Below are 72,089 nucleotides of genomic sequence, written 5' to 3'. Positions count from 1 at the left end.
CATCCTACACTGACAATGATGAGCTTCTTATCCATTGCTTTCAGGACAGCCTATTTGGGGCATCCTTAGATTGGTACATGAGCTTGAAGCGTAGTAAAATCAGATCATGGAAAGACTTGACTGAAGCCTTCCTAAAACAATACAAGTATAATCTGGATATGGCTCCCACCAAGTTACAACTGCAAAATCAAGCCCACAAAAGCAGCAAAACATTCAAAGAATACACTCAGAGGTAGCATGCAATGGCTTCAGGAGTTAAACTTGCACTGACAAATGTTGAATTGGTTGATATATTCATGATCACTCTTCAAGGTATGTAATATGAGAAGATAATCGGTAGTTCATCGTCCAACTTTGCAGATATAGTAATAATTGGAGAATGAATTGAGAATGGGTTGAAAATAGGGAAAATTGCCAGCATTGATAATCATACAGTGGCTAAGAAATCTCAGGGTTTTTCTAAGAATAATGGGGGTTAAGGCAAGTGTTGTGATAGCAAGTGTCTACCCTCAAGTTCAACCTCTTATGGCTCTTGTGACATACTACCGTTATACATATATTGTCGTTGCTCAATATCAGCAACCATCATACCAACCTCAGTATCAACAGCATCCACAGGCTCAAGTTTCTCAGAATTGGCAACCTCCGTAAGACAATAAAAACCAGAATAAGAGGCTGACAGAAAACGTCCTCAACGTGACCAGATTCATGTACCATAAGTTCAGTTACTACCATATCTTGCTCTAGCAATGAGCCACTGTGCCAAAGGAAATACCATATGTTGTTTACCCTTATGGCTAGAAGTATAATCCTAATGCTTCTTGTGCATTTCACACCGGTTATATAGGGAACTCAATTGAGGATTGCAGACTGTTCAAAATTAGGGTATAAAAGCTTATCGATCAGAAGATATTGTCCTTCTCTGAGGAAGGGCCCGATGTCATGACTAACCATTTCCCAGATTGCAATGGACATGTTGTGAATGCCATTATTGGGGGAGAATACTCATATTCAGTTACCTTCATGGATGAATATCAAGACTAGTGATTGGAAAAATAACAAGTGTAATATTTTGCCTATTATAGTAATAACGGGTAAATTCCCCGAATGTCGATCTCAAGGACTGCACGTTAATATCGAGTTCAAATTATCATTCAATTAAACAAAAAGTATGATTTGGGTTTTTAGATTCAAAATTATTTAAAAAAAGGCAAAGGCAAATAAGGATGAAAATAAGGGTTTGCAAGGTAAGAGGAACAATGTCAGGGAAGGTGCATGATTTATCCCTGTAACAACTCTGAGTCACTATTGCATTAATAAATATCAATTACTACCAGTTCTCAAGGGTATTTTCTCCCAAGTCCTTGGTCAGAAAACCTTTAATCAATCTACCCTAATTTCTATGTCCATAGGCAAGTAAGGTGAAGTTAAGCTTTATTATATCAAGAACACTCTGGTTCATACAGGGTATCCCTAGTCCTATGTGATATCTACTGCAGAGTAACCTTATGAAAACCTTATCAATAGCGGTCCATCCTAATTGATAACCATAAAACAATCTCGATTGGTCCGAAAGAGAAAGCATTAAACACATCAAAAGGTTATCGTAAGAATAATATTATAAATGCAAAAGTATACTGAAATTCGTTACAATTCTAAATCAGGGACACCCCCCTAGCATTAGGGGGTTTAACTACTCATATTGTTCAAAACAAATGCAAGATAAAAATTACACATTACAAGTATTTGGATGACTTCGATCTTCAATCGCTTCCGCTCATGAAAACCTTCAACTCTCCGAACTCCTTGCTCTATGTAATACTTGATTGCTTGACAATACTGTGTTTTTCCTTGTTCCAAGATGATCTTTTCTTTGGTAGAAGGTTCTCTTATATAGTGAAAATTCCAAGCAATAGATGGGCATATCCAAAAATCTCTCTGCAAGCCCGATAATCAAAAGCCCGATGAAAAGGGAAAATTTTGGGTTTGGGATGACACGGCTCGTGTCAGCTGACATGGGTGGCCGTGTCATCTCACTGCTTCACTTGACACGCCCATAGGGGCTTGACACGGTATGGCACGGGCCGTGTCAGGCTACTATTTTTTGCTTCATTCTCCTTCTGCCTGACACGGGTGGCCGTGTCAGGCCTCATGTACCGGGATTTTTCCATTCCTTTGCTTGCCGGAATTCCGCACTGTCTCGCTCCAAGTTCCTTGGTTCTTCCACCTAGACCTGTTGGACAAAAACACAGACATCCTACGCGTAAAATCATGAAAATATAAAATAAAACTGACAATTAATAAAATTGCTTAAATAACTTACGGGAATGAAAATTAACTTTGAAGGTACCATAATGCATACACAGTGTCTCAAAATACTTGGTTTCTTGTCAGATAAGCAATGAAAATATAGTGAAAATGGTGACTGATCACAACCCCAAACTTAACTCATTGCTTGTCCTCAAGTAATGTCCTATATGACAAAGTGTTACTTCCCAAAATTTGTATTCTTACCATGATACTGCTGAGATCTTTCGCCAACGCCTTCACTCTCCCTTTTATAGTTTCTGCTTTTCCTAATGAGTTTTCTGCCGCACTTCCTCATCGAGGTACCGCTTCACATGTCATCTTACATCACACTCTCACCAAGTCTCTCGGGGTTAAAATGTTTTCACTCCCAATTCAGAATATGCAATATCAACTCATAAGTTTGAATAGTTTCTTCTTTCATATCAACTACATATAACACACACTTTTTGAGGTCTTTCGGGTTGTAATGGGGTTTGGGTTATGGTGTGGTAAATACAAACAAAAAGGAAAACAAGTGGTTTTGGGTTCAGAGTCAATGTTCATATTCTTTTCACTGTGTTTTATTCTTTACTTTTACAATTTCTCAGTTTTTCTTTGATATTCTCTCTTTTTTTTAACTGAGTGCTCTTCCTTCGGTGAGTGCTTCTTTCGAACCATCAACTATATTTCATTTTCTCAAATTTTTTATGGTCGGTTTTTCTTCTTTTTTTTCGTACTCACCTTGGTTTTTGATATTTATGGGGTTTATCCCAAACTTAGAATTTAACACAGCTTAATAACATCACATTGACTCTGAACAGGGTAAGGAAGTGTTTTGGGCCGCAGGTTACATTTATGTGGTTAGAAAAACAAAGGGTACAAGTTCAAATGGGGTTAACAAAGGATAACATTAACGGGATGGCTAGAAAGGCTCAGGGCTATAATCAAACAACGTGCCTTAGTGTGTGTATACATGAAGTGAAACTCCCAGAGAACCTACGCAAAGTCAAAATGATAAGACATATCTGAATATCGCTCATGATGAAAAATTGTAAGACCCCAATTTTGACCCTAAGATCCCTCATGTAATTTCATCATATACATTAGCATTGGGATCATACCTTGGCATCCTCCTTACCCCTCTTTCATTGGGTTTGTTTTGGGAGAGATCACCAAGCACTTTGTGATTGTATCATACTTGTATTTAATCATTTCACTAACCAAAATAAAAAAATATGTATTTGCATTTGTCTAACTCTTTTGTAGGAAAGGCATGATTCCATTTATTCATCAAGTTCACATCTAGGGTTTGAGACCCTCATGAACAAAGAGCAGAACCAAGAATTGATTCAAGAATGGTCATGAACATCATATATGAGTCCCAATGATTCCTACATGTTATATTGATCAAGTTTTCTTCAAGAGTTTGAGGGTGATTTGCCTTGGAAACCTTAGTTTGACTAGGTATCTTGAGTAACTTCTCCAACAAGCTATCTCACCAATTGATCAAATTTCTCAAGGGAAACTTAAAAATTCATCATCTTATGCATATATGATCTACCATGAGCTAAGAAAGTCAAGAGAATTGGAAATTAGCAAGTTGGTTGATGGTGGTTGGCCAGATGGATTCATCTGATCAAAACTGGGTCTCCCTAGACCTTATATCCTACAATTTTCACCATATGAAAATGAGTCCAAGATATAACTTACTCTAAATGACATTCCAAACAACTTTCATGTTGATACCTAGATCTAGTTTTGCTTGTAAAATTATTTTATATGTTGAAACATTATAGGTGATTTTGTCTAAACCCTAATTTGAAAGTCAACTTCCCAAGGCCATAACTTGCTCAATTTTTCTGATATGAAAGATTTCCAAGTTGCAAAATCAAATGCGATATGTATAATTCAACTTTTGTTTTTGGAGTGGGAGCTAATTCAACTTTTTTGAGCATGTGATATGAGGTTACATTATAGGTCACTTTTGACCTATACCATTGATCAAGTGATTTTTCCAAAATTTAAAAATGCATAACTCTATCATTTCAACTCCAAATGACATGAAATTGGTGACCATTTTTAAGGTCTTTAAATGATATACAACTTTTATGAAGACACGTTTCTCATTTGAAGCTCATATAAAAAGTTGAGCAAGGTGGAATATTGAGACATATGGCTTGACACTTAGAAAAAATTTGATATGTCAAAAATTTCCAAACTTCCACCTCAAATTTCTCCAAGTTCCAAGCTCCAAATGAAAAAGTGTTGAACATGAAAGTTGTTCCTATTGATCTCACCTTTCCAAATAGCTCAAATTCGTTCATTTTGGACAAGGAATGCATAGAATGCACATGGCATGAACATGGTGTCATCACTTGGCAAGGATCAAACTTCAAATCCAAATGCACACTTGCTTGCAATCCAAGCTGAATTCAGACTATCTAACATTCATTTGTGGACTTATTGCAATGATTTTATGGGTATATACGCTCCCATGCACCCATGCATCATCAATGACCAAATTTGGAAAGTGATTTCAAGTGTGCAAATATCAATGGTTTCAACTATAAATAGAGCCTCATATGCTCAGCAATCAAGAGACATTCGCGCCAGCTTTGATCCCCCATCTCAAACCCTCACTTTGCAAAGGATCAACCTGAGAAATTCATTTGAATTTGAGGTTGAATTTCCACTGTTTTGAAATTCAAATCTCCAGGAATCCACAGCCTTTTAAGCATCTAATCCTTCTCCTGCAAGCAAGTGGAGTGAGATCAAGCACAAGCAAGATCAAGATCAGTTGAATCCAGACCTCCATTAAAGGTATTTTCCAAAAAATTTGATGTCTTCGATTCTCTCAAATTCTTGCTCAATTCCATTGATTCTTTGGTTGTCTGAAGTCCTACCAATGTAGGCAAGAAGATTGAGTTGCTTTGAAGCCAAATCGAAGCAACTCAGTTCATGTACCTCAAATTTCAACTCCATGTATCTCTCAATATACTTGGAGTTAGAGTGAATTGAGGTCAGATTCGAGCTCAGTGCCATTTTTACTTTGAAATCATGTCCTTGTTTTTAATTTTGGTGATGGTTGATGGTGGACCAGTCCGGTGAGGTCCATCGGAGAAGAAGACCGGAGCTACAGCTCCGGCCATGCGCTGGCATGTCTCACAGCCACAGGATCCATGTAATTTATTTTAATCTCGTGCGTTCCTTTTGAATACCATGTTTGTTGCACGCTGACTTTAGTGCACGGTGGAACGCGTGTTTTGATCCACTTGATCTACCACCTCAATTAATGAGGGAGATCAAGTGGTCCACGTTTTTCTGATATTTTAATTTTCATTTTAATTGCATTATTTTCAATAATTCATATTAAATTCAATATTGATCCAAAAAATTCAAATATTTTTCTCTTTCATATTCTGAATTAAAATTATTTTTTGGATCATTATTAATATTTTTCATGAATTAATTGATTTTTCATTTGTTTTTAATTATTTAAAAATATTTTTAAATTTCCAAAAATTATGAAACTTTTTCTCCAAGGTCCTTTGACCTTGTTTGACCTATGATAAATCTCATGGCCATTTTTTTGGTATTTTGATGAGATTTTAGGAATTGGACAAACCATATTTAATTTAAATGCACTATTTTAGTATTTTAATTTGAATAAAATGCCAAATAAAATTGTTGACCAATTGTGATGGCTTGTTTATGTTTAACTCTTGTTGTTGGGCCTTGGTCAAGGTTGATTTGACTTTGTCAAATTAATATCATTGGATTTAGGGGATTGGTGGAATGTACATTCCATCTCCCAAAATGAATGGATGATATTAATTTGGTAAAAGTCTTCCTTTGACCAATTTGTGTTTTGATTCATTCCCCTCCCACTTCATCTTATTCCCTTTCTTCATTCATTCATTCCATTTGGCCTATGACATCTCAAAGTCCTAATGCTAGTTGATTGAAAAATTGACATGAGTATGGATGAGATTAGGTCACACCTTTTGCATATTCTTTTTGTGTGTGGTATGTTTCATGAGCATAGTCCATTATATTATGTCTCTAACATGCATTACCACCAAAATTCTATTTCCCAGCCTCAAATTTTTTGTGACTTCTACATAAGTTCAATTACGATTTCTTAACATAACGCTAAATTTGTGACATAAATGGCATAAGAATTCTAGTTAGTGAGATTGTAAGTCTCCCCTCTTTCATGGTATTGTGTGGAAACTTGGCCTTCTTTCCTTCCTTTGGAAGATGTTTTGGTTCAAGGATTCATACTTGTGATAAGTGGGTTGAGTGTTCTCCAAAGAATGTCTTGAAATGAAAAGCAAAAGCAAAACAATATTAACTTCTAACCAATTAACTACTAACCTTTAATTTCAAGCTTTTACTTTAATGCAATTTACTTCTAGCACTCTATTTCATTTGCCATTGTTTATATCATTCTAATTGTTTATGTTAATTCAATTTTCACTTTGTCCATTTGGACCATATTGTGCGATATATTTTGTTTGTGTAATACTTTGCTTGTTCGTGTGGCCTCTGACCATTAATGTACATAATAATAACAAAAACCCTAAAAAACTTTTGAATGGACTGTTGGCTTGATCTTGGACAAATGGACTTAGAATCTAGGCAACCTTCCTAAGCTAAAGGACTTGGCCAATGCCAACTTGTTGAAGAACCAAGTGTTTGCAATTTAAAATTCATCTGATACATCTTTGAAGACATCTTTACGTTCATCTGCAACATGATCATTATGAAGTTGTTATTTTGAACCTGTGACTTGTGGAATTCATCTGTTACATGGGCTATTTTGAAGAAGATCATGGAATGGATAAGCTTGAATGTGGCCATCTTTATTTGATTCCTTGCTCTTCAAGATAATATAATTGTGCATTTGTGTATTGCTTGATTCTAAAAGTCCAAGGGAATTCTGGGTTTCTATTGACATTCTTGTCTATTGGATTGCTACCCACTTGGTCAGATCTTTTCAACTCTAAACTTTTAATTTTGTACATAGGATAGTCTCTTCATCTCCTCCTCATTTATTTAATTTCAAAATCTCTCCCTCCATTTTTCAAAATCTTCTTTGTGTGAACTATTTTTGTTCTAAACTTTGACCACTTTTGCAAAAAGATAGAAACTTTGGCCTTATGCCATTGCATTTTCAAACTTCTTTTCTTAAATCAGACATGTAAATAAACTTAACTATACCTGACTTAAACTTTCAAAAAGCCAAAAAGAACTAACTCATTCAAACCATTTTTAGGCCTTTGTGCCTTTCAAAACTTAATTTTTGTTAAAAACAATGCATCCATTTTGAAATTTGTATCATGAACTACAAGGTTTTGGTCCCTCACTTTTATGTTGGTACGTAGGCACAAGACCGAAGGTCTTGTCAAACACAAAAATATAATTAATGAATTCTTTTCTCATCCCCTCATTCTATTTGTTTGTAAACATCACTTTATATCAAGTACATATGCACACAAAAAGGGCTCCCTAGGAGTACCTAGGACACTTTGGGTGCTAACACCTTCCCTCTGTGTAACCAACCCCCTTACCTATGATCTCTGACTTTTTATTAGTTTTAATTTGAAAACTTCTTACTTTTGGGTTTTGTTCGTACTTTTTCCCTTTTCCCTTGGAAACAATAAAAGCGCGGTGGTGACTCTTGTTATTTGATCTCTAGCTTATCAATAGCTTGATGGTCATGAATTTCCCGCTACACTAATGTGTTTGGCGTTTTACGCACTCACCATGTTAGGTAAAGCTTGATAGCATCTACAGTACTTCGAGTATGGTGCATCTTCTTACTCAACTTGGAATGCATAGGGAACCTACTTTAGTTGAGCTTTAGAAATTGTGTCCGATCTTTTCTTCAGCAGTATCGACTTTCTGGGAAGATCCTTCGCAACAAGCAATAGTAAGTGGAGTGATCATTTCATCCACTACCGCTATTTATCATTACCTCATCCAACTATAATACCAAGAACCTGAAATACATGCAACACGTGATACCCGACAGTAAAAATAAACCAAATGTTAACGGTAAAAATTGGGAACTAATCAAATAAAACATAAAGAAAAACAAAAATAAATGTAAAAAGCATAGGAAAACCTCCCCCACACTTGAACTAAACATTGACCTCAATGTTTTAGAATAGTATAGAAGGAGGGTGACTCACAATGCCCTATTGAGGGGGATGGGGCGGAAAGTGCAACATGCCCACACGAAATTCAAAATTTTCAACCTTTTCCATGTAAGTACGTTCGACCTTTTATACAAGGCATTGTGCAAACCTAAAATAACATACAAACACAAACAATAATTAGAACTAGTAACACGTGAGTTGCCTCCCACGAAGCGCTTCGTTTAACGTCGCGTGGCTCGACGGCTCATCCCCCTTGTTGCGGGGGGTACTTCAGCCTCCAAACCTTGTTGCACCTCTTGTCCAAAACTAGGAAGTTGCCTCTTTCATCCGTATGGATTCCTTTGTGCCACAAGTCCTTTTTAACCTTCATCTCCTTACCATATTTTCGTTTTTTTTTCTTTCTCTTGGTTTTTGGAATGGAGATGGGAGTCTTTCCATTCAGGGTGGCTAATGGAAGTGATGAGAGTCAAGAGGGCCTTCCTGCATCTTTCTCTGATGTTGGCATGTTACTTTTCCTTCTCGCCTCTGTCCTGATTAAGCCTATTTGATAGTGATATTTTGTATGATCCTCTAGCTCCTGGTCTTCAATAGCATTCAATGTTATCTCTTTGTCATGAGCTTTCAAGGTTAATGTGCCCTAGTCCATGTCGAGATTGCATCGACTTGTCTGCATGAAAGATCGACCCATAATGATGGGTGCCTCATCATCTTCAGGTATGTCTAGGATTACAAAATCAACAGGAAAAATCAAGTCCTCTATTGTTACCAGTACGTATTCTGCTATACCATATGCATCCTTTCTTGAGTGATCCGCAAACTTCAGATTAGTATTTGTATCACTGACATTTTTAATACACAACCTATAATAGATTGATAATGACATCAGACTCACACTAGCTCCCGAATCTAGTAGTACCTTTTTGAAGGTTCTTTATTTAATTGTGCATGGTACTGTTACCGTTTCCAGATCCTTTTGTTTGTTAGGAATTTTCTGCCCTTGTGAGTTTGCACTATACTTTTCCTTCCAGGCTACCTGTTCTTCTGATGTTGGTTTCTTTTCAGCCATTACCTATTCCATGAATTTTTTGTACATGGGCATTCTTTCGAGTGCTTCAAACAAAGACATATGACCCTCAACCTTTTTAAACATTGTCATGAATTTCTCCAAGTCTGACTTGCTTGGTTCCTTCTTTGTCACTCTTTTAGGGTAGGGCAACTTAATCACCGGTTTAGTCTCCTTTGTACTTTCCTCTTCAGTCGGCTCGCTCGGTGATATAATTTTTTTCTTTTTAGCAACCTTTTTCTTTTTCTTTGTGACAGTACTAATATTCTCTTGACCCCTCGAATTTTGAACTATTTCACTTGGTAAGGAACCTGGTGTTCGAGAACTTGCTAGTTGTTGTGCTATTTGCCCCAGCTGAACTTCAAGATTCTTTAGAGAGGCGGTGGTGTTTTTCTGATTGTTTCTCGTCTCTTCTTCAAATTTCCTATTTTGAGCTGCCATGTTTTTAATGGCAATCTCCCAGTCTGCTTTCCTTGGAGCTTATTGTTGTTGATATTGAGTTTAATATTGACCTTGACCCTGTTGTGGAACATTCCCTTTCTGATCTTTCCAGGAGAAGTTTGGGTGATTCTTCCAACCTGGATTGTAAGTGTTAGAGTAGGGGTTATTCTACTTTAAGAATTTTATCTCTTCAATTTGTTGAGGAGTTTCAAAGCATTACACAATGTGGTGAGGTCCATTACAGATTTCACAAGTGATGGTCTGAGCAGGTTGAATTTGAGCTACCTGTTGAGTACCTATATTCATCGCTTTTAATTTCTTCTCCACTTCAACAGCAACTGTATCTTCCAAACGGATTTTATTTGCTTCTACTTTCAGGTCAATGACTCCTTCAGGTTTGCTTGTACACCTATCATATAATTCCATATGCTCATTTGTGGCTATCGCTTCAATGATCCTTTTAATACTGGTGGCTGTTGAGAAATTTGTTGAGCCACTGGTTGCTGTATCAATTAACTGTTTTGTCTTTATTTTCAGCCCATTCACAAACATTTTCATTTGTTCAGTCTGATCCATATTATGACTTAGGCACGCTACCAGGACCCTTTTGAGTCTTTTGTAGGTATCTCCCAAAGACTCACCATCTTTCTGTTTGAAGTTCAAGATTTCATACTTTTTTCTCAGAAATACTGATGCGGGAAAATACTCATTTAAGAAAGTTGTTTCCATCTCTTCCCATGATGTAATACTACCAACTGGAAAAGAGTAGAACCACTCTTTCGCCTCTTCAGATAAGATGAACGGGAATATTCTTAACTTCTTTGCTTCATCAGTATGACCATCAATTTTCAAAGTAGTACTCATGGTCAGGAATCTCTGCAGGTGCTTGTTGGCATCTTCATTAACCTTTCCGGTGAAAGATTTTCTCTCAAGTTGATTGATCGTGCTAGGATGCAGTTGAAAGTTAGTCACATTCACCGGTTGGTTGACAATGGTCAATCTACAACCCGACGCATTTGCACCTCCATAGTCACCTAGGAGTCTTTCCGAAGGTGGAAGCAGTGGAACTGGAGAAATTTCAGCCATAGTTTCTTTTTCTGAATCTGAGTGATTAGAGGGAACTTCTTATTTGGAATCCAATCTAACGTTTCTTCGTCTCCAGTGAAGGGTTCTCTCGATTTTTGCATCAAAAAGAAATTCTGCTGAGGGCTCTTCTCGCATACACAGATTAGTGAATTAAATTATATAAATGATAGAAAAATAATTTTATTGCAGAGCAACAAAATTTTAAGTGAACTAAAAATTAAACTCTATATTTTGGCAGTCCCCGGCAACAGCGCCAAAAACTTGATCGGAAAAATAACAAGCGTACTATTTTGCCTATTATAGTAACAACGGGTAAATTCCCCGAATGTCGATCTCAAGAACTGCATGTTAATACCGAGTTCAAATTATCATTCAATTAAACAAAAAGTATGATTTGGGTTTTTAGATTCAAAATTATAAAAATAAAGGCAAAGGCAAATAAGGATGAAAATAAGGGTTTGCAAGGTAAGAGGAACAATGCCAGGGAAGGTGTATGATTTATCCCTGTAATAACTCTGAGTCACTATTGCATCAACAAATATCAGTTACTACCAGTTCTCAAGAGTATTTTCTCCCAAGTCCTTGGTGAGAAAACCATTAACCAATCTACCCTAAATTCTATGTCCATAGGCAATTAAGGTGAAGTTAAGCTTTATTATATTAAGAACACTCTGGTTCATACAGGGTATCCCTAGTCCTAGGTGATATTTACTGCAGAGTAACCTTATGAAAACCTTATCAATGGCGGTCCAGCCCAATTGATGACCACAAAACAATCTTGATTGGTCCGAAAGAGAAAGCATTAAATACATCAAAAGGTTACCGTAAGAATAATATTATAAATGCAAAAGTATACTCAAATTTGTTACAATTCTAGATCAGGGACACCCCCTAGCATTGGGGGGTTTAGCTACTCATATTGTTCAAAACAAATGCAAGATGAAAATTACATAATTACAAGTATTTGGATGACTTCGATCTTCAATCGTTTTTGCTCATGAAAACCTTCAGCTCTCTGAACTCCTAGATATCTGTAATACTTGATTGCTTGACGATACAGTGTTTTGCCTTATTCTAAGATAATCTTTTCTTTGGTAGAAGATTCTCTTATATAGTGAAAATTCCAAACAATAGATGGACATGTCCAAAAATCTCTCTGCAAGCCCGATAATCAAAAGCCCGATGAAAAGGGAAAATTTTGGGCTTGGGACGTCACGACCCATGTCAGCTGATATGGGTGGTCATGTCATCTCACTGCTTCACTTGAAACGCCCATGGGGGCTTGACACGGTATGGGATAAGGCCTGACACGACCGGCCATGTCAGGCTACTATTTTTTGCTTCATTCTCCTTCTGCCTGACACGGCCCGTGTTAGGTGACACGGGTGGCCGTATCAGGCCTCCTGTACCAGGATTTTTCCATTCATTTGCTTGCCGAAATTCTGCACTGTCTCGCTCCAAGTTCCTCGGTTCTTCCACCTGGACCTGTTGGACAAAAACACAAACATCTTACGCGTAAAATCACGAAAATATAAAATAAAATTGACAATTAATAAAATTGCTTAAATAACTTACGGGAATGAAAATTAACTTTAAAGGTACCATAATGCGTACACAGTGTCTCAAAATACTTGGTTTGTTGTCAGATAAGCAACGAAAATATAGTGAAAATGGTGACTGATAAACTAGTCATATCAACAATTATCATTTTGTTTAATCATGACTTATTTGTAATCTTTTGTTCTTTGTTATTTGTTTTTCATTTGTAAAGCTTGTCTAGTTTTCAAATGATAATAATAATTAAATAAACATGCATGTTTTGAATAAATTCATTTGTGTTCACTCATATTTTATTTATCAATATCAAACTTTTGTTCAAGTAAAATCAAAAGATAATGATGAAATAAATGTGCGAGATCGTTGTCTGTATGCTTTTGAATGAAACCTTGTTGGTGATGTAAGACATTGTTTCAAATCCCTAAACACCGGAGACATAAGGAAGATAATCCCTAGTCAACCCCCTTGGGCCTTGAAGTATGAGTTTCTTTCTATACATAAAACCCTCAATTTTAACCAGGGGTAGGGTAGTCTTCAGTCAGCTTGACCTTGCATTCAAATTTCAAAAAGGATATCATCCCAACAAAGGATCAATCATATCATATCCCTCTTAAGAGGATTGAATCACAAATTCACAATGGTTATCCCTTACTTACAAAAGGAGTGAGACAGTCACAACCCTTACAACAGATCAAGAAGCAAATGTCACGTGATTTGCTCCAATACAACAAAAAAAAAAGATGAGAAATAAAAATCAAAAGCAAAAGAAAAGCCCACTAAGTCGAAAACCTAAAAACAAGTGACTTGGGCAAAAGTGAAGGCATCCCAGTGGACTGCAAACCCAAAGGACTAGTCCAGGAAAAATAAGGGAAAGCAAAATACAAAAGAACAAGAGGATCAATAATAAAATTCCTCAGCAAGAGCAAATATGTGTGACTGCAAACAAAAGCAAAAGGCAAGTGATTGTCACTCTAAACTCTCATTGGGTTCCATAACCATCATTTCTACTATTCAAAATCTTTTATCTGAAAGATGAACGTCTGTGTCAAGCTAACTGAAAGGGTTTTGATCCTTGTATCATTTATTTATGAAACTGTGAACCATGTCATGTTACAACCCTCAAAAGACCTAATTGAAGCAGGGTTTATTTTGAAAGCATACTATGGTAAGATCACGTCAAAGCTGACTCCTAAAGATTTTCTTGTCATTTGTATTGATACTGATATGACATTCTAACTAGTGATTCATTCACTATATATCATAATATTAGTGAACATACTTGAATTTCAAAACTCGCATGTGCATGACATTACATTTATCATTTTCAAAATGAACATTTTTACTTGCGAACAGGCACTTGACATCAAGAAAGCTTACGCGGCAGGAAGGTTGAACATTTCTTTTGGAATCCCAAAGCACATATCTCTTCATAATTTAGTCAATTTGGGGCAATCATGTCGAGATTCGACAAATCTCTCTAAATCAGCTAGACAGAGGAAAAGTTACTTTAAGGCTCATATTGGGGTTGGCCACCTCAAGAGCACGAGAAGTCAATCACTCCCGGAAATGGTTAATCAAGGGGGTACAGTTCCAAGGCATTGGGGAAATCCAGTTTGAGACTGATTCATAGCTTGTAACTAGGGTAATTCATGTAAATATCCAACAGATTGTGGCAGAGGTAAGCTATGGAGGTACAAGTTCTCTCAATGTTTCGAATCAAGTCCAGAGGTGTGACAACAACTGTGGAACTTGAAGTAGGTGTTAGAGAATCAAATTTGTATGACTTGTATCCTAGACCAAAGTTCCCACCTCCCTCCATATGAGCATCTGGTTTAACCATTGCATAAATCACCATCATGTACTAATCACACCGCTTCACTAATGCATGACATTCATCTAGCATAACATGAAGCCATATATGTATATCAGAAAAGCCAAAGCCCAATATCTTATTGGCACTTCCGAAACTCCAAATTTGTCTGGTATCTTTTAAAGCTTAGTCTTGTTTGGCACTTTCCTCAAAACCCAACCAACTTGGCATCTTTTAAAGCCTGGTTTGTTGGTATTCCCAAAGTACATCTTATTAAAGCCATGGTTGTTGATCTTTTTTCCAACGTCCCTAGCTAATAATCTTTTTCTAACCTTCATGGTTGATGATCCTTTTATTTCCAATCTTTATGGTTTATGAATCTTTTTTCCAACCTTCATGGTTGATAATCCTTTTGTTTTCGACCTTTATGGTTGATAATCTTTTTTCAACCCTCATGATTGATAATCCTTTTGTTTCCAAATTTCATGGTTGATGAACCTTACTCAACCTGCATGATTGATGATTTTTGTAGTTTCTAACCGTCATGGTTGATGAACCCTTTTTCCAATCTTCACGATTTATAATTCCTTATTTCCAACCTTCATGGTTGACGAGCCTTAATCTTTTTCTAACCTTCATGGTTGATAATCCTTTTTCAAACCTCTATGGTTGACTTTTTTTCCAATCTTTGAATTGATGATTTATTTGACATCCGCGTCAGAGAATATTCAATTGAAATCTCTTGTCTACAAGGGCATTCTGAAACTTTCATGGTTAACTGATGGGCTCCTTGTTCCCATACCAGACTCATAGACTATCTCTAACCTTTACTACATAAGCATACATGGCTTCATGCTCCATAAAAAAATTTAATCATACATTACATATAGCAAGCATATCATGCCTCTCCTTTTATTGATATACTTCCCCATATAATATTTCAATCAAACCCCCAACAGATGAACCTATAAAAGTCAACCTACCATCCTATATCCAAATATGCACTCACCTTATAATTGTTCTCAACAGTCAAATTTTTGAATATTTTTGTATTTAGTCCTCTTCTACCCCGAAAAATTGAAAAGCTTTCGCGATTCATGCATTAAGGTTTAAGATGATTAAATAGGGGCAGTTGTCATACTCCAAAATTTTCCCTCCCCTTTTTCATTTGCATCCAACCTATGACCTTGAATTCATATGCGTTCATTCATGTGCATCATGCATTAATATTATCACCTTCTCATAATCATCATATATTCGAAGCTTATGGATAACAAAAACCTGGGTTTGCTTGAGGTTTGTGACATTTGCTCATCATCGGGGCAAAACCCTAATTCCTTGGTCTTTGATCTTTGGTTCAAGGTTACCATGTCTTAACATTCATCATGAAATCAAAACCCTAATTCCTGGCTTTGTTCCTCTAGGATCTTGTCATTACTTCTTGACCATTGATTTTATCACATAAACCCTAATTAGGGATGCTTGGTACTTGGGTGCTCTTATTTTGACCTTTTGACATGGAATTGACTAAAACCCTAACTTATTGGGAATAGGTTCTTTACCATATTGTCATACATCTTATCACCTAACATGCATCCATTCATATGGTGTTTTCAAGCTTGTAAGTCTTGATTCATGGTCTTTGAATACATTCATATAGTGTTGTCAAGATCATCGATCCATAGTCATTTTTTTGATTCATTGCAATTCATACAATCCATCTAAATGTCATTCTCATTCATATTTTCATTCATTTCCTTACATATTATCCATGTACATACAAAAGTTACATTTTTGGCCAAATTTGTTATAGTTGACTTTTGGTCAACCAGATGACCAAAGTCAACTGACTCCCCTTTGACCCCTAAGACATATTATTGTGCATCTTGCCATGTTTCATCACTAAAATCCTTGTGTCATTGATTTTTTTATGCCTAAGGGACTTGGTCCATTTCTTGGCCAAACCACCATTTGGACCAAGAAATAAGGTCCATTTCTTGGCCAGACCACCAAATGGACCAGGTCATGGACTAATCTGACCATTTTTTAACCTCATTTCATCCAAATTCTCCCAATTAATCCATTACATTCCATTTTTTGATCAACATTGTTTACGATATAACATAACATTTCCAATTCGCATATCAAACAAACATTTCACATATTTTCAAACCAGACATAAATCAATCTTTCCAACATTTCAATTCAAATCACATTTCAATTCACATTTGCAATTCAAATTACATATATATTTCAATTCGTATTGCAATTCAAGTTCAATTAGAAATTCAATCCGCATTTCATTTCAAGTTCAATTCAAACCTCAATTCACAATGCATTTCAAGTTCAATTTAAACCTCAATTCGCATTTCATTTCAAGTTTAATTCAAATTTCAATTTATATTTCATTTCAAGTTCAATCTAACATTTCAATTTACATACAATTTTCCCCCTTTTTGTATTCAAATTATAACTCACTTCCAACCATATCTTCAACATCAATTTGCAAATCCCATTCATTTTGTTTTTAATTATAAACTAATATTCACATTACATTATAATTCACCAATAAATTACAAATTACAAAAATTCCAAGCTCCATTCAATATGCCTAGCAAGTAATTCCTCAAACCATTTCCAACACAAGCAAGCATGAGTAACTCGAAAACATCCCTGCAATTCACAACAAATTCAAAGCCTAATTAAACATTCAAGCCAATTTCAATTACTCATTAATCAAACTAACAATTTGAAAATTCAACAAGTTAACAATTGGAAGCAAAATCTCATTAACAACAAAATCATTTTTTCTATTCCACAGTAAATTTACACGCAAATGACATTAACTGAAATTAAAGCTAAATTCAAATTAAAACTAAACTCATTCTCACCATTTATATTTGAATCTCTAACTAACACTAACTAAAAAGATATTTCTAACTAACTGTTGATTTGAGGTGAATTTCATTTGGATTTGGTAACAAAAAATTCCATTGTTATAAATATCATCTTCACTCATTTCATCAGAAAATCGAAAACCGTTTCTTCAAATCATCTTCATTCATTCACAAATCATAAATAGAATAGTGTTCCTCATTCATCTTGTTTTCAACCATTCATCAAAACAAATGCATTCATTCACGCATCAAACGCAGAGCATTATCACGCATAGCAACACGTAGAGCATCATCAGGCATCAAACACAGAGCATCATGATGCACCAAATGTAGAGTATCACATACACAACTTAAACGCATAATACATACGCATCAAGCACGTAATCATCAAAACACAAAATGCACGCAATCGAAAACTCACAAACACAACAAAACAAAAGAAGCATAAAGAGGTGAAGAATTAGAAGAAGCGTACAAAGAATTTGTACATGCTCTTCCAAGTCGCGTTGAAACCGGTGAGATTTTGCTTCAATTTGCAATTTGTTTCAGTTCGCATTGTTAACGTTACAAATTAGTTGTTGTTGTTAAATTCGCGAGGCTTGAACCTTTGATCGGAGATGACAATGGAAACGCGATGCAACATAATCCAAAATGATGCCATGAATGTCGTTGAATCGATGGAATCATAATCCATGAATGCGAGCAAAGATTTCTGAAAACGCGACATTATTGCGATGAAACATGGTGCTTGATGAATGCCATTGACGAACGCGAATTCACTAGCCGATATGATGAAAACGTAATGATGTTGATTCCAAAACGCGATGAGGAACTCTAAAAACAATGATATTGATGAACACGATGTTGTTGTGATGGAAATGCGAAGAAGATGAAAAACGTGATGCTTATCTTTGAACTCTAAGAACGCGTGGTTGTTTCAACTTTTCTGCATAAACATTTTTCTCCCCTCTTTTGGCTTCAGCTCGCTTGTACGCATTTCTTGTTGGATGTGGCTTTGAATCTAGTTTGGGCCTAAGGCCCAAATGGTTTTGTTCTACACACCACCACTAGGGCCTGCACCCCTCCCCTATTATTTATTTAATTTTGTTTAACTTAGTTTAATCTTAATTAATCAATTGTAATTAATTTCTTGATTAAATTTTCACCTTCTGTTTTTTTACATAACAATAAATATTTGTTAGTTTTTTAGATTAATTGTGATTGTGACTAATTGTGATTAATAAACAAATTATAATTAATAGAATAATTGTAATTTGTGATTCATAGGTTTTCTTGTGATTAATTGTGATTAATAGGTTAATTGTAATCATTAGAAATTTCAGGTTTAAGTTAACTAAACTTAGCTTAATTTTTCATCATGTATTCATGTATTAATTTTAATTAATTAGTTAGTTTTAACTAATTCTAAATAATCTTGATTGACTAATTCCTTTAATCAAATGTTGTGCATATTGACCATTTTGCCCCTAGGGTTTGGGATCTCCTGATTTTGCATGCTCTCCTAGATTAAGGTTTATTTAGGCGTCATTGATCATTTTAAATCATTTGGTTCTCATGTGAATTTTGTTATTTGATTAATTATACTTCAACCATTGCATGTTCCCCTAATTTAGGGTTTTGCTTAGAATCATTTGATTTGGTTTGACTGAGTAATCCATTCATTAGATTGTATATAATTCAACTAATCTTTTCCCCATTGGTTGTATTGATCAAAGTTTACTTTGATTAACCAAATCCTTTTCGCAGTGCTCGATTCTCCAAGCCTATTCAAGTGATCAAAAGACCCATGATCACTTGATCGGGCAAGTCTCATGTGTTCAAGTTGTACTGGACCTCAAGAGCTCAAGACCTCAAGATTTAAATCCAAGTTCAAGACTTCAAAGTTAGCATAAGGCATTCACATTATAGACAAATTGGACTATAGTTCAAGCACAACAAAGGTGTATCAACACTTGTCAATCATGGTTAAAGTTGTGTGCCATCAAGTCTCCCTTTGAGCCAAATATATTATTTCTTTGACCTTCATCCAGTGTCTACCTTTGAACCGAGAGATGTTTGCCTTGATGTCAAACACTTAATTCCCTTTGTTTTCGTCTCCACCATATAGTGGTTCATGCCTTGGCCCCACCACACACTGGTTCATGTCACCTTTACTCTTGGGTTCGAACTTCATCCCTTCATGGGTTTAGACAATATTATCCTTTGGTTCAAACCATGTGTTTATCACTCTTCTTTCATCTCCCACCTTTAGTTTTATGAACTACAGAGCTCTGAATTCCTTATTGCAATATAAGGATATGGAGGCATGAGGGCCCTAATCCTCTCCGAGCACTTTATATTTTCTTTTCTTTTTTCTCTTTATCCTTTTGTGAGTATCTTTAGATAGTAACCCCCATCCGAGCATAGAACAATCAAAACGGTTCCCGTTGAGTACAACGGATGTGAGAGGTGTTAATATCTTCCCCTTGCATAACCGACTTCCTTACCCTTTTTCTCTTCCCCCGGGTTTTATCGATGTTTTCCCTTTCCTTTGAGAATAAATAAAGTTCGATGACGACTCTATTGTATCTTCGAGCGTGCAGTATACTCGGGTATTTTTCGTATAGCTTCACATAGTGTCATGTCATATCGTTATTCATATTGCATATGATTGCATATTATTGTGAATGGGTGTGAGATTATGGTGATGTTGGTTATGTATTACATGTATGACATGTTGTATGTTTCTCTATTTTTACATTCTTTACACATTTATATTGAAGTTTATTTCTCACCCTATTTGCTTAATGTTGTTAACCATGGATATCTTGTAGATACTCAGGAGTAAAGTTATCAATGTGTGTGGAGGATGGATTATTGGAGTTATTATTCGTTTTATTCATCTCTTTGTCGTAACTTAATGGACATATTGCTCTTATCTTGTAACATCGGGAACATGGCATTTATTATGTTTTTGAGTTAATGTTGAATTTTGTGTTTTAAAGTTAATTCATTAGGTATTTTAATGTTTTTATAAAGGTTTTTTAGATAGAAAAATCAGGTTGTGGATTATGGATTGAGTCCTAATGAATAAAAATAAGTATTCTCCAAGAGATTTTGGAGTTTCTAGAATTTTTGAACAATTCAAGACTTGTACAAGGGAATCTTGGTAGAATCGAGTGAAGAATTCTTTGGACAGGGTCTTGAAGTGCTTGAATATATGTGTGAAGTGTATCTGTTCAAGTTCATGGATCTTGAAGTTGTTGTAGCCTTGTGAGCTTCATGCAATGGAAAGAAAATCAAGAAATAAAAGTGTTTAGCTTATTTTTTATTTATAAGTATTTTAGTTTTGATTTGTGATTATCATCTGTACAAAAGGATATTGTATTAATTTTCTATAATAGAAGACTACAATAATTTCTGATGGATTGTCGTTGGTGATTGAATTCAGAGCAAGTGAGGATGACACACAAAACTAGTATAAATCTTGGTGTGTTATCTCTCTTACTCTATCTCTTTACTTTTTGTATATATTTTGTATGCTTTATATTTATTCTTCTTTCTTAGTTTACACATTTTAGGTTTTTCTATTTGTAGCAATTTATTGTTTGTGCATATGTGTGTATTATATATCGTCTTGTGAATAACTCTTGTTGTTGATTATACTGAAATTTTGTAATTTTAGTTTGTTCATTAGTTAATCAAGTTACATTCAAATATCTTTCTTTGAATCTAATTAGATTATCTTTCATACCGGTGTTTAGTCAAATTCATCATTATTTTGCATTCCTTTAAATTCATCAAAACATTGGTCTAATAAGTGTAATCTCTTATAAAATCTCTTCAAATTTCCTTTGTCAAACTCTATATTCAAAATAATTTTTAAGAAGGAAAAAGTTTATTCAACCCCTCATTCTAGAACATTTTGCACCCATACTCATCCAACAATTATATCTAACCCAACCTCTTAGGTAGGTATATATAGCCTTTGTACCTTAATGAACCTTAAAAGTCTTTACCATATTATCTTGCTTATTAGTCATATGACAAAGTTCTATTAGGGAACGTAGCAAATGACTTATCCCCTATGATATGGGAAGATGTGGCTAGTGAATATGAGAATATTAGAGTTATAAATGTTGTTTTTTATCTTCCCGTTAAAAAAGGATTGTACCATCTTTCTGACTAACAACCTTACAAGATTTTTGATTAAAAATGATATCATAACCATTGTCACTAAGTTGACTAATAGACAAAAGGTTATGCATCAGACCATCTGTTAGACGGTGTGGCTAGTGATCGAGAGGGGGGAGGGGGGGTGAATAGATCACCTCTTTTCAAAATAACGGATTTAAAAATTCTTATCAGAGTTATTGAAACTTAGCGGAAAATTATAGTCCCGAATCGACTTCCGTCTATTCTGAACCGCTACTAGAAAACCGGACACGCGAATTTATTGCTGGATTTGAATAGGAACGATAGAGAAGATTAACACCAGAATCTTATCGAATCAAATGCACTTATCACTAAATTCTGATTCCAATGAATAAAACTCAGCTGACAGTTTTGTCAAACATTTGGTGTGTATGTGATCAATGATGAACAATGGTGTGTTAGACTATGGCACGGATCTAGAAGGGGGGGTTGAATAGATCCCAATTAAAAACTTGAGTCGGCGCTACCAATTTAAAAGAAAAATTGGTTTTAAAAATTGTTTTAGGTGCGGAAGCGGCCGAGGAAAATTTAGTCTAAAACGAACCGTTATTGGAAAACCGGATATGCGTTAAGCTAATGGATAAGTGATAAATTGAGATACAAGTCACTACACTAATTGCACAATCAATGATATAATTCACTTACTAGCAAGCCTAGTTCCAATGAATCAAAACACCAAATTAAACTGATGCAAACTTAAGACAACTTTGGCTTAAGCAAATTTACAAACACTTGGTGTGCATAAACACTCCAAGTGATATTTGAGTTGAGTAAGTAATTCAATTTATCCTAGTACAATATATTATTGTACTTAGTATTCAAACAGCAGTTTTAATCTCTTACTCAACTTATATCAACGTTTGGTAAAAAAAATTGCTTAAACTAAAATCACTTAAATTTTAAGCTGAAAAACAGATTATGCAGAAAATTAAAGAAGAAGCAGATTTGATGAGGCAGTTCCCCCGCCGTCCTCGCTTCGGGGTACGTCTGCCCTCAATTCTAAAAATAGAATTGAGATGATTAATTAGATATCACCTGTGAGATTTAATCGTTTATACAAGGATTGCAAAGTATGTAAACAACAGAACTTCCAATGTGTTGAATGATACTTCTTATCCTTGCTCCTTGATTCAAGATGAATCAAGACCTTTGATCGTTGATGCTGGACCTCCGTTTCCTGCCACTCGTTGAGGAACCTTCCGTTCTTCAATCCCTTGGCCCGACTGATCACGAACACGAACGAATCAAACCCGAATCCTTCACTACACAAACACCGACTCCGCTACTAAACTGATGAAGACGTTCTCTTATCAGTCACCTTCGCTCAGCTGAATGTTAATGAAGCAATTCGTCCAAAAACCCCCAAACACAAACCGGTATTGGAGGATAAAACCCTAAAGGTTTTATTCAAGAAAGAACCTGCCAAGACTTCAACTCAAACCCGATTCTCCAATCGCAGCTACGAACCTTATCACCTTCAATCTATCACGAATCACATCAAACGTTATTGTGTGCAGTTGATGTATTGTGAACTGTTGAGGATGAAGATGATGAATCTTTGACACCTTTTTCACTCTTTCTTGTTTCCTTGAACACTTGAATACAAATTGACAAATGTTAGTTAATAGAAGTGTTTTGACTTCTATATATAGTAACAGACAAAACCAAACAAACATAACAGAATTTCAAACAGTTGAAATAACTCAGAAAACTGAGTTTGCGCGCGAGCGGTCGACCATAGGTCGGCGTGCGCTGAGCCGTGAGTTATGCGCCGACCCCTATGGTCGACCCATTGTTCCATGCGCTGAGCCAGGAGAGCATCAATATGCTGAGCGCTGACTTATGGTCGACTCAAAGGAGTTTTGCGCTGACCCGTGAGGTATGCGCCGACCCTTATGGTCGACGCAAGGCATCATGCGCTGACCATCTTCAGTTGGGCTGAGCTTTGCACTGACCCGTGAGCTTTGAGCTGACCCCTATGGTCGACTCAAAGCCTTCAGATCTGCATAAAAACTGTGTTTTGTGATTTTCATGCATTTCGTCATGATCACACTTTGTCCATATGTTTTTAATGATTATAATAGATTTAGACAAACGTAGAAAAGGATATGATGGGTAATGTGTTGCATTTGTTTGTAGACGTGCATGATGGTCCTTTGTTATCATCGAAACTTGCGATCGTATGTTGTCTGACTCTTTGTCTTTACATACTCCCCCTTTTTGATGATGACAACCTGTATAAATCAATCGTAACAAACAACATGCGGTATTGACACATTTTGCACACTCCCCCTTTCTTTTGTAATCTAAGGCTATCTGCAGAAGGCGACAGTTAGTTGTGGGTATTTTTGTCTGCACATTTTTGTCTGCACATTTCTCCCCCTTTGACAACATCAAAAAGAGAGACAGAGTGATTATTCAAGATAACAACGAAAAACTTCACAGGTAGTAGTAGAGACATAGAATAATATCACACTTATATCATTTCTTATCAATAGTCATTAATTGAATGAAGAAAATACATTAAAGAAATTACGGTTGCATAAACAGGCAAAGCAGAGAAAAACAGGAATGCATTCAAAAACAACAAGCAACATGTAATATGCAAATGAAGGTCTATTGTCTTAGGTGACGGTGGCCTGGATGGTAGCAGACGTCTGGGTTTCTGCTGGGGTCAGCCAGAGTTGATAGGTAATCAGAAACACCTTCCAGATGCCTGAGACTCCTGTCGACACACCGTTCCAAATCTGCATACCGTCCATTTAGGCTTGTGGAGAGGTTGTCGAGCCGCTCATTTTGGGTTTGAAGTTGACTGTTAATCTGAGCATATCGGTCATCCTGGGTTTGCATGAAGGATTGTTGGGCAAGTTGCATGTTTCGCATCATATCCAACAGCTCTGAAGAATCTGCTTGCTGTGGAGGGGACGGAGGAAATTCTTCCTCAACTTGGTGATACGGCTGGTAAGATTCACGTTGAGTTGTCCAGCCCGTATGTTGCCATTCACCCCAGCCACCCCAGCGTGGAACATCTTCTTCATTTGTATCCGGCTGCTGAACCCAAGCAGAGCCGGAGTAGTCATGAGTGCCAACGGGTGAAGGACTGTCATCTCCACCATTGTAAGCAGCATCGTGCCTTGCTTCTTCTTCTTCTTCTTCATTTTCCACTTCATCGTCTTGTTCTTCGCTTTCATCACTGTCAACCCTTGGAGGAACGTATCCTCTTCTAACAAACTTATACTTTCTCCGCTCATTGCACCAAAGATATCCCATCATAGACATGGTTTTTGTGCTAAACTCTTTGTCAGATGAAATAGAGGTGTATGGGAAAGGCGGATGATGAACGTTGGCTGCTGTAAGGACTTCTTGAATGAAGGATCCGTAGGCAAGAGCAGTTCCTCGTCCGGAATCACGTAGATTATACATTCTACTGGCAATGTAGTACGGCCAGTTGATTTTTATCTTATTTTTCAGAATGTAAATCAGATGAACCTCGGCCTGTTCGACTCTGGAGAGACCGCCCTTCTTGGGCCGCAGGATGCGTGAGACAATCCACTGAAGAATCCTTTCTCCGGCGTTCAGCTTGCCGGCAGTGACAGTTCGTGGGAACAAGTCACTGTTCACAAACTCATCAGGATATGGCCGTTTCAACATGTCATTCAATGCACTCTTAAACTCATAGCCATCTATGTGGTGAGAGTCAGTCACCTCAGGTAGAGGATTTTCAGCATCATCCACAGACATATCAAAATATTTATTCCAGATATTTGATTTAAGCGATACCTTTGTAGAGCCAACTCTGGAGGAAAGCTTGTGCCCGCGAAAGTTCTCATGAAGACCGGCGTAGAAAACTCGGACAAGGTCTTCACTGTATTTAGTGTTGCACTCCAAGAAGTTTATGAAGCCTTGATGCTGCAACAGAGACAGGACTTCCGGAAGGTGCATGCGTTCAGCTTCAAGTTTGTAGAACGCATGTTGTTGCACAACACCTCTTTTGCTGAAATCACTGTTGAAGGTTTCAACACGAGTGGGTGGAACGAGTGATACAGTAGATAAGGGAAGAGATGCGGCGGATGATTCTCGGGTTCTCTTGCCGGAAGGTCTGCGTGATGAGGAAGCCATTTGAGTAGGTTTGAAACTAAGTGTTTGGATATAGAGAGAAGGTTTAATAAGGGTTTTGAGAGTGATTCTTCTAGAGAGAGGTTTTTCCTAATTTATAGTGGAAAGGTTAGGGTTTTGGGAAGATGGAAGAACAAAGAACAATAGCCACTAGGTAGATGCAAGTTACAAGGTAGTGGGTAGTTTGAAAGGTGATGGAATGTAAATGCACACTTAATGATGGTTTTTGAATGGGAATGCATGAGAGATGATTTAAATTTTTCTGCAGAAAAACGAAATTTTCGAGCGATGCGTCGACCATACCCCTGTATGCGTCGACGCATACTGTTTGATTTTTGAGAAAATGCAAAAATTATTTAATCATGCGTCGACCATAGCCCTGCTGCGGTCGACTCATACAGTTCAAATTTCCATTTTTCACTATTTAGCACATGCAATGACCAGTTTGATGCATAATTAACAGTTCATACAGCAATAAACAACCAAAGAGAGATATCAATTATATATATATAAACAACATCATTATGAGATAAAATTATTGTAGTCATGAGATTTTGCAGAGAGAGAGAAAGAGGAACATTATCACCTTAATGCCGGAGTGACTTAGTGAACTGTAGACTTGTGCTTACAACAACATAGATTTGTCAGAAGTACAGGATTGAGGTTTTATATGGAATAAGGTAAAACAGTAGATTAGAGTGCCCGTTCCGAAATATCGAGAATCCCAAGTTCTCGGCGGATATGAAAGAAAGGTTCAGAGGCTAGCGGCTTTGTGAAAATGTCCGCTAGTTGATTTTCAGTATTGACGTGTTCAAACACAATGTCACCTTTCTCTACATGATCCCTAAGAAAGTGGTGTCGAATTTCAATATGTTTGGTGCGAGAATGTAGCACAGGATTCTTGGTCAGGTTAATAGCACTTGTGTTGTCACAAAAAATGGGAATACGTTCAAGTTTGAGGTTAAAGTCCAATAGTTGTTGCTTAATCCATAGGATTTGGGCACAACAACTACCGGCGGCAACGTATTCCGCTTCGGCGGTTGACAAAGCAACTGAAACCTGTTTCTTGCTATGCCAACTGACCAAAGAGTTTGAAAATAAGTGACAGGTGCCACTGGTGCTCTTCCTATCCGATTTGCAACCGGCAAAGTCGGAATCGGAAAAACCTACCAAAGAACAATCATTACCTTTGGAATACCACAGTCCATACTTCGGAGTACCGGATAGGTATCGAAGTATTCGTTTGACGGCTTTTAAATGGGATTCCTTGGGACATGATTGATATCTTGCGCACATGCATACGCTAAACATAATATCGGGACGAGAAGCAGTAAGATAAAGGAGTGAACCAATCATACCTCTATACCGTTTTACATCTACTTCCTTACCGTCTTCATCTTTGTTCAAGTTTGTACACGTAGGCATGGGGGTGTCTATGGCCTTTGCTTTTGCCATGTCAAATCTCTTGATAAGGTCCAAACAATACTTTGTCTGGCTCACGAAAGTTCCTTCTTTGAGTTGTTTGATTTGCAGACCGAGGAAGTATGTGAGCTCCCCCATCATACTCATCACGAACTCGCCCTGCATAAGGTCAGAAAACTCTCTCACAAGATTCATGTTAGTAGACCCAAAAATGATATCATCTACATAAATTTGCACTAATATCAAGTGCTTTCCTTGACGTTTAATGAAGAGGGTTGTGTCAACCTTTCCTCTTGAGTAACCTTGATCGAGTAAGAACTTGCTCAGTCTCTCATACCAAGCTCTAGGAGCTTGTTTGAGGCCATACAAAGCCCTTTTCAGTTTATAAACATGATCAGGATACTCATGGGATTCGAAACCCGGAGGTTGTGCGACGTAAACTTCTTCATTTATGTGACCGTTAAGGAAAGCGCTCTTAACATCCATTTGGAATAGCTTAAAATCCTTTGCACAAGCGAAGGCAAGGAGAAGGCGTATAGCCTCGAGTCGGGCAACCGGCGCATAAGTTTCCTCATAGTCGATGCCTTCCTCTTGGTTATACCCTTGCGCGACTAAACGCGCCTTATTACGGGTTATTACCCCGTTTTCGTCCAGCTTGTTCCTAAACACCCATCGGGTGCCGATTACTCGATGATCTCGCGGAGGAGGGACAAGGTCCCAAACCTCATTTCTGGTGAACTGATTAAGTTCCTCCTGCATTGATAAAAACCAGTGTTCATCGAGTAGGGCTTCTTTAGGGTTTTTAGGTTCCATCTGCGAAACGAAAGCGAAGTGATAACAGAAATTACTTAGCTTAGATCGAGTTGTTACACCCTTTGAGATATCTCCGATAATGTTGTCGATTGGATGGTCTTTGGAAGACTTCCAAGCTTGAGGAAGATCATCGTTTGAAGGCGGATGAGCTACCTCGGTTTCATCATGGTGTACATCTTTGTCCTCCTCAATTTTGACTATGTCGGGTTGATCAATCCCCGGCTCGCCACCTTTGAGTATGTCTTCGGTAGATGTACCTGCACCATGAAAAACACTACCCTTTCCGACGTTTCTCGGATTGGATTCATCAAAAGTAACATGTACAGACTCTTCTACAGTAAGTAATCGCTTGTTGTATATTCTATATGCTTTGCTAGATTGAGAGTATCCGAGGAAGATACCTTCGTCGGCCTTGGAATCGAATTTCCCTAAGTTTTCCTTTCCATTGTTCAATACAAAACATTTGCAACCAAAGACATGTAAGTGAGAAACATTTGGCTTTCGCCCTTTTAAAAGTTCATACGGTGTTTTATTTAGAATGGGGCGTATAAGCACCCTATTCAAAACATAACAAGCCGTACTATTGGCGTCGGCCCAAAAATATTTCGGTAAGCCACTTTCGTTGATCATTGTTCTTCCCAATTCTTCCAAAATTCGATTTTTACGCTCCACAACCCCATTTTATTGAGGAGTACGTGGAGCGGAGAAGTTATGATCAATACCATGGTTACCGCAATATTCTTCAAATAAGTGATTTTCAAACTCACCTCCATGATCGCTTCTAATTGCAACAATGTTTGTGTTTATTTTATTTTGGGAAAGCTTAGCAAATCGTTCAAAGGCGGCGAAAGTGTCGCTCTTACTTACTAAGAAAATAGTCCAACAAAATCGAGAAAAGTCGTCCACTATTACGAAACCGTAATAGTTTCCTCCTAGACTTTTAATCCTAGATGGCCCAAATAAATCCATATGGAGAAGCTCGAGAGGTCTCGTTGTTGAAACGATATTTTTGGATTTAAAAGAGATCCTCGTTTGCTTCCCTTTTTGACAAGCATCACAAAGGTGATCCTTGGTGAACTTAATTTTGGGGAGACCTAGTACTAGATCTTTTGAGACTACTTTATTTAGTAAATCGAAGTTAACATGTGCTAAACGCCTATGCCATAACCATGAATCTTCATTCATTGTTACAAGACATTTGTCACTTGTTAACGATACTTCATTTAAGTCAAGCATATAGACATTGTTCACACGAAGACCATTAAACATGCTCTTCTTATCATCAGTATGTACAATTTTGCAACAATCTTTTGAAAATGATACATTGTATCCTTTGTCACATAACTGACTGATGCTAAGTAGATTATGTTTAAGACCTTCGACAAGCAATACATCAGAAATAGTAGTGGAAGAGGGGTTACCTACACTACCTTTACCAAGTATTGCTCCACGGTTGTTGTCACCATAAGTTACATATCCCTTCTTCTTAGCCACGAAGTCAATGAAGAGAGATATGTCTCCTGACATGTGCCTTGAGCATCCACTGTCGAGAACCCATCTTCTCTCGGTAGTCTCGAGGCATTGTACCTGTGATAAGATAATTAACAAGAGAAGGTACCCAATGGCTTATTGGGTCCTGAGTGGTGAGGAATAAAATGGTTGCATTTGGGCATCCATTGATAAATGCCTTTAGGAACCAAAAATCTCCTAAATCTACATTTAGCAATGGAATGGCCTTTCTTGCAACAATAAAGACAAGAGAACTTTTCATTTTGATTACTTTTGCTATCTTCATCCTTTATAACATATTTGTATTTTTGATATGGATTAACCATACTTTTTCGAAAATTAGATTTATCAATAGCAAATGTAATCTTGGGCTCAAGAGCCTTGTCAAGTTTGGCTTTTAGGTTCCTTACTTCACCTTGCCAAATGTAACAAGTATCACACCCAAAGTTCATCATTCTACTTTTAAGGTCCTCATAACTTGTTTTTGTGCTTTCCACTATAGAAGCCTTAAGTGCCTCAAGTTTCCTTTCAGATTCTTGAATTTTTTGTTCTAAATGAGAAAAAAATTTCTTATTTGAGGCAAGCCTTTTAAAGGCCTCTTTTGCTTCACAGTGTAAAGTTTCAAAAACAGTTTGCAATTCATGATGAGACATACTAGAGGAATTTTCATATTTAGCATGTCGTACCTGTTTCTTCTTGTTCTTTTGATAAGCAGAGAGACATAGATTTGCATTTTCATCTTCATCACTAGAGCTTTCATCATCGGAGGAGTCGATATCGCTTTCCCAAGCTATGTATGCCCTCCTTGGCTTTGATGGTTTCTTATGTGATTTGTATGAATCTTTTTCTTTTGTCTTTTTGTTCATCGGACAGTCCGATTTGTAGTGACCCGGCTTTCCACACTTATAGCACGACCCTCTAGTTGTTTTTCCTTTTGAGTCATCATTTTTAGAGAGCCTAGATTGCTTCCGGAAGTTTACCAAGTTCTTCTCGGAATGTTGGATGCCGTTCTTTCTCACGTAACGGTTGTAGCGTTTGACAAACAGCCCCATATCTTCACTCTTGTCCTCTTCTTCTTCGTCACTCGATGAATAATCACTTTGCTCTTTTGCTTGAGACTTTGAGGAGGAAGTCTTTAGAGCTATTGATTTCTTTTCACTCACCTTTGCTTTGTCTTTCTTATCTTTCTTTTCATGTTGTTCCAAGCTTAAGAGAACTTGTTCGTGCTCTTGTAGTTTACCGAACAATGTTGTCAAGTCCAATGTGGTAAGATCATTTGCCTCTTTGATGGAGGTCACTTTCGGCTGCCATTCCCTGTTAAGACATCTTAAGATCTTATTAGTAGCAACATCATTGGAAATAGGTTTACCTAGTGAATGTAATCGATTGATTAGATGAGTGAATCTCTTTTGCATGTCGGCAATGGTTTCCCCTTGCTCCATGAAAAAGAGATCAAACTCTTGTGTTAGTGTATTGATTCTAGCCAATTTAACATCGTTCGTCCCCTCATGGGCAATTTGAAGTGAATCCCACATGGCCTTAGCAGTAGGACAATGGGATACACGATAGTATTCGTCTACACCTAATGAGGAGATTAGGATATTTTTGGCTTTCCAATCATAGTTGTATTTCTTTTCATCATCATCGGTCCATTGTGCTTCAGGCTTAGGCACTACTTCATTATTCTCATTGGTCATGGTTATTTCAATTGGACCATTGAGAATAACATTCCATATTTTTTTATCTATGGAATTTATGTGCACCCGCATACAGTCTTTCCAATAACTATAATTTTCACCATTGAAAACGGGAGCTCTATTGTAAGCCCCTTTAGGTTCGTTAGCCATTTTCTATCAACGTTGTATTTTGAAGCACGGAGTGAACCGGAGCTCCTGATACCACTTGTTAGACTATGGCACGGATCTAGAAGGGGGGGTTGAATAGATCCCAATTAAAAACTTGAGTCGGCGCTACCAATTTAAAAGAAAAATTGGTTTTAAAAATTATTTTAGGTGCGGAAGCGGCCGAGGAAAATTTAGTCTAAAACGAACCGTTATTGGAAAACCGGATATGCGTTAAGCTAATGGATAAGTGATAAATTGAGATACAAGTCACTACACTAATTGCACAATCAATGATATAATTCACTTACTAGCAAGCCTAGTTCCAATGAATCAAAACACCAAATTAAACTGATGCAAACTTAAGACAACTTTGGCTTAAGCAAATTTACAAACACTTGGTGTGCATAAACACTCCAAGTGATATTTGAGTTGAGTAAGTAATTCAATTTATCCTAGTACAATATATTATTGTACTTAGTATTCAAACAGCAGTTTTAATCTCTTACTCAACTTATATCAACGTTTGGTAAAAAAAATTGCTTAAACTAAAATCACTTAAATTTTAAGCTGAAAAACAGATTATGCAGAAAATTAAAGAAGAAGCAGATTTGATGAGGCAGTTCCCCCGCCGTCCTCGCTTCGGGGTACGTCTGCCCTCAATTCTAAAAATAGAATTGAGATGATTAATTAGATATCACCTGTGAGATTTAATCGTTTATACAAGGATTGCAAAGTATGTAAACAACAGAACTTCCAATGTGTTGAATGATACTTCTTATCCTTGCTCCTTGATTCAAGATGAATCAAGACCTTTGATCGTTGATGTTGGACCTCCGTTTCCTGCCACTCGTTGAGGAACCTTCCGTTCTTCAATCCCTTGGGCCGGCTGATCACGAACACGAACGAATCAAACCCGAATCCTTCACTACACAAACACCGACTTCGCTACTAAACTGATGAAGACGTTCTCTTATCAGTCACCTTCGCTCAGCTGAATGTTAATGAAGCAATTCGTCCAAAAACCCCCAAACACAAACCGGTATTGGAGGATAAAACCCTAAAGGTTTTATTCAAGAAAGAACCTGCCAAGACTTCAACTCGAACCCGATTCTCCAATCGCAGCTACGAACCTTATCACCTTCAATCTATCACGAATCACATCAAACGTTATTGTGTGCAGTTGATGTATTGTGAACTGTTGAGGATGAAGATGATGAATCTTTGACACCTTTTTCACTCTTTCTTGTTTCCTTGAACACTTGAATACAAATTGACAAATGTTAGTTAATAGAAGTGTTTTGACTTCTATATATAGTAACAGACAAAACCAAACAAACATAACAGAATTTCAAACAGTTGAAATAACTCAGAAAACTGAGTTTGCGCGTGAGCGGTCGACCATAGGTCGGCGTGCGCTGAGCCGTGAGTTATGCGCCGACCCCTATGGTCGACCCATTGTTCCATGTGCTGAGCCAGGAGAGCATCAATATGCTGAGCGCTGACTTATGGTCGACTCAAAGGAGTTTTGCGCTGACCCGTGAGGTATGCGCCGACCCTTATGGTCGACGCAAGGCATCATGCGCTGACCATCTTCAGTTAGGCTGAGCTTTGCGCTGACCCGTGAGCTTTGAGCTGACCCCTATGGTCGACTCAAAGCCTTCAGATCTGCATAAAAACTGTGTTTTGTGATTTTCATGCATTTCGTCATGATCACACTTTGTCCATATGTTTTTAATGATTATAATAGATTTAGACAAACGTAGAAAAGGATATGATGGGTAATGTGTTGCATTTGTTTGTAGACGTGCATGATGGTCCTTTGTTATCATCGAAACTTGCGATCGTATGTTGTCTGACTCTTTGTCTTTACATGGTGGAGTTTAGATAAAGAAGTTTTCTTGCCACTATTGTATCATAAAATGTACAGCCACAACACACCAACTGAAATCACAAAACTGTTGAAAACGTAAAGAGAGATAAGGAAAGAATACGATACGCAGAGATTTGGTAAGGAAGTTCCCCACTGTCGTCCTCGCGTGTGGGTACGTCTCCCTCTCAATTTCAAATGAAATTGAGAACTGTAATTATCAATAATGTCGAATTCGTTGATACAAGGTTACAATACAAAGACAGAATTCTAAATCCAAAGATCTTCTTCTTGTATAAAACCTCCACTTGATCTGAGCTCGATCAAGAATTTCCTACAAGAAATTGCAAACAATTCACCGGTTCCACGACCTGTTTGCGAAATTACCCAATTTCTAAACCTTACGCTACGGCTGAATCTGTTCTGCAAACGTGACTAACAAACCCACAAGATTACTCCAGTTCTTGAAGGACAAACCAATTGGTTTTTCCTCGAAACCCCCTTCAACCTTCAACTCAGCTAGATCCTCGATCGTTCCACTGAACACCTCAGCTAGATCCTTGATCGTTCCACTGAACGTTATCTCGTTGATCCTTTAATCCAAAGAACAAGAATGATTATGTGTTGATGTTCTTGAAGAAAAGAGATTGAGAAGATGAAGAAGATGAAGTTTCTTTCAGGTTTCTAACTGCTCAAACAATTGCTGCTACACTCTCCTTTGATTGGTGTTACAACTGTTTTTCACTTGTGAATTCGTGCTTTTTCTTTGCTGTCAAAATACTTCTTATATGTGAAAGACAGAAGTTGTTAGTAGACAAAACAGAATTATGTATTGATACAAAAGGTTATGCATCGATACATATTGTAACTTTGATTAATTTTAGAGAATTAATGTAAGCATGTATCGATGCAAAGCTCGTATGTATCGATACATAGAGCATTTTAACTAAGCATGTATCGATACAAAGTTCGTATGTATCGATACATAGGGCATTTTAACTAAGCATGTATCGATACAAGACTCGTATGGATCGATACATACTGAAGCAAAAACGTTTTGTGATTTACAACAAATTTATGGATCGATGCATATGAACATGTATCGATACATACTGACACAAAACAGTTTTTTATGAGTTCTTTTAAGAAATGTATCAATGTGGATCTTTATGTATAGACACGAAACAATAGTATAGGCTAACCACAAATGAAACATGTAAAATAATGCACAACCAACAATTAGACAATGATCACACAATTTGCTATCATTCAAAACTTATTCAAAGTAAAGAATTTGCTCACACCATCGACCAAAAGAACATTAGTAATAAAAGGAAGTTTACCGTTACGAATAGTTCCTGAGCCAATGATCTTTCCTTTTTAGTTTCCTCTGAAACCAACGAAGCCTCCAGGCTTAAGTTCCAAATCTTGGAACATAGATCTTCTTCCTGTCATATGTCGCGAGCATCCACTATCCAAGTACCATAACTGGTGTTTCAGCTGAGCTGTTATGGATGTCTGCAACATAAATTATTTTATCCTTAGGTACCCACTTTCTAGGTCCTTTTTTGTTAGTTTTCCCAGAGTTTCTTACAACTTTGGGTCTTTAAGCAGAGGGATAATCACATGGGATCTGAGCATTACCCTTTGTATGTTTTTGTGTCTGTGCAGAAACATAAAGCTCAGTGCTACCAGACACAAAATGCTCATAGAGAGATTTTGGTTTTACCTTTTGACTTTCGTCAGATTTTATAATTGTACAACCTAAACCTTTCTTGCCAGTTCTGCTTACTCCATAGATTAAAGAAGCCATTTTGCTTCTATATGTGCTTTTAGCCAGAAAGTATAGGAATACTCTGTCATATCTAATGAAGCAATCAGTACCAGAGGCTTCTGAGACTATTTTCTCCTCTAGTTTTGAAATTTTGCTTTTCAAAGCAAAGTTGTTACTTTCTAAGGAAAATACTTTTTCATTTAGAGAGGAAATATCTTTCTCTAGCTCCCTGTGAGTTTCAGAAGTAACTACCTAGACTTGTTTAAGGTCCTTGTATTTACTCTGGAGACTCTGGTACTTTTCCAGTATTTTAGAGAGACATAACTCTAAGTCAAAATGAGATAATTCATAAAATACCTTTTCAGAATCTGATTCTAATACTGATTATGTCAACATCTTGTCTTCTGGTTTTTCAGAACCTTCTGGATTAGCTGTAGTTGCCATCAATGCAACGTTGGCTTGTTCTTCATCAGAATCTTCTTCTTCGGATTTTGAGTCATCCTATGTAGTCATCAACCCCTCCCTTATTGCCTTTAGAAAAATTCTTCTTAGGCCTTATGTCCTTTTTCAGTTTAGGATATTCATTTTTGTAGTGGCCTGGATCCTTGTATTCAAAGCAGATAACTTCTTTTCCAGAATCTTGCTTCTTTTATCCAAACAAAGAATCAGAACGACCAACAGTCCTTCTAGCTCCTCTGAACTTCCCTTGCCCATTCTGCATGTGTTTTTAGAGTCTGTTGACCCTTTTAGAAATCAAATACAACTCATCATCATTATCTGAGTCTTCATCAAAACCTTCTGATTCTTCCTCAGCATGATATGCTCTTGTCTTCTCAGGCTTGGACTTTAGCGCAACAAGTTTACCTCATTTTTGAGGTTCATCTTCCTCGAGTTTAATCTCGTGTCTTCTCAAAGAACTAACAAGTTATTCAAGACTAATACTATTAAGATCCTTTGCGAGCTTCAAAGTAGTTACCATAGGTATCCATTTTTAGGGAGACTTATGATTATCTTCTTGACATGATCAACTATAGAGTATCCTTTATCCAGAACTTTCAATCCTGCAACAGGCATCTGAAATCTTGAGAACATAGTCTCAACAGTTTCATCATCCTCCATTTTGAATGCTTCATACTTCTGGATTAAGGCCAAAGCCTTTGTCTCCTTTACTTGAGCATTCCCCTCATAAGTCATCCTCAAAGAGTCAAATATGGATTTGACAGAATATCTATTTGTTATCTTCTCATACTCCGTATAAGAGATAACATTTCGAAGTATAGTTTTGTCCTTATGATGATTTTTAAATCTTTCTTTTGTTGATCAAACATAACACTTCTTGCTATATTATTTCCTTCAACATTAACTAGGTGAATGTAGCCATCAACTAAAAGATCTCAGAGATCAACATTGTATCCAAGAAATAAGCTTTCAATTTTATCTTTCGCTAATCAAATTTCTCACCATCAAATATTGGTCGTTTATCACTGTAGTGATCTCTCTCATTGTTGTTAACAACGTTAGCAGCAACCATTGTTTCTCACACAAAACTAGACCGGTACTGAACACGTTGAAGTGTTGATAAATCTTTTATCACTATCAGAATCGGAGCTCTGATGCCAATTGAAGGTGTGAAAACACAAGAAAGGGGGGTTTCAATTGGGTTTTAAAAACAAAAGCTTTTTACCAACTCAAGAACACCACTGGAATATTAATAACAAAGAGATAAGAACACAAGTACTTTTATCCTGGTTTGCTTTAAACTCAAAGCTACTTCAGTCCTCCTGCCAAGGTGATTTTTCCTTATACACAAAGACTTAATCCACTATAATCAATTGATTATAATAATCACAAAGAATTACCTTCTTTGTCTTCTCAAGGATCCGACTATGCCCTAGTCTCCTTAAGGACTCACAAAAAAATAACTTTCTTTGTCTTCTTAAGAATCAGACTATACCCTAGTCTCCTTAAGGAATCAAACAAACAATTTGAATAATATTTTATATGTTACAAGTTGCTTCTACACAAGCAGATTTTACACAAATGATAAATAAATACTTAAAGAAAAAATGTATAGAAAATTGATAGCTTTTCACAAATAAACTTTGTCAAGTTTTGCAACGCTTCAATATTCTTCTATATGTATGTGTGTTTTCTTCAAGACTCTAAGTCTTACTTATATAGAATAAGGAGAAGACCTTGGAGGATAAAATGGAGAAACCAAAGAGAGCGGTTGTTCATTGTGGGATGGTGAAAGGAGTGATACTGCGTACTATCCTTCACTCACAAATTCAGTGACAGATGTGATGTATAGTATTGTCCTTGCCCACGAAATCAGGTAGTGGAAAGAATATTTGATTTTTACTATTTACTATTTGATCACGTGCCTATTTGATCTTATCTTCAAGTACATTGGCTTTTGATGAAAGTTGATGAAGCATGAAATGAAGAAACATAAAGCTGGATTCAGAAACATCAGAATTTTAGGTCAGAACCTTAACAATGTCAATATTCTGACTTGAGATCTTCATTATCTTCAAAATCTTCATAATCTTCAGTCAAAACCCTGATAACCTCAACGTCTAGCTTGAGATCTTTAGAATCTTTGGCTAAGTAACACAACTTCATAAGCTTTCCATTCTTCAGAAGCTTAATAATCAGAGTCATGTCCAGAAGCACGAACTGAGAGAACATTGCAGCAGCAAAATGGCGTCTCCTCAAAAGCTACTCAGGAGTGAATTTAGTAAATAAGATGCCTCGTTAAAGATTATTTCCTTGTAAGAGAAAATAGTGTCACTCTATCCCTTTATTGTTGAGACATATGTTTGATTTGATATTACATGAATAATTTGATCTATAATTCTATTCAATTGCACCTTGTTCTTAATGCTTTTTATGTGAGATACTATTTTAATCTGATTTTGGGCACATAAGGAATACTAACCATTAGTCTATGTGTTGTACCTAGAGCAGTTGTTATGCTTACGTTGGTGGACTAGGGATAGGAAACTTTGAGTAGTGGCTTAAGAATTAACGTTCTATTGCATTTCCTAATCTTGCTTACCCTTATTTGGAGTTGTGGATGCTTTCACCAGTGTCATTGTCCATCATGCCACAACTTCCAAGTACAACCACCATCAATCGCATAATCAACTTTCACTTATTTTGATTTCTTTACCCGACCTTTACTGGGGGAAGATGCCCCAATACTAGAATGTTTCTTCTTGTACCTACCTTATGAAGAAGTCGAAGCAAGTATAGGAACCCCAAGCTCTAATGTAATGTTGGACGCAGATCTGAGACTTTTCTTATACTTATCTAGAAAAGAAAGGAAAATAAAAGGGTGAATACTGATCAAATCCATACACACCATGGAGAAAAAGAAACAAAATAACTTACCGAAAACTTCTTTCTGCACCTCTACGGAACTTGCTTTCGCCACTTCAATGTAGGGTATCAGATAATCTGAAAACGAGAGAAAAACCGCTTTCATTTCCCTATCCACATCACTAAGAGATTCAGAAGAGACCCAATAACATTTAACACCATGGGATAAATGGTCCAGCGACCAAAATCACCGTCTCTGATCCGTGCACTCAGATTACCCGGTAGAAGAAGATGAGGTTACACAAAATTCCTCACGAGTAAGGACAAAAATTGCCTTAGCAAGAAGGTAGTCAATTTTAAAATCCTTCTAACTATCAATATAGACCTTGAAGACCTGGTTCCTGGCACGATGGAGAGAAACAACTCGTGCTCAACGGCGTCCTTTGAGGCATGGCATACCTTAAAAAGATGGAAAAAAAGGTCCCGAGAAGCTGAACCCGTTCTGCCCTAATATTCATACAAGTATTAAAATACTCGAACGAAACTCCAGGAGTAGGGATGAAGTTGCGAAGGGGAATGCAAAGATGATCCATAACCTCTTTCTCAAAAGAAATTAGCTGAAGACAAACACCTAACTTCTGAAAGACGCAAGAGTAAAAGGGGATAAAGCACCCATCAAACTTGTGAAATATTCTTTTTCTCGTCTGGAACCGGTAGAATACCCCAATCAGAGGGAACCCTTATTTATAAGGTACTAGATGACATTTCTTCCCCTTAAACAAAAGCGGGTTTATTGGATAAATACTCTGGTCCGATCTAAAAGTAATCTTCCACCTGATCGCCGCCATCAAACTAATTAATCAAACAAAGACCTAGGTTCACCAAACGAAGCGGAGCGATACAAAGAGGATGGACACGTATGTGGTAACAACAAAAAAGAAGAAATAAACGAATAACACCTCAATCCTCGTAGGAAAGTGGGCAAAATGAAGATCAACGATTCATATCGAATATCAAGAAAAAATATACGAGTATAATCTATATTCCATCTTATCAATCCAATAGAGAGAAATGAGCACTTAAATACCCTATGTAGGGTAATTATTCCCTAACCTGCGTGCTTAAGGTGGCATGTTGGAGAGAAGAAGTAAAAACGATTCAGTAATATGACAACCTTAAATGCTCTTGTCCCCCGCTCGTTCTGTTACAGATACTGAAATCTTTCAATTTTGAAGTAAAAAAGATGAAACATTGTAAGGCTGATTGCAGTTATTAAAGACTCCCAGGTGTCCTTTAGTGCCCGATAAGCCTTGGGGCCAACTGTTCTGGGACGACCATAACCTTCAGAGCCGATCATACCTTTCTCCATCCGACCATCTTGAGAGAGAACACCTCGTGCCAAAAACATATCAACCGACTACTCAATCACACTTATAGAATCTCCTCATGACCACTGGACTATCATATACCTAACCCTATGAGATCTATACCTCAAGCGCATCCAACAGTCCTCCGAACTCCACGTGTAAAATATAACGACGTCGTTATTCTTCTCCCTTATATATAGGGAATGACACCATTTCAAGTAACAAATTTCGAACACAATTTAAATATTCTCTACACTTTCAAATATTAACTTGAGCGTCAGAGTGCTAACCTTACAGGTACACTCCTGCTCCTCCGCATCAGAAGCATTGCTCCGCCACAACTTCCACATATAATCCTATTTCTGGTTATAGAACGAAACTTGGTCTATTTCGCAGGCCTCATCTAACAGATCTATGATGCAATTTAGACTTGACTCGTTCTCTTCTTCAGCGAAGTGTTCACACTACTAGGTAGGTTTGTTTATTTCTATACCATTTAAAATGGAGTTTTTCATAGATGAATAAGATGTTGAGTGATATAACCACAATACTTATATATGAACGATGGTTAGAATCACTTTCGATGAATTCAACATTATATATAAGATATAGTTGAGTTGACTCCAACAACTAAAATGAACACAATGCATGATTTAGCGAAGATGTTGAACAGACAAAGCTCTGAATTGACCCTTTATATTGAACCGATCTTATTAGACGGTTCGGGGAAATTCAAGTTTGTTTTTATTTACTCCGTAACAAAAGTAGATCTTCATAGGAAACTATGGACCCACATAGTTCAAGTGGTGCCACGTGGCAGTAAAAGTAGGAGACAAGGTACCATCCTTGACGCTGCTGCAACGTAGCAGATCTCGCTAGCAACCATGGTAGCATTCCATCATCCATCTTCTTCTTCACCCGCCCCAATTCTCTGACTTTCTCTCACTCTCCCTCTTTTCCACGATTCCATTCCCATTTTCCCCTCAAAACAAAACTACAAACCCTAGAAATCTTCAACCATTCCATTTTGGAAACTCGATCTGAGTGAATGTTCAGAACACCGTCGCAATGGCGGGAAAGTCTGACGCAGTATCGATCCACGTTCCTTACAAGAATCTAAGGAAAGTTTCTTCCGCCGCTGAGGTCGAACTCATCGGCTTAGACGAACCTCGTCACCGGATCGACCTCAATTCGCCGCGCTCCGATCAAATACCGCCGAAAAGTAACGCCTCCACAATTCACCTCGTTCTCAGTTGCACTGTCGCTGCCGGTGTTCAGTTTGGTTGGGCTTTGCAGCTTTCTCTTCTCACACCTTACATTCAGGTCCAAACGCGATTAACCGATTTATTCTAAATTTTGACCAGATCCGAATTTGTGTTAGAATTGCTATATCTTCGTAAATTTTGATATGTTTATTTCCCTTAGATTACGTTTGGATTTTGATTATCGATTTACTATAGTTATTCTATTTGTATGATTTTGATGCAGACGTTGGGAATAGGACATGCGTTTTCTTCATTTATTTGGCTTTGTGGCCCCATTACAGGTCTTGTGGTAGGTTTTCTTCTCATCTATGATTTGAATCAGCATCACATTTGGAATTTGAAGTTTATTTCATGTCCGGCCTTACTATTTTGGCTCTTTGCTTTCTATTGCTTCATTAAAATATGTTCAAGCATCTCTATTTTTTTTTGAGTTAGTTTCCATTTGATCGTAAGTGATATTATTGGCATATACAACAATTTTATGATCAATGGTAATGTGTGCCTATGCGAACTATTTGTAAGTTTGCATCTGCCTCTTGCTGTTTCATCCTTGTGATTTATTTTCCTTAAGCCATTCTTTAGTATTGCTGATATTTGCAATCCCAATTTTGTTTGTTTGTTGATGTTGTGTTATCAGATAGCGGCGCCATGGCCGCTATGGCGGGTATACATGGCGGTTATCGGGCTCGCCACAATGGCAAATACCGGCCGATATTGCTGGTTTTTTCGCCATAATCCGCTATAATGGCAGGATTTTTGGCTCTACGCCATGGACCGCCATCCACCATCGACAACACTGGATGGTGTTCTTCAAACAAATTTATGTTTTGTTATTGTTGGCGCTGGTTTTAAACTGGTAAATTACAGGTTCAACCCTGTGTTGGTATTTGGAGTGATAAATGTACTTCAAAATTTGGGAGAAGACGTCCATTCATTCTTGCAGGATCTCTTATGATTTCCTTGGCTGTAAGTATTCATAACACTCTTGTTTCCTGACATGCTTTTTTTACATTGTATTGCATATAAGCTAAGCTAAGTCTTATAATTTAGGTGATACTGATCGGGTTTTCTGCAGACATTGGATATATATTAGGGGATACAAAAGAGCATTGCAGGTTTCTGTTTCAATCATTTTGTACTTTTCTTACTCATTTAATTTATTCTTCTTTTTAAATTTCACTTAAATGAGAAGATATTGATGGTACTCATCCGTAAAAAACAAAATTGTAGTACATTTAAAGGGACTCGAACAAGGGCTGCTGTTGTATTTATTCTTGGGTTCTGGATGCTGGACCTTGCCAACAACACAGTGCAGGCAAGTTTTTTAAATGAATTAAAGTGTGCTTCCATTACATTAACTTTATACTGATGATGATGTAGTTGAACAATGGGAAACTAAACCCTGTATTTCTTGAAATTTAAATATAGGGGCCAGCTAGAGCACTTTTGGCAGATCTGTCGGGTAAGCATTTCTTATTGTGAAAGTAAATTGTTCAAGTTCTCAACAGCCACAATGGGAATCATTGTTTTTCATCTTGCATTAAAATATTTGTTTGGTAGTCATGAGACATTATGAAATAACACTTTTGCTCATTCGTAGGTCCTGATCAACGCAATGTATCAAATGCTGTCTTTTGCTCATGGATGGCAGTGGGAAACATTCTAGGATATTCTTCTGGTGCTAGTGGAAAGTGGAACAAGTGAGAAATTACTAATGTTTTGGTGTCATTCCATTTTCTGCACACTGTTAACTATATAAAATCCATTGCACTGCTTAGTAATTGAACATTTTATTATTATTACACTCATTTTCGGAAATGTGCGCTCTTATAAAAAGGAATAACTAGACACCAGTCAAGGGAGAATAGTTGGTTCTACACTTATGCTGTAGTATTATGGGAGAATGCATCTTTAGAAAAGAATAACGGTTTGAAACACAAACATGGATGATAGACATGACACGTTGACACTAGGAATGTCCAAAATATAGGGCACAACAACATGGATATTTATATATAATAATAATAATAATAATTATTATTATTATTATTATTATTATTGTTGTTGTTGTTGTTGTTGTTAGAAATGCATAGAATTCATAAATGGCTGAGAGAATTCTAAATTGAATCTGTTTCTGTTTTCTATATTATGATAGTTGAAATCGAATGACAAGGAGTGAGATCTATTTATTGATCCACATTTCTAACTAACTTCAATTTGTTAGTTTCCTAAATTCAAGGAATTAGTTACACCTAGTGGGGATACTGTGCAGCTAGTGCACACTAGATGCAATGGCGTGGGTATCTAGACTATTCTAGTAGTTTCTAAAGTTAGTTCCCTTAATACTCCCATGCAAGCTTAATTGAGGGTGATGAGGAAGAATCCCACACAGTTAGTTTGGTTCTAAACTCTTCAAATTTGTTTGTAGATAGGGCCGTGGTCATGATATCTAAACAACGATGATGACCTAGGATATACAAAACTCTCAGCAGCTTATTGAGAACCTTTTCCTTTACAAAGAAAAGGTCAAGCTCCATGTGCTTGGTGGTACGAGCATGTAAAATAGAGTTGTGAACCAAAGCTATGGTACTTATGTTGTCTGTTGTCACAATGGATGATATAGGGAGGAGTAACTGATTCCAATTCTTGAATGAGAGATTGAATCCAGAGAAGCTCAGAGGTAACAAGGGCCAAGCTTCTGGACTGGAACGAGATATGACTGGCTGCTTCTTGGCCCACAAGATATGAATTTTTTTCCAAGGAACAAACAAGCTCCTGAGTGGACCTCCTCTCATTAGGATCAGAACCCCGACCAATATCACAGTAGGCTTAAAGAGAGATGGATGCAGGAGTCAATTGCAAGCCCCAAGAAATAGTACCTTTGAGGTATCGTAGGATGCTTTTGGAGCTGCACGTGGGAATCAAGGGGTTTAACCATGAATTGGCGCTTCTTGTTGACAAAAAAGCAAATGTCGGGTCTGATGAGGGTTTGGTGAACACCCACCACAGACGTATATTGTGGAATTAGTCAAGGGATCAAAGCCATCTTTAGAGAGCTTGAGACCAACAACCACAAGAGAAGGGAGAGGTTTGGATTCAAACATATTAGTCTTATTGAGAAGATCCTCGACATACTAGCTCCGGGATAGAGAAATGGATCCAACATGCTTGTATTTGACTTCAATACCAAGGAATATGCAAGTTGGCCTAGATCCTTAAGAGAAAATATTGAGTGTAATTTGGAGACAATATGATGAGTGAGAGTAGGGTTGTTGCTTGTGATGATTATGACATCAACATAAACCAACATGTAGACAAGGTCAGAGGCTTGAGAATAGACAGAGAGAAGAAATCACACTTAAAGTACCCTTGAATCTATCAAACCAAGGCCTGTGTACTTGTTTGAGGCCATATAAAGCCTTGTTGATTTTGCACACTAGAGTTTTGTTGGCGGACTCAAAGCTAAGGGGTTGACTCATGTACATTTCTTCTTCTTCCCAGATGCCATGAAGGAAATCATTGTTAACATCAAGTTGATGAAGTTGCCAACTTTTAGAGAGGGCCAGGATGAGAACAGTTTTGGCAGTGACTGGCTTGATCAATGCTGAAAATGTCTCAATGTAGTCATCACCCCATCTTTGGTAGAACCCCTTGGCAACAAGTCTAGCTTTGTACTTATTGTACTCCTGAGTCATGGCAGCTAGCCAAGTGGGACCAGGGCTTGCATTTTGTTTCTTGACTCAACATGAGCAATGAGGAGAATAGGATGAAGCCTAGGACAAACAATACCATCTTTGAACCTGGTATGCATATGATGAGTATTAGCAGGGAGAGACTTGGTTCTGGGAATTGGTGGTCAAGGTGGAAATTTTTTGTTTTTGTTTTGAAAATTCGGTATCCGGCCCATGGACACATCAAAGGTGCTAGTGAAGGATGTGTCCTAAGTAGGAGTTGAGTTTGAGTAGAAGTTGAGTTAGGAGTTGGGATTAAGGAGTGTTAGGGTCAGTATTGGAAGGAATAATGTGTTTAGGAATAGTGGATATGATTGCAGGTTTATAAGTGGGCTTTTGGTTTTGGTTGGGGACTAAAGAGGTTAGGATAGGGAAAAGAATGTTCATTGAAAATGACATGAGATATAAATTCTTCCATTAGGTGAAAGACACCTAACCCTTTGTAAGAGGTGGAGTATCCGAGGAAGATGCATTCTTGACACCTATACTAAGTGTTTTTGTTTATTACAAAGTCTAAGTAGTGGGAAGCAGGAGCAACCAAAAGATTTGAGAAATTTGTAGTCAGGTGGATGACCAAAAAGTTTAGTGTAGGAAGCCTCAAACTTGAGAGAAGAGGTTGGAAGCCTATTGTTGAGATAGACATTAGTGCCAAAGGTAGCATCCCTAAATTTAAAGGGCAAGGATGCCTAATACAAGAATGCAAGCCCTTTTCCATTATATGCATGTGCTTTCTTTCCATAACTCCACTCTGATGATGAGTGTCTGGACAAATACCACGGTGATTAATGCAAAAGAAGTTGAGTGAAGAGAGGAAACTCTCCACCCTTGTCAGTTTGAACATCCTTGTTTTTGAAGGAAAATTGAAGCTCTACTATGAGCTTGAATTGCTCAAATAACACGTGCTTCAGCTTTTCTTTTGAGAAAATAAATCCAACTGAAACGCGTGTGAGCATCCACAAAGGTGTAGTTCTGAAAACCAGTTGTAGAGGTGATAGAAGCTGGCACCCTTAAGTCACCGAAGACTAGTGCAATTGGTAATGTATAGGTAGTGGTGATGAGAGGAAAGCTTATGTGCTTTCCCTAAACAAGAGGAGGAATAGAAATTCAATGCTCCTTTGTTAGAAAATGAAATATTACAATTCTTCAGACATCAAGACGTTGATGACAAAGTCTTGAATACCATAGAGAGTAAGAATTGCTACTACAAGAAATTGAATCAACAGAAGGGAAAGCATTCTTTTGTTGAAACTAGTTGGTGATTGAGTCATGAGCTCCGAAAACATGTAGAATCCATCATTTCCCAGTTTTCCTTGAAGGAGAATTTCTTGAATGCCATAGAGAGTAAGAATTGCTACTACTTCCAAAAATTGAGGGAGCAGTATTGCAATTAGAAGGTGGCCGCAAAGAATAGAGAACAGAGCATCCCTGTGCGATTGAGGGAGAGTGAGACTGTGAGTGCCCGCACTGTTATGCTTTGCGCATGACAGAGAGTGTGTTAGGCAGCGATGGTCGAGAGAGAAGGTGAAGGTCGCGTGCAAAAATAAAACATAATAATATTTGGGTTGTCCCAACCGGTTCGTCCATGACCCGAATCGGTTCTGCCCAGAATCAAACAAGAACTTACCAAATTGTGCGACTTCACGATCCAGAAATGATTTTGTTCCGATCTTTCTTCGATCTTACACAAGTCGAGCTTGCTCACGATTCAGATCGTAGGGGGTGACTGAGATGTCAAACTCATGTGATTTTGCAAGTTAACTTGCGATATTTAAAACATTGGTTGCAATGCCGTGAAATCTGTTAAGTGAGTATTGCATGATTTGGAGAAATACACCATTATGTGATTTATATATGTAATTCTATTTTTATATTTACTATTAAAGTTCTTTCTATATTTACTACCAATTAATGTTTTGTCGTTTCTTACCTTAACAGATGGTTCCCTTTCTTAACAACTAAAGCTTGCTGTGAGGCCTGTGGCAATCTTAAGGCAGCATTTCTTGTTGCTGTGGTAGGTTACTACTGAAAATCCTTTTAATTGGACCTTCATATTTGACTTTCTGTTACTATAAGTTCAGAGATCATAAGCATAACTGATCTAAGAATGCACAGCTTTTTTCCTTCTGATTATTGAAACCACATTCGCCTTCAGTTTCTTTAGCTGTTTCTGTTTCTGTTCCCGTGATCGTTATTTAAAACCTTGGGTATGTGATACAAAGTGAGAAACACTACTAAAGTAAGGGAGTCATTGTTTCCCGGGGTTATTAGCTAGCAGATCTGTCAAGGTTTTCAATCATATACTGCTAAACATACTGCATTAAATGTATATATAATTTTTTTGATACCTATTATCTCATTGTGCATTATTGACAGGTGTTTTTGACATTATGCACACTTGTAACCCTATATTTTGCTGATGAAGTTCCCCTTACTACTGCAAGTCAACATCACCGGTTATCAGATTCTGCTCCTTTATTGGATGAACAACAAAATGGCATTGAATTTTCTAAATCAAAGCCTATATCTATTATAAATGAGTCCAATGGTGAGACAAGAGAGGATCATTCTGAGGAAGTTGTAAACCTGAAGCATGAGAGTTTCAATGCTGGGGAAGATCATAATGAAAATTTAATGGATGGGCCTGGAGCAGTATTGGTTAACTTGTTAACAAGTTTAAGGCATTTGCCACCTGCTATGCATTCAGTGCTGGTTGTAATGGCTCTCACTTGGGTAGGTACTTCAGTGCTTATGTTCAAAAGATTATTCTGACATCACAGTTATGTTTGTTTTACATTGGTAGTAAATGTATTTTTATTGCCTTGTGCCGATGCTTTAATTTGAGATCCTTCTTATATTTCCTCCAAACTTGTCTGTTTGCAGTTGTCATGGTTTCCCTTCTTTCTGTTTGATACGGATTGGATGGGGAGAGAGGTTTATCACGGGGATCCAAAAGGAACCACTACTGAAGTAGGACTTTATGATCAAGGTGTTAGAGAAGGTGCATTTGGTTTGCTATTGAATTCTGTAAGAACTCAATATTGAACATAATACTTTTTAAAGAGATTTATCACTAGTTTTTATCAATGATGATTGGAGACTTCGTATTTATTTTTAGTAAATTAGATTTTTTAGACATTATTTCCATAACAATTATGAATCTCACATTTCACTTATGGCTTTAAAGGTTGTGCTTGGAATTAGCTCTTTTTTAATTGAACCAATGTGTAAGTGGATGGGTGCAAGATCAGTATGGGCAGTGAGCAATTTTGTCGTCTTTGTTTGCATGGCTGGCACTGCTATCATTAGTCTAATTTCTGTCCACGATTATACTGGAGGAATAGAACATGCAATTGGAGCAAGTGAAGGAATCAAGGTTGCTTCCTTGGTTGTGTTTATTCTGCTTGGATTTCCACTTGCGGTAAGTAAAGTTTGCACATTCAAACTATTTTGATGCATTATCATTTTCCTTATTTTCCATACCAATCCTCTTTACCATCCATGGTATTAATTCATTTAGATATATATATGGAAGTTCATGACAGGATAAATTTCCATATTTATATTACAGATTACCTACAGTGTTCCATTTGCTGTTACAGCAGAATTAACTGCTGATTCAGGTGGTGGCCAAGGTTAGTATTAAATGGAGATGTTCTTAATTTTTGGGCTGTCAAAAGTTTCAGATTTGAAAATGTTTGATTTTTTCTGTAGGATTGGCTATAGGAGTTCTAAATCTTGCAATTGTTGCTCCACAGGTACCTTATTCTTCTCAAACATTGCTGTATGTTAGTCCTCTCCTCCATAATTGGAGAGCAGACCCTTTTAGAGTTGTATTGTTATTTTGTTTTTATTTATTTATTTAGTTTGATGTCACTGGTATGTGGCTGTTCTTATTACAAAACTTGTTGGAATTTCCGCCTTGGCGCCTTCATTGCGGTTTGCTCCTAGTCGCCTAAATTGCGATATTTGATTTGCCTTCATTGCAGCCTCCAACACATTCATTGTGTTGGGTTTGAAGGGGTGAATTTAGTCTCACATTGTTTAGAGATATGTCCTATGTTGTGTTTATAAGTGGAACAATTCTCACCTTACAAGCCGGTTTTGTAGGGATGAGTTAGGTCCAATCCAAATTCTAAGAAAACTTATGATGTGCAATTTGGTGTTTTGTTCTTTCCTATGCAACTGAGACTTTTCCCCCCTTTAGTTTTTTCCTGGTTATTTTGTTGTATGAAACTCAATGTAACTAATTTTACAACAGAATAATTAAAAGTTCTTACGACTGAAAAACCACTGTAATATGAAAAAATAGCTTATTTAAGCCGGTGTTATTTTTATCATTTATATCTATATATTTATATCTATACCAATAGAACTAGTGGCTTTGGTGTTCTTCAGTGTCTGCTTATGCTAATGTATCTGGCTTATTATTTAGTTGACCATAAAAAATCTGTTTTCTTCCAACCCAAATTAGGACGGTTTGCAGTAGAAGTTAGGGTGGATCCAAGGGAGGTGCAGGTCAATAAGTTACGCCTTGTTAGTTAAAAGCTGGTCTGATAAGCTCCTAGAGTAATTGATTATTTAGATTGATATAGAGGGGACAGTTTGTTGGTTGATGGGCTATTAAAATTGGGAGTGGCCAACCTTGACTTGTATAGTAGATTTATGTTTTCCCTGCGCATTAGATTATCTTAATTAACAAGTAAGGAAGAGTATATCAGTAAACTTCTATTTTGTTTTTCTGTAATTGCTGCTTTCTGAATCAGAACCTCCCTCTTTCTCTTGTGAAATTTGAATTTCTTGTAAATGTTGTTAGTGCTATTTTGATGTATTATTGGTTTGTTTAGATGATTATATCCCTTGGTTCTGGTCCATGGGATGCTCTCTTTGGTGGTGGCAATATTCCTGCCTTTGTTTTGGCCTCCATCTGTGCTCTTGCCGGTGGCATTGTTGCATTTCTAAAACTGCCAAATCTTTCTAGTAATGCCTTCAAGTCATCAGGATTTCATTTTGGCTAGCTGTTGGAAGATCTAATCTGGTAATATTTTTAACGTGTACATGGTCCTCAGAAATTGGAATAACATGAATAGTTTGGAGAGCTGGCATGATATTGTGTTATATTGCTTTCCAATACATACACAGAAAGGCGCATTCCGCATTCCATATTCAAATTCATTCATTCTTCCTCCCACATTGTGGGTGTTGTATTGTATGTAATATGTAATATATTATAAAGGCTGCACAATAGAAGAAAGCTTAGGTGCATATAGTACACATTTGTAATCACCATTATTCAATCAATTAGTGATTACAAAATGATGAGATCAATTTTGAGAGTTAATCTTGTGACTTGGGTTCACACTTGTTAAGGTGAATGGAGCACCTGTTAAGGTAATTTTAATATAATGGCGCGCCAAACGCCGTTAGTTGTCTGAAAGTAAATCTTAAAGGGATGTATGATGTAAGTATATGTATTAGGTATATGTATATGATGTATGTATTCTTTTGTAAGGAAGACTTAGAAATGCAAAAGTATGGTGCGGGTAATGGTTTATTATTTTATTTTGAGAAAAATACATTTATCAAGTGAAATGCTCTTTCCACCTGTAGGGGTGCACTTACATCTCTGAAAACTCGAAATTGCCCTTCTCGTGTCTGTAGATGTATCTTAAATCACATCTGTCTTTTAAAAGGTATTGCAAGCCTGATAATTATAGACAAATGATATTTCAGAGGTACATCTTCGGAAATTCGCTTGATTGGTTTTAAGACAACAACATTGTCTTAATATTGTAATTTTTTGAGTTCGATTTATATTAAAGTAAAATTAAGTTATATTAGAGTAAAATGAAAGTAGAAAGTCATATAATTAAAGTAAATTCAACACAATCATACATATTTATTCAAAAATGCAAAAATATAAAATAAATAAAATAAATAAAATAAATAAAATACAACAAAATATAAGTGTATGTTTAATCTCTGGCTTCTTTGTCTGCACTACAAGATATTTTGGATCTCTGCAATAATGCCTTCTATGAGGACTAACTAGGAATTATCTTACTCAAAAAGCTCTATCTCTATGTTTGATCTCGTCATATCCATATTACGGCGACAGACGTTGCTCACGTCTTGGTGTGGTTATCTCTAGCCTATAAGACCTCATGATTAGAAGACCTAGGTGGTCTTCCAGAAGTCTTTGGTGTCAAGATAAGGCATGACACCTTATAGAAGCATGCCATGTATCCGTCAACATAAGCCCATTGTACAGGAGCTGACACGCCATGTATCCGTCAACATAAGCCCATTGTACAGGAGCTGACACTCTGCGATACTGCTTTGGTACCAAGTGATTCTTGAAATCCTCAACTATTGCGTCGAGATCTCTACGACGGACGGTGAGAAGAGCGGACTTTGAGGGGGGCCTCGAAATAATCTGCAGATACCCATATTGATGCATGACTTGCTCGGGCAAATGCAAATACATCCCGAGCCACATGCCAGTCATCCAATGTATAACGAAATAAGGTTAAACAGACGCATCTGACGGTGACTGACGTATGGACAGAAGACAATGTCATCTATTACATGACGATCAAGGTAGATCCATAATGACTCGATAGTATTATTCTCTCACCATGACGTAAAAGTGGTAACATATGGCAAATCCTCAGTGTAGGTAGGCACATGTTCCCACCCGGTGATGTGAGGAAAGTGAAAGATGATCCATCATTTAAAATGATTTAGATATAATATTAATAACAAGTGTAACAATAATTATGAAAATATTAGTAACAATAAATAATCGTAAGCAGCGTGCAACTTCATCATTTGAGGACTCGGGGGTCCGTGAAGTAGATGCATGAGACAGACGACTACGAGAAGTAGAACTAGATGGTTGTGAACCTCGACATTGCGAACCATCAAACGAGTTATCATCGGCTCGTGGTCCTGGTAGCGGCCCTCTCACGTTGCCCAAACACGGTTTGAGACACACCACCAAACCAAATTCTGACAGGGTTGTTTTTCAGCCATTGCACCTGCGTTAAAACCATAAAGTCACATCACAAATTCAACCAAAATTCAGCCAAACACAAGTTCGGAGATACATTTTCGAAAATAACATAGGGAAAATTCGGAGCTGCATCTGTGGATGAACTTGCGATTTTTTCAACCATCACAAAAATGCCATTGCTGCCATAACCTCCAAAAAAATGTCAATGCATGTCCATTACCTATTTCTATTGCACTACTACCTAATGTAGCTTATATAACTTATTCTACATAAAACATCATTCAAAACACAAAATAGAATGAATTTTTGAAAACTTACCTAATCAAAGTTATGGATGAGAAGCTTGAATGAAGTGAGTAGATTTACAACAGATGAAGTAGAATGGTGTGAAAAGCTTGATTAGATGAAAAGCTTGAATGATTGAGAAAGTGCACCAGCTGTGTATTTTTTTTTGATGTTGACTGACTTTTTAGAAACTGAATGAGGAAGAGAGAAGAGTCTTGCGCAAGTATATGAAATAAAAGCGTAAGGAGATACATCTCCACCCACTGAATTTTTAATTAATGATATTTATGGAGATGTATTTCCAGACTCACCTTTATGATATATAGAGATGCATCTATGAATTAAATTTTGGCAAAATAGAATATCTCATCATGTTACACTAAGATGTGTGTACAAAATTTAAACTTTAAAGGCAGACGTAAATTTTCACAGGGGTGGGGAAACACCCCCGTCATGTCTAAAGGTGAAAAAAAATAATCTCCTTTACTAAAAAGAAAGACCCATAATTAAAATCGATAAGGCTACAATTATAAATTTCTTTTCTTTTTTTTTGATATTTATATCTAAAAAAATGTTTATTTTTCATATATAAGTGTTTATTTATAATAATTCCTCAATCCACATTCTATATTACTAAGTCTATAGGAAGTTGTTTCCTATAACATAGGGATAATATATTGAAAAATTATAATTTTTTAAAGTCATGTTCAACTTTCAATAAGGGAGTTTTTCAGTTTTTCAATCCATTTTCATATAGAAGGGAAGATTTATTGGAATGATTTTTTCCAATATATTTTATGTTAAAATGAATTATAGAAATTTTGATAGTGTATTTTAGTAGATTTAAATATATATGAAATATGAAAAATTTACCCTATACCTCAACAATTATCTCCTCTCCTTAAATATTTAAAATATTTTAATTATATATTTTTTAGTGGTGTTTAGGGTAAAGCAATAGATAAGTGGTTGATGGTGGACCACAAATGATAACCATTGGATTGTGTTCCGTTAATAAGGGAATTGCTCCATAGATCCCATGAGATGCTCCCGTACAACGATGAAAAGCAAAAACAACCGATATAATCCGGAGATGCATCTCTGGACGCATCTTTATTTATTTATTTTATAAAACCTTCAAAGCAAATGGATGAACCATCTTTATTTTGTCAAAATTTAATCCGACTATGTATATAACATAAGGGTGAGTCCGAAGATGCATCTCCGTAAACACCCTTAACTCAAAATTCAGAGAGTTTTACAGAGAAGCATCTTCCAACGTGTTTTATTCATCAACCCGTGCCATACCCTTCTCTCTTCCTCCTTCACTTTTTGAAAAATAACTAAACAAACTCCATTTGAGCTCTTTTGCTGCAAACCATTTCCAAACACTATTTGAGCAAGTTTCATCAAGCTTTATTCACTCCATTCTACTTTATTTGTTGCATTTTACTCCATTCTTACCCACTAAATTCAAGCTCGTCATCCACAACTCTAATATGTTTGTTTTAAACTAATTTAATCATGACTGATGGTTATTTTTTTACAATAGCGTGCATGTTTAAAATCAGTAAACCTTGGAAGAAAGATATCGAATTTGGAACAACCCGATCCTGACTGGTCCGGGAATGTTATCTGCTACTCCGGTCCTACCAGTTTATGTACTACTGCGTTAACTACCATAAACAATGGCATGCATGCGACATTTCTAGAATGATGGAATTTAGAGACGCCATATTTCGACCTTCCTATTAGAGAGATAACTATCAATCTAGATGACGTCTCATGTCTCTTACATCTTCCCATCAAAGAAAAAATGTTGGACCACGAAAGGCTGGATTGAGAGGAAGCCAGCGAGATGCTGGTTACATATTTGGGGGCTGATCCAACTAAGGCCGAAAATGAGGTAGCTGACACCAAATGTGCTCATTCTAGATTTAAACTTTTGGAAGGGATTTATATAGGCCACCAGCAGATGGTTGTGGATGCGGACATTAATGATATGTAGGTTGAGTATCACCAACAATGTGCATTTAGGTGTTACCTCTTGTTCCTAATTGGCACATCAATGTTTGTGGACAAAAGTGTAACCTACATAAAATGGGTATATCTTAAATACTTCATCGACTTAACGGAGATTCACGAGTAAAAGTGGGGCCATCCTGTTTATTCTACCTGTACTCGAAGCTGGGCGATGATTAGCTTTGGAAGACAAAACAAACGACAGGAAGGTGCATGCTGCTTACGATAATTTAGTGTTACTAATATTTTCATAACTCTTTTGTTACATTTGTTACAATTTTTTTATCTTAACCATTTTCAGGATCATCTCCCACTTTCCCAGCATTTTCGGGTAAACACATGTGCTTGACTATACTGAGGACTGACCAGGTGTTGCCGCCTTTGCCACATACAAAGGGAATCAGACGAACCAACCCGTTCAAGTGTATCTTGACCGCATTGTAGCAGATGACATTTCTTTTTCCCATATGCTAGTCACCGCCAGACGTGTCAGTTGGACCTAATTTCCTTATACTCTAGATGACTGACATGTGGGTCAGGTCTGATATATCCATATCTGCTCGAGCAAGTGATGCACTAGTTTGAGTATCTGCAGATTATTCCTAGACACTCCTCAGAGTTCTCTCCTTCCACTGTCCTCCGCAGAGATCTCGATGCGATACTTGAGGATTCCAAGAGTCATTTAGTACCAGGGGAGTATCGTAGGGTGATAGCCCTATACATTGAGCCAATGTACTCAGCTACATGATATGGTTCTATAGGGTGTCACACCCTATCATGACACCAGACGCTCTTGGAAGACCACCTAAACCATCTAATCGAGAGGTACTTGAGGCTAGGGATGAACATACCAGGATGTAAGCAACATCTATTGGTGTATTATGGATATGGTGAGATCGGGCATAGAGACATGAATTTTTAAGGAAGACAATTCCCAATTGGTTCTCATAGAAGGTATTATTGTCGAGGCTCCGAATTCCTTGTAGTACAGGCAGAGAAGACGATGGATTAGGCATACTCAATAGTTTATGTTTGGTTGTATTGTTTTTTTTTGTATTTTTGGAACAAGTTATGTATGGTCGATACATTTTGGTTTTACTTTAATTAATGTGTTTTTTAATGCATGTGTAACATGTTTCAATTAATTAATGAATCCATGTTTTAATTTATGGCTTACAATGACCTAAAATATATGTTGGCCTAAAAAAATTTAAATGTTGGGACAATGTTACTGCCTTGAAACCATTCCGAGGGATTTAGGGAGATGTATCTCTGCACACACCCCATAAATTTATAATGCATCTCCGGACCATATTTTAGCAAAAATGAGGCGTGTGGCTGAATTATGAAGATTTGTGTAAGATGCATCAAGAGATGCATCTCTGGACACAAAAAGAATATTTTTAGGTTTTTAAAGATGCGGGACACACTCCATATGGTGGGTGTGTTTCCTATATCATAGGGAGAGCATATTGAAAAGTTATAGTTTTCTTAAAGTCATGTTCAATTTTTAATAAAAGAGTTTTTCAATCCCTTTTCTAATATGTGGGAGGATTCATTGTAATGAGTTTTTCAGTGTATTTTATGTTAAAATGTACCATAACAATTACACGTCAGTGTTATGGTAAAATATGAAAACCCTATCATGGAAACAAAGCATATATGTGTGTAATTTAAGCATAGAAATTTCGATAGTGTATTTTAGTAAATTTATGGCACCAAAGCATATAGGTGCGTAATTTAAGCATAGAAATTTCGATAGTGTATTTTAGTAAATTTAAGCATATAGGAAATATGAAAATTTTATTCTATACCTCAACAATTACTTTCTACCCCTAATATTTTTAAAATATTTCAATTATACTTTTCTAAGTGGATTGTGTTCCTTTAATAAAGCTTATGATAAACTCTTTTACACCAAATTATATTTTATTTTCTCTCTCTTCTCTCTTTCCATTTCTCTATAAAAGGCAGAATGAGTTTCCTTACCTTATACAACCCTAAAGAATTAAGACAATCAACAAAAATAAAAAAAATGCAAATAAAATGAATTACAATTTGGTAATGAAAATAGTCATTAAAAAAATCTCTCAAGTGTGGCCAAACCCTTTTAATTATACAATATGAAAGTGGTTCAACTTGGCTGTTTAAAAAATTGATTCTTGAGTGTCATGATGGCGATATGTAACATCCTACCACCCAAAACCCTTATTTATTAAAATAAAACATCTAACTTTTTTTTCAACATCGATGTTACACATTCTTAATATGTATCATTCTCAAAATTATAACACAAATCAGCAACAAAACTCAAAAAAACATTGAAACCATTTATTCGTCTCAAACTTAAAACACTTTGTAAAATAAATAAAAACTCTCAGAGCACAAGAGTAACAAAGTAACCCCACCCAATGTTACATATCAGAGCGACAACTAAAATAACTAGAAGGCCGTAAAATAATGAAGAAGGCCTCTACGCCATCCTCAACTCAACAACAACTAGTGCTCCTCTACTTGAGTATCTATACCACAAGTGTATAAAACACCACAAACGAAACAACTAGGGGGTGAGAATACATTAACAAATGTTAGCGGTGCATAAAACAATAAAGGATATCATAATTCATAACAATCATCAATCATATGAATCATTCACAATTTTTTCTCAATTACAATGCATGTATGTATGTAATGCATCAACTCCCCTACTCCAATGCACGTGATACCCAGTTTGAAAATCAGAGTTATGTTACTGATTTGTCCACTCACCAATGGTTTCTCTCTGAACCCATAGTTTCACTTGTCCCCTCTTTAGAACCAAAAACTCGTCCATGGACCGAAGTTGGTCACCATCAAACTCGTCACTGGTCCCTTCTTCTGAACCAATAACTCGTCTTTGGACCAAAGTTCGTATCTCCAATATACACGATGTATGAAATGCAACAAAGCAAAATCAATGCACTATTCATCATAGGTTCTTCTCTAAACTTACACCATTTCCAATATAAGACGCACCGTAGTTCCTCTATGAACTACACATCTCACCATAACTCAACATATATATAATTTCAACACAATATTATTAGTCAACAACTCTCACTAACAGTGTAAGAAAACAATATTACATAATTATAAGCCTTCCACAGGGTCAACTCATAACTCTATAGTGCCCATAAATAATTCTTTCACTTTCAATTATAATTTTTAGAGTCCCAAGGCATACTCTAGCGTTAACTCAACTACCCATCAACTCGACTCAAAACATGTCAGACGACTCAATAATTCTCTCAGTTTTTTCACACAATTCTAAACATAAGGACTCAACTCACAAAAATCATCAAAACAACGATGAACAATCATTGCCACCAAAAATAGCTCGAAAAACCGAATCGATGACCTAGAAACATTCAAACAGGGGCTGACGGTCAACCTATCATGGCTGACGGTTGTCATCTATAACCGTCACCCCTTACATTAATAGAATCGTCATCGTTGATGATATGGGGATTATATACTTTCCAGGTAGCACTAAGGATTGAACCATCACGAGTCTGACGCCCGTCATCTATCCCAACACAGTAACAAATCATCTGTCATGCAAGTGACGCCCGTCACTACTGTGCAGATTGAATAATCTGCACTTTCACCCTTGGAGCACCCTTAAAGCTCCATTTTGATTCCGATTTGCCCAGAATTCATAATAATTCATTACACACGAATCATATAGTATTTGACTCATCAATAATACACATATTGGACATTTATTTCATCAAATCATCATAAAATTATTCACATGTTCATCATATTAAAACATAGCAACATGAACATTAACATTTAGATTTTCACATTATAATCATAAAAAAACCAGTTATAAATTAGAGCACGAACTTACTCTCAGTCACAATAATTAAGAAAATGTTTTCCACAAACCTTCTCCACATGCATAAAACTCATCAATGGAGAAATTAAAAGAGACAAGGAAGAGGGTTATAATCTCTCTCTATCATTCAAGAAAAATATACCCATAGATGAATAATTCCCTATTTACCTCAAATTTGCAACAAATGGTTAAAACTTGGATATGAAGTTCTTTTTCTAGCTAGGGTTGTCTTTTCCACTCCAAATTTTCTCCCAACTTTCACGTATTAACACTTCTCTCTCTCTCTCTCTCTCTCTCTCTCCCTTTTTTTTTCTATTTAAAACAAATAAAACCTATTTTTCTTCTTCATTATTTTCACTCCTTCCTCTCAACTTTTGGTAGTTCCCTCATTACCACACTAATTACATTAATATTCTATTGTCCTCCCAAAATCCCTTTTTTTTTCTTTTTCATATTTGCCTACTATTTCTATTATTTAATTAAATAAAATTAATAATAATTCTAATAAAATTCTATCCATTCTCACAAAACCTAATAAAACACACACGTAGTCAAACAAATTAATAATAGGAATTTTAAACTCAATTAAAATACAATAAACTCAAATCGGGGTGTTACACCTCTCCCCCACAAAAAGAGCTTTCTACCTCGAAAATTACCTGAAAGAAACAACTATGGATAAGACTCTCTCATTCGACTCTCGAACTTCCACGTCACACTTCCTCCTGCAGGCTCTCCCCATACTACCTTCACCAAAGCGATCTCTTTACCTCTTAAGTGTTTCACTTCTCGATCCTCAATCCGTAAGGGTGATGCCTCAACAGTCAAGTTCTCTCTCACTTGCACATCATCCAACTGAATCATATGGGATAAATCAGGAATATACTTCCAAAGTTGTGACACATGAAAAACATCATGGAGATTAGAAAGAGACGGTGATAAGGCAACTCTATAGGCCACTTCTCCTATTCTATGAAGGATTTGATACGTACCAATAAAATAATGCGTGAGCTTTCAAGACTTCAACACACGACCAACACCAGTCACCAGAGTGACCCTCAATAACACATGATCTCCCTCTTGGAACTCAAGTGATATCCTTCACCAAGCTTAAAAAGGTGCCATTCCAATACTAGAATGGAAACTTTTGTTATAAGTGAAATTGATCAGTGGCAAGTAACTGTCCTAGTTACATCCCTGCTCCAAAACACAAGTTCTCAACAAATCTTCAAAAGATTGGATAGTCCTCTTTGTCTAACCATTAGTCTGCGGATGGTAAGTATAACTCAACCTTAACTTTGTTCCCATGGCTTATTTCAAACTCTCCCAAAACCTTGACATGAACCTTATATCTCTATTTAACAATATACTCGAATGAATACCATGCAACTTCACAGTCTCACTGATGTAGATATCTGCTAACTTCTGCAACAAGTAACTGACCTTATTGGAACGAAATGAGCCGACTTAGCCAGTATATACACCACAACCCAAATTTAATCACTTCCTTTCATGGTATTTGGAAAACCCACCACAAAATCCACATAGATGCTATCCCACTTCCACTCAGGAATACTCAAAGGTTGCATCAATCCAAACAACTTCTGATGCTCGATCTTTGATTTCTAACTAGCCAAACAAGAATACACAAACTCTGCGACATCTTTCTTCATACATGGCCACCAAAACATCTTCTTAAGATCTTGATACATCTTAGTAGCTCCGTGATCAATACTCAATTTACTCATGTGACTTTTCTCAATGATTCTCTTCTTAAGCTCTAAAAAATGTGGCTCACAAACTTTATCTCAAAACTTCATAACTCCATTCTTATTTACTCTAAAATTTACCTACTTACCTTGATTGATTAACACCAATCGATCAATCAATCCGAAGTATAACTTTAAACCTTCTTTGATCTCTTCTAGCACACTACTAGTCAACTTCAGCATCCCCAATTTCACACTTCCTGGAATTATCTCACACACCAAGCTGAGATCTTTGAACTGCTCAATCAATTCAAATCTCGAACCATAACCACAAACATATGCAAAGACTTAATACTCAAGGCATCTGCTACCACATTAGCTTTACCAGGATGGTAACTCAACCCAAAGTGACAGTCCTTCAAAAACTATAGCCACCTTCTATGCCTCATATTCAGCTTCTTCTAATCAAACAGATACTTCAAGATCTTATGATCAATGAAAACTTTAAACCTCGAACCATACAAATTATGTCTCTACACTTTAAGCATAAACACTATTGCGGCCAACTCCAAATAATAGGTAGGATAATTCCTCTCACGAGGCTTAAGTTGTCTTGAGGCATACGCCACAACTTGACCATTCCTCACAAGCACACCACCTAAGCCCATCTTTGATGCATCGCAATACACAACAAAAGATTCCTTCACATCTGGAAAAATCAAAATTGGCGCCGATGTTAACCTATTCTTCAGCTCTTGGAAATTTTATTCACACTAAACACTCCACATGTAAGCTTGCCCTTTTTTGGGTTAATTAAGTCAAAGATAAATCCAACTTCGAAAGGCCTTATATAAACCTTCTATAGTAACCAGTCAAACCCAAAAAAATTCTAATCTTAGTAACCAATTTAGGAGCCTCCCACTATAACACCGCGTCTACCTTAGACGGATCAACTACTATACCCCCATTGGAGATCACATGACCAAGGAAACTCACTTATCGCAACCAGAACTAACACTTGAATAACTTAGCATATAACTTATTCTCTTGCAAAGTCTGCAACACGACTCACAAATGTACTGCACGCTCTTCATCTGATTTAGAATACACCAAAATGTCGTATATGAACACCATAACAAACCGATCCAAGTACAGATGAAAAATCCTATCCATGTACTCCATGAATACTCCTGGCGCATTACACACACCAAACAGAATCACCGAATACTCATATTGACCGTACTAAGTTGTAAATGCAGTATTCGGTATATCTTGTGAATTTAATCAAATATGATGGTAGCCCGATCTCAAATTAATCTTATGAAACACATAAGATCCGACTAACTGATCCATAAGGTCATCGATCATAGGAGGAGGATACTTGATCTTAATCATAACCTTATCAAGCTGTCTATAATCAATACAACCTCATGCTACCATCTTTATTCTTAACTGAAGCTATCTGACAAAATGGTGTACACACCGAACGCATCGCACGCTCGAAGGTACCACAAAGTCGCCACCGAACTTTATTTATCCCAAAAGAGGGAAGGGAAAATATCGATAAAATCCAAAGGGAAATAGAGAAACAAGTACGGGAGTCGGTTATGCAAGGGGAAGTTATTAGTACCCCTCACATCCATGGTATTCCATGGGAATCATTTTGAATGCTCTTTCTGTGATGGGTGTTATAATCTTCATGTGCCTGTAGAAAAGAAAAGAGGTTAGGAAAATAGTGCTCAAGGAGGATTGTGGCCCTCGTGCCTACGTATTCTCATGGTGCAATGAAAAAGTCATAGTCTCGCAGTTCGTGGAACCAGGGAGGACAAAGAAAAGAGAGAAAGGTGGTCGCCAAGGATTTACATCCTTGTGCCTACGTATCCTTATAGTGCAATAAGGAAGTCAGAGCTCCGTAGTTCTGAGAACAAAGACTGATAAAAAGATATGATTTGAAGGTGGTGTTTAAACCAAAATAAAAAGGTAAAAGTTGTGTCAAAACCAAGAGAGGGTAGGGGGTTAACCATAAAGGTGTGTCCCTAAGAAGTGGTATCATAACCAATAACTGAAAGATAAAAGTGATGTCAAAACCAAGAGAGGGTAAGGGGTTAACCATAGAGGTGTCCCTAAGAAGTGGTTTCATAACCAAGAACAACAATATAAAGGTGGTGTCAAAACCAAGAGGGAGGATTAACCTTGAATTATGGCGTCATAACCAAGAACATAAATAAAAGTGGTGTCAAAACCAAGAAAGGGTTAACCATGGAAGGTGTATCCCTGAATTATGGTGTCATAACCAAGAACATAAATAAAAATGGTGTCAAAACCAAGAGATGGTAGGGGGTTAACCATAGAGGTGTGTCCCTAAGAAGTGGTGTCATAACCAAGAACAAAAATGTAAAGGTGGTGTCAAAACCAAGAGAGAGTTAACCATGGAAGGTGTATCTCTGAATCATGGTGTCATAACCAAGAACAAAAATGTAAAGGTGGTGTCAAAACTAAGAGAGGAGGTTAACCATATAGGTGTGTCCCTGAATTGTGGTGTCATAACTAAGAAAAAGATAAAAGAGCCACAAGGCAAGTTGCAGACAAATACTCTGAGCAACTGGGTCATCCGTACCATACTCAGAGATATTATAGACAAGTGTAGGGAAGATCCCCTCTCATCATTATCTATTAGTTAAGGCTCATGGTATGCATGCCTAGTCAATGTCTGACAAGTTATTGAAGCAGGTTCCCATTGATGCTTGTGGTAATAAGTCAGATGATTGTGATCTACTGAGGAGATCTGTAATCCACTAGGAGTCTTGCACGTGTTGAGAGGATGAAGATCTAAAGTAATAGAGACAAGTCCCATCAAGTGACCAAGGGACTTATGGTCACTTGACAAAGACAAAGGAGGAGTATATCAAATGAAAAGATCTAGCTGATCAAAGTGGAATTTGATCAAGCCAAATCAAAGAAGTAGAATTTATGAACAAATAAAGATGCATGATCATACAAAACTATACTAAGGTCTCATTGTTAGGTAGCCTAAGAGAAAGCCATGTGGGTGAAAAGTGTACTGTCCTATGTCTCATTGTTAGGTAGCCCAAGAGAAAGCCATGTGTGTGTGAATGTGTGCTAAGCCTAAGCAGACGAATGCAAGAGGAAGATGAATACAACAGATGAATAAGACTACAGGCTCAAAGGTTCAACAAGAGCAAAGCAAGTTCAAGTGTCCATAATGTCCATAGGTCCAAGGTCACTCCTGTTGGTGTAAGCCCTAGAGGCCAATACTTTTGGTACTTGTATCAAATTATTTATTAATAATAAAAGACGTTTTCTTTATTATGTTTGTCTAATAAAGTCCCTAGAATAGATAGTCCATTTAATGTATCAAGTGTGACTTAATCATGAGATCACATTAAACATAAGGATGCTATTCTTAAAGTATCCATAGTCGAGATTTATTGTGAAGTGGGATAACATTAAAGGCGTTGTTATCGCTCAATGTTCGTGATCGCTCCGTAGATCTGCATCAAAGGTTACAATCGGCACAAGAGGTAACAATTCTATCACTGATTATGTCCTTACGGTAAGGATCACTAAAGGAGAAAATTTTTAAATTCCGCTGCGTTTTGGATCGCTCTTCTCCTTCAATGGTATCAGAGCCACTTATGAAACCATGCATCTGATAGCTGTTTATTTTCTGTATTAATACGATTAAAAGATAGAATGAATCAAAGAATAAACGAGTAATTAATTTTGGCATCATGTGTGTACGATTTGGATGATTGATGTTGACTATGCTTCGGAATCCGACATTAGTATGGTGAAACAACGATACACCGATCCTCCATAGGTTATGCAATTGAGATCGATCAAGTTATATATATGATATAAGTAATCCTGATGCAAAATACAGTATATATGATATACTGTTTCTGTTTCGTTCATTCAAACACTTAATGGTTGTTTTCCTTTGAGCGATCAATGGTCGTTTGCTTCTTGATCCGACATTAGTATGGTGAAGCAATGACATGTTGATCAATCATACTGAATCAACAATCGAGGTGTGTTTGACGGTCTGAAATTGGTGCATTAGGGTTAATGACGGCACAAGGGCTGTGTTGTCAAAGAGTTATGCGATTAGGGTTGTGACTGCGCAAGAGTTGTGCTTTAAAGTATCAAGTGTTGATGTGAAAAACGACGTCGATTTCAAATGAATTGTTCATTAAAAATTTCGGCCAGGGGCACTGCCTCTAGAACCCCGCAAGGGGGCGCTGCCCCTTTGACCTCCGTCCGCTTAACGGTCAGCGGAACCACTGCCCACTGACCGGGCAGCGAAACCCCCGTCCCGCTGACCGAGCAGCAGACCCCCCGCTAACTCTGCGTAGTATGATCAGTCGTCGAAATTTAATTTGGTTTTAATTAATTAAAAGAATTAAAAATAATAATAATGTGTTTATTATTATTGTCTTGTGGTGATCGGTTATGGCCTTAGTTTTCCTTTATTTTGTTTTGGGTTTTTAAAATACGACCTGCGTGTTGTGCCTCTCTTTTAATCTCTTAATGTAACTTCTTTTCCCATCTCACTCCCTCGTATGTAAAACGAGTTTCTTTTATGTAATGTAATGTCATGAAGAAAGAGAAGAATTCACTATCAAAGGAGGACAACCTTGAAGATATTGCTTGGAGAAGCTTAGATTGTTATTAGGTTAGCTTAGGTTCTCTCATTGGCTTGGGAGAACAATTGCGCTAGGGCCATAACTGTTTCATTATGTATGTTGATGCATGTGAATGTATGTTGATGCATGTGAGAGACGATTTATATGATAAATAAGCCGGTGAGATCAGAATAATTGCAAATTCCTTCAAATTAAATATTAAGTTTATGCTTTCCAAGTTTTAGCACTCATCAAGACTAGTATCGGATAATGTAGGTTTCGCCTACGCGAGGTGCATGTTCTATATTAGTAAGGTGCGATGGGATAATTGTAATATCCAATTGCTAAAACAATGGGTCAAACTTAACTAAACAAATTATAATAAGATTATATATGTTTAGAAGCAAGAGTTGGAAATGATCCATGTGATGGATTGGAATAAGGAGTTATTCACCAACCTAAAATATTCGAGAGTTGTATTAGATACAATTGGAAGGAGTTCCTACCTAAATAACCTAGTTTTGTGTAATCCGCCTACGCGGACTTAAAACAAAGTGAAATGTGGATCTCGACCCACTAGAAAATCTTCCAACGGGATTTTCCGAATCAAATGGTGAGGGTCATTTATTTTGAGTAAAATAGTGGGAGCATATTTAATTAAAGGCCTAATTAAATATGTTATTAATACTTATATTTTCATTATTTTCATGTAGATTACCATGACAACAAACACCTCTAACAACATTTTGCGATCAATCCTTGACAAGGAAAAATTGTCTGGGACAAATTTTCTGGATTGGCACCGAAATCTGAGGATTGTCCTCAAACATGATAGAAAGTTATATGTCTTGGAGAAACTTGTTCTTGAAGAGGAACCTCCTAGTTCTGCACCTAAGGCAGAAAGAGATGCTTATAAGAAGCATGTCGATGATGCCAATGAAACTTCTTGTCTCATGCTAGCTACCATGAACTTAGAGTTGCAAAAGCAACATGAGAACATGACAACGTTCGATATGATCAAACACCTGAAGATGCTCTATCAAGAGCAAGCAAGGCATGAAAGGTTTGAAGTTTCAAAAGCCCATTTTCAAGGAAAGTTAGCTGAGGGCCCCCCTGTAGGTCCCCTTGTGCTCAAGATGATTGGGTATATGGAAAACCTTGAGAGGTTGGGTTTTCCCCTCGGAAAGGAACTTGCGACTGATTTGATCTTGCAATTGTTTCCAGATAGATTCAGTCAATTTGTCCTAAATTTCAATATGAATGATATGGACAAATCTCTTCCTGAACTGCTAGCCATGTTAAGAACTGTTGAGCAGAGTCTGAAGTCAAAAGGGAAGTCCATTCTGATGATCAGAAATGGAAAGAGACAGAACAAAAGACCCACCAAGCAGGGTGATAAAGGGAAAGGCAAGGAAGTTGCCAAACCCAAACCCATTGTTGTTGCTTTGAAGCCTAGTGGAGGCATAGCAAAGGAAGGCACCTGCTTCCATTGCGGTAAGACCAGGCACTGGAAGAGAAACTGCCCAAAGTACCTGGAAGATAAGAAGAATGGAGTAGAGGCTTTAACTTCAGGTATTTTTGTTATTGAAATTAATTTATCTACTTCTGCATCATGGGTATTAGATACTGGATGCGGTTCTCACATTTGTACCAATGTGCAGGGGCTAAAAAGGAGTAGAGATTTGGCAAAAGGTAAAGTTGACCTACGAGTTGGCAATGGAGCAAAGGTTGCTGCTTTAGCCGTAGGAACTTATGTATTGACTTTACCTAGTGGTTTAATAATTCAGGTAGAGAACTGTTATTATGTACCTGCAATTAGCAGGAATATTATTTCCGTTTCTTGTTTGGACAAGTTTGGTTTTTCATTTATAATAAAGAGCAATTGTTGCTCAATTTATTTGAATGATATATTCTATGCTACTGCACAAATGAATAATGGACTCTATGTCATTGATCTTGAAATGCCTATTTATAACATTAATACTAAAAGGATGAAACCTAATGAGTTAAATCCAACTTACCTTTGGCATTGAGAAACACATTTCCAAACTCCATAAAGATGGACTCTTGGACTCTTTTGATTATGAATCATATGAGACATGTAGATCTTGTTTAATTGAAAAGATGAAAAAGTCTCCATTCACAGGAAAAGGTGAAAGAGCTAATGATCTTTTGGCCCTCATACATATTGATGTATGTGGACCACTGAACATACCAGCCAGAGGAGGTTTTCAGTACTTCATCACATTTACTGATGATTTCAGTAGATATGGTTATGTGTATTTAATGAAACACAAATCAGAGTCCTTTGAAAAGTTCAAGGAATTCAAGAATGAAGTACAAAACCAACTAGGTAAGAATATTAAAACTCTTCGATCAGATCGAGGTGGTGAGTATTTAAGCATAGAGTTTGATGACCATCTGAAAGAGTGTGGGATCCTATCCCAACTTACTCCTCCTGGAACACCCCAATGGAATGGTGTATCTGAGAGGAGAAATTGAACCCTGTTAGACATGGTCCGATCCATGATGAGTCACGCCGATCTTCCAAACTCCTTTTAGGGACATGCACTATTGACAGCAACTTACACACTTAACCGTGTTCCATCCAAAAAGGTTGAGAAGACACCATATGAGATATGGAGTGGTAAGAAACCACATATGTCTTACATGAAGATTTGGGGATGCGAAGTTTATGTGAAACGACAAATTTCAACTAAGCTTGAGCCCAAATCTGACAAATGCTTATTGTGAGGTATCCTAAAGAAACAAGAGAGTATTACTTCTACAATCCTTCTGAGGCCAAAGTGTTTGTCGTTCGAACTGGAGTTTTCTTAGAAAAGGATTTTATTTCCAGAGGAATCAGTGGGAGGAAAGTAGAGCTTGAAGAAATTCAAGAATCACAAAGAATTGATACACCTATGGAGGAATTAGAGCAGGAAACACAAGTAGTTGTGGAAGAGCAACCTGCTCAAGTAGAACAAGACCAGCGTAGGTCAAGCAGGATACATCACCTACCTGAGAGATATGGATATCTCATAACTGATCAAGGTGATGTATTACTCATGGATCAAGATGAGCTTGTGACCTACCAAGAGGCCATAACTGGTCCCGAGTCTGAGAAGTGGCTAGAAGCCATGAAATCTGAAATGGATTCCATGTACACAGACCAAGTTTGGACCTTGGTAGAGCCTCTTGTAGGAGTTAACCCTATAGGATGCAAGTGGGTCTTCAAAAATAAGACTGACATGGATGATAAGGTACATACCTATAAGGCAAGACTAGTTGCAAAAGGATATAAACAAATTCATGGGGTTGACTATGATGAAACCTTTTCACCAGTTGCAATGCTTAAATCTGTTCGGATTTTACTTGCTATCGTTGCATATCATGATTATGAAATATGGCAGATGGATGTCAAAACTACTTTCCTTAATGGGAATATTCTTGAGGATGTGTACATGACACAACCTGAAGGATTTGACATACCAGAAGAAGCCCAAAAGATATGTAAGTTACAAAGATCAATCTATGGATTGAAGCAAACTTCCAGAAGCTGGAATCTTTGTTTTGATGAAACAGTAAAATAATATGGATTCATCAAGAACGAAGATGAGCCTTGTGTTTACAAGAAGGTTAGTGGGAGCATGATCGTTTTCCTGGTATTATATGTAGATGACATAGTACTCATTGGAAACGATGTCCCTACCCTACAACAAGTAAAGTCTTGGTTGGGGAAATGCTTTTCTATGAAGGACCTAGGTGAAGCCGCCTATATATTAGGAATCAGAATCTATAGAGATAGATCATAAAAACTGCTTGGCCTAAGTCAGAGTACGTGCATAGACAAAGTGCTGAGACGCTTTAATATACATGATTCCAAGAAAGGATTAATACCTATGCAACATGGCATGTGTCTATCAAAAACACAATCCCCTTCAACTAAGGAAGAAAGGGATCGCATGAATAAGATTCCATATGCATCTGCAATAGGATCTATCATGTATGCCATGTTATGTACTCGACCAGATGTGTCATATGCTTTAAGTGCAACGAGTAGGTACCAATCCGATCCTAGTGATGCTCATTGGGTAACTGTCAAGAATATCCTTAACTATTTGAGAAGGACTAAGGACTCATTCTTGATATATGGAGGCCAGGAAGAACTGGTTGTAATTGGACACACCGATGATAGCTTCCAGACAAATAATGATGACTTTAGATCGCAATCTGGTTATGTGTTTTGCTTAAACGGTGGCACTGTGAGTTGGAATAGTTCAAAGCAAGATACAATTGCTGATTCTACAACCGAGGCCGAGTATATTGCTGCCTCAAGTGCAGCAAAGGAAGCTGTTTGGATCAAAAAGTTCATTAGTGAACTTGGCATAATTCCTAGCATTGTGGATCCCATTGGTCTCTATTGTGATAACAATGATTGTATCACACAAGCTAGGGAACCTAGATCTCACCAACGGTCCAAACATATACTTAGGCGTTATCACCTCATTCGAGAGATAATAGATAGAGGAGATGTGAAAATATGCAGAGTACCTACACTTGACAATATTGCTGACCCACTGACAAAGCCTCTTGCACAGCAGAAGCATGATGGCCATACTAGATCTATGGGCATTAGGGGTATGCCTGATTGGCTCTAGTGCTAGTGGGAGATTGTTGGTGTAAGCCCTAGAGGCCAATAATTTTGGTACTTGTATCGAATTATTTATTAATAATAAAAGGATTTTTATTTATTATGTTTGTCTAATAAAGTCCCTATAATAGATAGTCCATTTAATGTATCAAGTGTGACTTAATCATGAGATCACATTAAACATAAGGACACTATTATTAAAGTATCCATAGTCGAGCTTTTATTGTGAAGTGGGATAACATTAAAGCATTAAGACTATTATGTACATAGACTGATGATCACATCTCATGGATCATGGATAAAGAGTTATCAAGTCTTAAACACAAGTATGATTATTAAGAGTAATATTTATACTGGATTGACCCGCTATGAGAATACTATATAGAATGTTATGCAAAGTGTCATAAGTTATTCTCAGGGTGATAATGGTGTATACCACCCTTCGACCTGAAACCACTATGGACCCTAGATGTAGAGTCGAGTGCCTTGTTACTGATCAAACATTGTCCATAATTGGATGACCATAAAGACAGTTGATGGGTACTCCACAAAGCATGCTAAGGGACATGAGTGACCTAGATGGAATTTGCCCATCCTGCGTAACAGGATAAATGTCTATGGGCCTAATATTGAACTGGACAAGGATGACACGGTCTATGCCTTGTGTTCAATATAGACATAAAGGTAAAAGGGTAATTGTACACGTAAGCATTATCACAAAAGGATTTGTCATATCACATGACATTTTCGTGTCTTGTGTAGCAGTGATGTGTTGCTAGATACCGCTCACTGTTTACTATGTTAAATACGTGATTTAATATAATTGGCAATGCCGCAAAAACCTACAGGGTCACACACAAAAGAATAGATTGATGAGAGATAGAGTAACTAAGGAATACCGTAATGTACGGTGCACTTAAGTGAATTGTAGAACATCGTAAGGTACGATGTACTTAAGTAGAATACGAAATATGGTAAGGTACCACACGCTTAAGTGATTTTGGCATATTATAAGATATGTGCCACATACACTTGAGTGAGATTTTTTAGCTTGCAGCCCACACAAGTGGTTCTATAAATAGAACCCTTGTGTAAAAGCATTTGTGCAGTTGCAATTTCGTTTCTCTCTCTCTCTCTCTCACTCAAAGCCTTCATTCGTAGCAGCTAGCACTGAGATTGAAGGAATCCGTTCGTGTGGACTGAGTAGAGGCGTTGTCATCGCCCAACGTTCGTGATCACTCCATAGATCTGCATCAAAGGTTACAATCGCCACAAGAGGTAATGATTCTATCATTGATCATGCCCATTCATAAGGATCACTAAGGGAGAAATTTTAAATTCCGTTGCATTTTGGATCGCTCTTCTCCTTCAACTCCAAGCAAGCAAAGGGTCTAAACCTAAGTCAAAGTTCATAGTCCAAGAGGTCTTCAACATTCTAAGTCAAGCATATGTTTAAGATTAAGTCCAAGTTACTTTAGCATGTTTTTATTCTTTAAGATTAATAAGTAGATCAATCGAACAAGATAAGAAACAATAAATGGATAAGGCAATATGAATAGAGTATGAAATGAGATGATGATTAATGAGACATAAAACTAAAGTGCATTAAGTAAATTCCATAAAAGTAAATGACATAAACTAAATGACTTGAATTAAATGGCAATTATTAAATGAAAATAATGTAAAGAGCATAAATTAATGTTAGGAGTTAATGATTAATGAATTGTGCCAGGACAATTTAGCGTAATAAGCTAAGTTTGGGGCTGTGATCGATCATCATTTTCACTATGTTTTCGTTGCTTATCCGACAATAAACCAAGGTTGTTGAGACACTGTGTATGCATTATGGTACCTTTAAAATTAATTCTCATTCCCGTAAGTTATTTAAGCAATGTTATTAATTGTCAGTTTTATTTTGTGTTTTCGTGATTTTACGCTTTGGATTTCGTGTTTATACCCTCCAGGTCCACGGAGAAGATCCAACGGACTCAATGTGAGAAAGTGGAAAGTTCTGGCGATCGAAAAAAGAAGATTTCCAGTTCAGGAGGCCTGACATGGCCACCTGTGTCACCTGACACATGCCGTGTCAGGAGGAAGGCCAAGAAAGAAGAAGTAATACACAAGACAGTGGTCTGACACAGCCACCCATGTCAGATGACATGACCCATGCCAGTTGACACGACACGGGTCAGCCTGACATGGCCAATGTCAGCCTGACATGACCAATGTGAGCCCAAAAAGCTAATTTTCCAGTTTTCGGGCATTTTCACCGGGCTTAAACTGCAGGGATGTTTTGGAGATTTCCACCTTCTACCAAGGGATTTTCACTATATTAGGAGAGTTTCTATAATAGAAAAAGGGGGATCCTGGAACGAGGCGAACACAACATTGTTAGACGAGCAAGGATTACAGAGGTCAAGGAATTCGGAGAGCGGAACGTTTTCATGAGCGGAAGCGATTGAAGATCCAAGTCATCCAATTACTTGTAATGTGTATTTTTATTCTTGAATTTGTTTTGAACTATATGAGTAGCTAAACCCCCAAATGCTAGGGGAGTGTCCCTGATTTAGAGTTGTAATGACTATGAGTTTACGATTGCATTTATAATATTGTTTTTACGGTAGTCTTTTGATGTATTTAATGCTTTCTCTTTCGGATCAATCGAGATTGTTGTATGGTTATGAACAAGGTTGGACCGCCACTGATAAGTTTTTCATAAGATTACTCTGCAATAGATATCACTTAGGACTAGGGATACCCTTAGGGGTGGCAAAACGGGCTCGGCCCGCTGGGCATGCCCGTTTTGCCCGCACTTTTGTGCGGGGCGGGCCAAGGATTTAGGCCTTCACCCTCAAATGTGTCCGCCCCGCCCCGCCCCATTTTTTTTGCGGGCTTTTGTGGGCACGTGTATTTACATATTTTTTTTGCATTTTTAGGCTTAAAGAGTGCAGTGCCCACGGGTTTTCCCCGCCCCGCCCTCACTTTTTTGCGGGGCGGGTCTAAGTTTTAGGCCCACATCCTCAACTATGGCCGCCCCGCCCCACCCCGTTTTTTTGCGGGCTTTTGTGGGGAGGGCCTAAACGGGATGGGCATGCCCGTTTGCCACCCCTAGATACCCTGTGTGAATCAGAGCATTCTTGATATAATAAAGCTTAACTTCACCCTAATTGCCTATGGACATAGAAATTAGGGTAGAATGATTAAATGTTTTCTCACCAAGGACTTGGGAGAAAATACCCTTGAGAACTGGTAGTAATTGATATTTGTTGATGCAATAGTGACTCAGAGTTGTTGCAGGGATAAATCATACACTTTCCCTGACATTGTTCC

The 72,089-nt window shown here is 37.2% G+C and overlaps 1 protein-coding gene across 2 annotated transcripts; it reads left to right on the top strand.

The window, feature by feature from the left end:
• Positions 1 to 40,374: 40,374 nt before the first annotated feature.
• On the top strand, positions 40,375 to 50,113 carry LOC127075241 (sucrose transport protein SUC3). 2 transcript variants are annotated; one of them, XM_051016727.1, is made up of 14 exons: positions 40,375 to 40,881; positions 41,047 to 41,112; positions 41,691 to 41,789; positions 41,874 to 41,938; positions 42,054 to 42,138; positions 42,252 to 42,285; positions 42,424 to 42,523; positions 46,490 to 46,565; positions 46,928 to 47,284; positions 47,435 to 47,578; positions 47,739 to 47,972; positions 48,123 to 48,186; positions 48,266 to 48,309; positions 49,399 to 50,113. In XM_051016727.1, the coding sequence occupies exons 1-14, from the start codon at positions 40,627 to 40,629 to the stop codon at positions 49,567 to 49,569; spliced, it is 1,794 nt and encodes a 597-aa protein (XP_050872684.1). In that variant the 5' UTR covers positions 40,375 to 40,626; the 3' UTR covers positions 49,570 to 50,113. The 2 variants fall into 2 exon arrangements, with proteins under 2 accessions (XP_050872684.1, XP_050872685.1); XM_051016728.1 differs by having other exon boundaries at positions 40,770 to 40,881; positions 41,874 to 41,958.
• The last annotated feature ends 21,976 nt before the right edge of the window (positions 50,114 to 72,089 follow it).

The sequence above is a fragment of the Lathyrus oleraceus genome, chromosome 4 (genome assembly GCF_024323335.1).
Source record: "Lathyrus oleraceus cultivar Zhongwan6 chromosome 4, CAAS_Psat_ZW6_1.0, whole genome shotgun sequence".
In the NCBI taxonomy this organism is placed as follows: Eukaryota; Viridiplantae; Streptophyta; class Magnoliopsida; order Fabales; family Fabaceae; genus Lathyrus; species Lathyrus oleraceus.
Note: the sequence above shows the minus strand (reverse complement) of the source record. Positions and strands in the feature narration are given on the sequence as shown.

Excerpts from the sequence above, each read along its gene's own strand:
- LOC127075241 (XM_051016727.1), top strand. The coding sequence starts at position 40,627 with ATGGCGGGAAAGTCTGACGCAGTATCGATCCACGTTCCTTACAAGAAT. Across the intron at positions 42,286-42,423 it reads ACTTTTGGCAGATCTGTCGG|GTCCTGATCAACGCAATGTA; the intron begins GTAAGCATTTCT and ends GCTCATTCGTAG. Across the intron at positions 47,285-47,434 it reads TTGTAATGGCTCTCACTTGG|TTGTCATGGTTTCCCTTCTT; the intron begins GTAGGTACTTCA and ends GTCTGTTTGCAG.